The sequence below is a fragment of the Microcaecilia unicolor genome, chromosome 1 (assembly GCF_901765095.1).
Source record: "Microcaecilia unicolor chromosome 1, aMicUni1.1, whole genome shotgun sequence".
Classification (NCBI taxonomy): Eukaryota; Metazoa; Chordata; class Amphibia; order Gymnophiona; family Siphonopidae; genus Microcaecilia; species Microcaecilia unicolor.
The window spans coordinates 762,682,140-762,754,228 of NC_044031.1; the positions used below are offsets into that span (position 1 = coordinate 762,682,140).

Here is a 72,089-nt window from a genome sequence, read left to right on the forward strand (position 1 = left end):
GATCCGTCCTCCTCTTCGTCCGGTGGTTCCGCCGTGGGATTTGAACTTGGTCTTGGAGGTTTTGGTGGGACCGCCCTTTGAGCCTTTGGTTACAAGTACTTGGAAGGATTTGACTTTGAAGACAGTGTTCTTAGTGGCTATTACGTCGGCTCGGCGAGTTTCGGAGTTGCAGGCGTTGTCTTGTCGGGCGCCCTTTCTGACCTTTTCTAAGGAGAAGGTGTCGTTGAGGCCGGTCCCGTCTTTTTTGCCTAAGGTGGTCTCTTCCTTTCATGTGAATCAGGACATTTCTTTACCGGTTCTGGGAGATAGGCTCGGAGATTCTTCTCAGCGCCGTTTGGCTAAGCTGGATGTTCGTCGAGTTTTGCGGTCTTATTTAGTCAGGACGCGAGAGTTTCGGTCTTCGGATAGATTGTTTGTGTTGTATGGAGGACCTAAGAAGGGAGCTGCGGCTTCTAAGGTAACAATTTCCAGATGGTTGAAAGAAGCAGTTTCTTCTGCGTATTTGCTCAAGGGACGTAGGGTGCCAGAGTTACTAAAGGCGCACTCGACCAGGGGAGTAGCTGCTTCCTGGGCAGAGAGTGGTTTAGTGCCGCCGCAGGATATTTGCAGGGCGGCGGTCTGGTCCTCGCTGCATTCATTTGTGAAGCATTATAGAATTGATGTGCAGGCCAGGCAGGATGCCAGTTTTGGGGAGGCAGTGTTGACTTCTGGGGTGCAAAGTTCCCGCCCTTAGATGTTTACTGCTTTGGTACTGCCCAAGCGTCTTGACCGGTCTGGAGGGTCGCTGAGGAAGGTGAAATTAGATCTTACCTGCTAATTTTCTTTCCTCTAGACCCTCCAGACCGGTCAAGAACCCTCCCGCTGTGTATATTTCTGGTGCTTTGTCCTAGTGTGCTTGAGAGATGATTGATATGGACATTTCTATGTTGCTATTGCTGATAGGACTCTAAATTAGGAGCTTTGGGTTTCTGAAGTTCCATTGTTTTCCTCTGGGTTTCAGAGAAGGACCGCAACGCTGTGGCGTTCGGTTATTTGAAGCACGTTACCAAGAATTGTTTCTGAGTACAGGGTTCTTTGACCTTTCGGGGTTATAGTTTAGGTTTTTTCATTGGTTGCGTTTTGCTTTGTTAAGGATTTACTGGCTGCTTGGGGGTTGGCTGCTGGCTTATGCTAGGTTCAGTTTTTGTGTTCTCAGTCTCCCTCTGCTGGTAGGCGTGCATAACCCAAGCGTCTTGACCGGTCTGGAGGGTCTAGAGGAAAGAAAATTAGCAGGTAAGATCTAATTTCACCTTTTGTGACAAGCCATACTTTTTTTTTTAAGGCAGCCGGGGGGGGGGGGGGGGGGGGCAGGAGGCAGGGTGTGAAGTTGGATTCTAAACCACCAAATCACATGACTCATAAAAGTAATGCACAAGTTTTATTTCAGCAAATAAAAAAAACACAGCTGGATTATAAAGGTACAAATACAAACCTGGAAAAACTGATTTGTCAAAGATACAGTCGACTCTGATGCAATCAGGCTGCTCTTAGCACTGTGCACTAATGCATCCCACGTAACATCACATGAGCAAGCACCAGGGTTGTGACGGTTTTGCAAGACTATTACCAACCCACGTGGAAACTCAGTGCAAGTCCCACAACATCAGTCATGAGATCTTCCTAGAAAAATGGTCCATACAGGCAGTCACGCTTCTCCCGACAAGGCAGTAAAATCTTAACATTAAAATTCACTTTCAGCTGTTCTTCTAACTGAGAAGTAGGATTTGCTATGTCCATATGGATTCCTGGATTACAATTTTTGTGCAACACAAAGTTTAGCAAAATATAAAATGGTGAGTTGGGGGTGACATTTGTTACTACTGCACATTGGGTATTAAGTGCAGACATTAAGGCATGTGGTAAGAAGGAAGCTGAAGCCACCAGTTCATCGTTTCCATTCAAAAGCTTTCTTCCAGTAATAGAGGAAGGCAGGAGAATTAGAGAAACTGATGATAACCAGCAGCAGGAGGTAGAGTACCATCAGGACAGCAAAACGATGGCTGGAGATCCATGAAGGACGGCTACAGCTTCTAACAACAACAAAAAAAGACAAAACAGTGTGTGAAATCCACATGGAATGCACTGGAGTTTAATCAAGGTGGTACAGAGTTACATAAACAATCATCTATGAAGAAACCAAAAACAAGACATTTTGATTCTACAATCTCAAGATGATGAAAGTTCTTCCTCTGTCTAGCCATCACCTGATAACTTTCACACTTACCTCCCTACCTACAGTCTTGTCCATAAGTATTGCCATACTGGGAAAGACCAAAGGTCCATCGAGCCCAGCATCCTGTTTCCAACAGTGGCCAATCCAGGTCACAAATACCCGGCAAGATCCCCAAAATGTACAAAACATTTTATACTGCTTATCCCATAAATAGTGGATTTTCCCCAAGTCCATTTAATAATGGTCTGTGGACTTTCCTTTAGGAAGCCGTCCAAACCTTTATAAGCTAACCGTCTTGATAGGCACCCTAAGCAATGTTGGAAGAGAAGCGAATTCTAAAATGCCGAGCCATGTCCCTTGTGTCTGCACAGTAGGACAGGCTTCAAGAAGCACGACCCTTCTCCAGTGAGACCCTCATGACTGATTGCTCTTAACTGAACTAGTAGTAGAGGAATGGTGAAAGGTTTCAGCCTATTTACCTGCTTTGTTAATACCCTAAGGGACATACCCCTACTCAGGTTTTCCAGTCTGTGTGTACCCAACAACTAATCCTTCCCCCCCTCCCTCTTCTGCCTGTTATGAGTCCACCCAATGGTCAGCTTTTTTCTTATGTTTAACAATTTCGTATTGATGACAAGTCCAACAATATGAGTGTACAAAGAATCCAATAGCAGAACATACATAAAGAAAACGAATATCATGGTTGTTTTTACAGTTTTATCCCCCCTCAAACCCACTATTCCAGTTTAATCATGTTAGTGATAACACCAAATAGAGAACACCAAATGGCTAAACAGGTATCATCAACAAAATAAGTAAGAAAATTACCCCCATCCCATCCCCTAAAAGGTCTCATCTCCCAACCTCTCCTCCCTGGAAATCTCCCTCAATTGAGACATAACTGTGAAGGGGGAGAGAGAGCTCCATTTCATCTGACTGGTCAGCATTCTTTTAATGACATGGTCTCCCTCTAGCTCTGCGAGGGGAATTATCTTACATGCATTTTAAGACTGCTTTGAAGACATATTATTTCAGGGCTGCCTTTGGTTTTGACAGATGAAAGCGTCTGCGAATTATTATCTATTCCTTCTTCAGTTAATGTGTCTGTGTGCAAGCATTCTTCTTGGAGTTGGTGTCTACTTTCCGATACTGCAATGGAGTTCTTTTCCTTTTGACGGATTTTAGTCCGTAAACAACTTTGGTCTTAACTAGGTACGGCAGTACAGTAAATGTTGTCAGCAGGCCACCACCTTCAGGCCTTCCTGCAGGTATGAACTCGGCTGACCCTGGAAGGGCCCTTCCCTGGACAAAGCACTCCCAGAAGTACAATCCAAAAATATGCTTAAAACTGCTTTATTCCATCAGCAAGGCCAAGACATTTCATCTTCCAGACAAAGTCCTTGGTTACTACTACTACAAATCATTTCTATAGCGCTACCAGTCGTACGCAGCGCTTCACAGTTGAACATGAAGAAAAGACAGTCCCTTCTCAAAAGAGTTTACAATCTAAATCAGGACAGACAGACAGGACAAATAAGGGATAAGGGTAGGACAGACAGATAGGACACATAGGGAAAAGAGACTATTGAAGAGGAAGACAAGATAAAGGTTACGAGCAGGTGACAAGTTAGGAATTAAAGGCAGCATCAAACAGGAAGGCCTTTAGCCCGGATTTGAAGGCAGCCAGGGATGGAGCTTGACGTAATGGCTCAGGAAGTCTATTCCAGGCATAAGGTTACATCACATACACCCCTTGTTCCTTCCCGCCCCCCCCCCTCCCCCCCCTCCCCCCCCCCCCGCCAGCCACATTTCTGGACACAGTTCAAGTCACTCACTGTTTCCCCAGCATGTACTCACTGCTTCCTAGATTGGCATGACTTCTGGACACAGTTTAACTCACTCACTGCTTCCCCAGCATGGCATGACTTCTGGACACAGTTTAAATCACTCACTGCCTCCCCAGCATGGCACGACTTCTGGATATAGTTCAAATCACTCTCTGCTTCCCCAGCATGGCCAGGTTCCTGGACACAGTTCAAGTCACTACCTGTTTCTCCAGCCGGGTCTGACTTCTGGCCACAGCTGAAATCATTCACTGTTTTACAGCACGGCACCTCTCTCCCCCTTGAGTGGAACAGCTGCTTAACTTTTCCTCCAAGCCTTCCCCAGCCTTGAAGAAGGTTTGTTATGAAGCCTTTCAACTTCTTCCCTTGTACCTGAGCTAGAGCACCAATCTCCATGGGCTCACTTCCCCAGTCATCTTGGGCTTGGATCTCCTCTCCGACCTCTTTCTCCTCCTCCCATTCCATGGGCTCCTCTCCCTTTATGGTCCCCAGCTGGTCCTCTCCCTCCTGATTATTCCTCCTCAGCCAATCCCCCCTCCTCTCCCTTGGGATCCTAGGACTTGTAGTTCCCTTGCTGCTCCCTTTGCTTGCCTCCAGGGCTTTGCAGGGGTTCTTGGGAACTGTAGTCCTCCTCCCTTCTCCGGCTCTTGGGAAACTTATGCCTCCTTGGGGGCACGGCTTCCCAGCCCCTAGGATCCTGGGACTTGTAGTTGGAATCCCGGGTATGAAACCTACCCATCTTGCTCCTCTCCTGGATCCCTTCTTCCCTGACCCTCAGGGGTTCCTCACAATGTATACACAAACATAGGAGCAGCTGATGTTAAACCAAAAGCTCAGATTTTAAAGTTACTAAAAATGTAAATTTTTTTTTTTTTTTAGCTACACTCAGCAATTGAATTTTCTACTTGTTGCTTCTGTTTCCTTAGGCAATCCTAATATTCACCTCTTCTGCCTCAACTATTCCACCTTGGTTTCATTGAACGTATATCTCCTTGTAGTGAAATCCAGCTTATTCCATATAAGAACTAATATTACAAAATAAAAAATAAAACACTGAAGGCCTAAGGTCTGCACAGACCCCCCCCTGCTAGGTACAAGAGATGCAGGAGAAAACAGAAAATGTGTTAAAAACCCCCATGGACAGACAGCTTTCAGGTGCTACCATGTTCCTGGTGAATGTTTTATATATGGGGGGAGAAAGCTGAGCCTTCCTCTGAACACAGACATAATGGTACTGTTGTCAGTACTGAGGACAAGATGTTGGATGTGCCCAGAAGAATCAGTCTGTAGTAAAATACATCCTTAAGACAGTGCTTCCCAAGTCGGTCCTGGAGTACCCCTTGCCAGTCAGGTTTTCAGGATATCTACAACGAATATGCAGGAAAGAGATTTGCATATAATGGAGGCAGTGTATGTAAATCAATTTTATGCATATTCATTGTGGGCATCCTGAAAACCTGACTGGCAAGGGGGTATTCCAGGATCGACTTGGGAAACACTGCCTTAAAGTATAGTTGATATACATGAGACTTTCTGATATTACTGCAGTGTTTTCAACAGTGAGCAGACATGGTGAGTTCATGACTATACTTTGGATACTATGGATTTTAACTAGTGACTTTGCTTTATTCTGTTTCCTTTTATTTTATACTAGTAAAAAAGGCCCGTTTCTGACACAAATGAAACGGGCGCTAGCAAGGTTTTCCTCATTTAGCAGTTGCCTGTGAGGTGCGATGCCCCCCCTCCCGGCAGCATCCCACCCACGGCGATGCATCCGGCCGCAGCCATCCGACCCACCGTGCCCATCGCACCCACCTTCGCGTTGGTTTGGCGGCGGGGGACCCGGAACCCCGCCACAAGTCCTGTGTGCTGACTACTGCGTCATCGTCGGTAGCTGTGCAGGGCGGAGTTCTGTGCGTCTGACGTCATGCACGTGTAGGACGTCAGACGCACAGAAGCCCTATCTCCACAGGCTAGGAACGCCGAAGATGACGCCGTAGTGAGCAGACAGGGCTTGTGCTGGCGGGGTTTCGGGTCCCCCACCGGCAAAGCAACGCAAAGGTGGGTGTCTCAGGAGGGGGTTGTTGCGGGGGGGGGGGGGCGGTATTGGAGGTCCTTGTTTTCAGCTGCAGTTTTGGGGGGGGGGGGTCAACAAATCTGTGGGCGGGGCTTGTATTTTTTGAGGTTTGGTGCGCGGGGGGGGGGGGGGGGGGGGGGGGGTGTTGGATGTGGGAACAGTGGTCTCCGGAGTCATTTGCACTCCGGAGCTTTGGAGATGCGTCCCCTTTCCGCGGGTGGGTTGGCAGGGGGAGGAGTACTACTCCTATTCCCCCTGCGTGGGTGCGAACCGTTTGTTTTTTTTTTTTCCTGCCCTCGACGTCATGACGTTTGACGCGAGGGCAGGGCACGGGTCTGTGGGGTGGCTTCACCACCACGAATCCACGAACCGTTCTGGGAGACTGACTGACTTCAGTGATGTCAGTGTCCTCAGAACGTTGAGGTTGCTTTTTATTATAGTAGATATATTATATTATTACTATTACATTTGTACCCCGCGCTTTCCCACTTAAAGCAGGTTCAATTTGTCTTACATAGCAATAGGGATTACAAAGTATTAATAGAGAAAATATAAGTAAGTATAGCAGGATAATAAAAGAGATAGGAAGGTAGAAATGGGCAAGGGTGAAGGGAGTAGGAGAGGTATGAGCAAGGGTAGGTGAGCACTGGAGGAGGGGTAGAGGAGGCGGGAGGGGAATGGGACACGGGATAAGCATAGGGAAATTTGGTGGGAGATGTAGTCTGGGTCTTTATCTTTTGGATATGTGTTGGGTAGATGGGTTCATAGGATTAGTTTGGGACATTTGGGTAGGCTTGTTTGAACAGATGGGTTTTTAGTGATTTCCGGAAGGGGAGATAGTTACTGATTGATCGGATAGGTCTGGGGAGGGCATTTCAGAGTTGGCTGCCTAAGAAGGAGAAGTTGGATCCATAGTAGGTTTTGTACTTGAGTCCTTTGCAATTAGGGTAATGTAGGTTGAGGTAAGTTCGCAAAGTTACAGACATGTTTCTGGAGGGAAGGTCAATCAGATTGAGCATATAGCATGTATAAATTAAGGACCCTGTATACTAAATCGAGATGTACTGCACATTAAAAATTAGTGAGCGCTAACAAAAGAGACACCCGCTATATTCCTATGGGTGTCTCTAGTGTTAGTACGCGCTCATTTTTAGTGCATGCTGAAAGGTTTGCATTCCTACAACCAAGGGTATAGCCAGACTTCGGCAGGAGGGGGGTCCAGAGCCCGAGGTGAGGGGGCACATTTTAGACCCCCCCGGCGCCGCCGACACCACCAACTTTGCCCCCCCCCAACCCTTTCGACCCCCCCTCCCGCTGCCAACCCACTGTTGCCTACCTTTGCTGGCGGGGGACCCCAACCCCCGCTAGCTGAGGTCCTCTTCTTCCCGCAAAAGGCTTCCTTCTGTTTCTGACGTCGAAGGAAGCCTTTTGCGGGAAGAAGAGGACCTCGGCTAGCGGGGGTTGGGGTCCCCCGCCAGCAAAGGCAGGCGACGGCGGGGGGGGGGGGGGGTCCAGGGCCAAATATACAGGGGCCCAGGCCCCCCTGGCCCCACCACTGCCTACAACGCGGCTTAGTAAACGGGGCCCTAAGTGAATACGGGTTATCTGGAGCTGTTTATAAACAGACAGAAGGTTTTCTGCGAAATAGATCATACTGTGTTAAGAAGAATAACATCTTTTCATTTACTTGGAGACCAGAATTTGGTGTTCCACAAGGTTCACCATTGTCTCCGATTCTTTTCTATGTGTTTATGAGTTCTTTGGGTTTGGTTTTGGATGCATCTGGTCATTGTGGTTGTACATATGTGGATATCGAACCTAATAATTGCAGATTTTTCAATGTCACAAAATTCCATTTCTGAGAGTATTGCTTTGATTCACTCCTGGGCTAATTCTCATCTTTTGAAACTTAGGGCCCTGTTAGTGTTTTTAACGCGCACGCTAACTGTGTAGGCGCCTATAAGGATACTGTAGGCGAGTACATGATTAACGCGCATTAAAAATGCTAATGCGCTATAACGCGGCTTAGTAAACAGGGTCCTTAATGCAGCTTAAGTTTTCTGTAATGATGTTTCTTTAGTTCCTAGTAGTGTAACTATAGCTTCTGGAGAGCAGCTGAAGTTTGAAAAATTTTCCAAGGTTATGGGAATTATTCTGGACACTCGGTTGATGATGGATTTACAGGTAAATTATCTGAGCAAGAAGTTATTTTTTAAACTATCTCAATTAAGAGCAGTAAGATCTGCTTTCTTTACAGAACATTTTCGTATACTGGTTCAGGCTATATAATATTGCCACAATTAGATTACTGTAGTACTTTATACGGTGGAATAAATTCACGACTAATTAATACATTGCAATTATTGCAAAATACCACAGCTAAATTGTTATATAGTTATTCATGTTATGACCATGTGATACCGCTGCTTAAACGATTACATTGGTTACCAGTTTCTGCTCAGATAGTTTTTTTAAGATTGCCTGTATTGTGTTTAACATAATGCAGGGAAGCTGTTCCTCTCTCTTTCCGCAGTCGATAGATTATCCAGCATTGCGAAGGAGCTCTCGTTTCTATTCTACTTTGTTGGTGGGGTTCCCATCTGTTAGGAAAATTTGTTATAAAGGGATCCATGATGATTCTTTTTCTTTTCAGGCTAGTAAGTTGTGGAATTCCAGACCTGTACAAGTTCACGTGATTCCTGGTTCTTTACAATTCTGCAAGGAACTGAAAACTTATCTTTGTGATAAATATTTGAAAGACTAATTTCTATGAACTTTCCTACCTTTCCAATTTATGTTTTATATTTATGTAACCTGTTTAGACTCCTTATTCATTTTAGCGGGGTATAAATACCCTGAATAGAACAGAACAGAATAGGCTGAGAATCTGCGCTGATGAATCCACTGCTACTGCTTACCTCTGTCTGTTCTGCTTCTGGGAGTAGAGCAGGAAATATTTCAAGCGCACAAGCTGATTGTTTGTTACGACAAAATATTTATGAGGCACATCTCCCCCTTCACTGTTCCGGACCCGTGCTCGCTTCCTGTCCTGTTCTTCAGAGCCTGATGAAGGGACACAAATGAGGAAGCAAAGGCTAAATGAAAATAGTATTTTTCAAGACATCAGACCATAAGTTAACGCTCTACATTCCTGACTCAGCTTCTTCTGTACCTAAATGTAACTCACCTTTACTTTCTACTGGAAAAGATATGAGCTAAAGCCAAAATCCCCTTCCCTTTCCAATCACCAGAACCTTTTAATTAAGGAGCCAAGGTGAAGACTGGATTATCACTAGAAAGACAAACTGCAAACCTCTAACATGGCTCAGCCTGCTTCTCCTGTGATGATCCCTTCCCCTCGCCATCCATGAGGATAAAACAAGGATTTCTTTCACTAGTGTTCCCATTTCTGTTCACTGACACTCAATTTCATCTGTAGTTAGCATGGACACCAGTCAAAATCAAGTGGAATATTTGAAAATCTGTGTTCAAATTCATTTGATCAGAACGCCTTGAATTCTGCTTCCAGGCCACGCACAGAGAAAGGAAGACAAAATAAGAGACTCATTCCCCACCTCCCTCCCTTGCCGAAGGCACTCTACCTTATGACAGGGGTATTCACTCTCAGTCCTTGGGGGCCTCCAATGGGTCAGGTTTCTCAGGTTCCTTTTCCCCTAAACCAACCTCTCCTCTTCCCCCATTCTCTTTCTCTGTGGATAACACTCTCATCCTCCCTGTCTCATCAGCTCATAACTTTGGGGTTATCTTTGACTTCTCTATAACATCACAAAAACTCGTCCCATCCTTTCTGAGCACACTACCAAAACCCTTATCCACACTCTTATCAGCTCTCGCTTAGACTACTGCAACTTGCTTCTCACAGATCTCCCATTAAGGCATCTCTCTCCCCTGCAATCTGTTCAAAATTCTGCTGCATGACTTATATTCCGCTAATATATGCTCATATTAGTCCTTTCCTCAAGTCACTTCACTGGCTTCCTATCCGTTTTCCGCATACAGTTCAAACTCCTCTTATTGACCTATAAGTGCATTCACTCTGCAGCTCCTCCACTCTCATCTCTCCCTACACGCCTCCCCAAGAACTGCGTTCACTAGGTATATCTCTCTTATCTGCACCCTTGTCCTCCACCGCTAACTCCAATTGTATTTACCATAAATGTAACCCATTCTATCACAATTTCACCTTGTATTGTTCATATCTGTATTTGTTCAAACCGGAATCAGCTAACACCATTCACGGTACTATGTAAGGCACATTGAGCCTGCAAAATGGTGGGAAAATGTGGGGTGCAAATGTAACAAATAAATTCCTTGTATCTTGCTGCAACATATGCCTGGTATAGACTTCCTGAGCCGGTACGTCAAGCTCCATCTCTGGGCATCTTCAAATCTAAGCTAAAAGCCCACCTTTTTGATGCTGCTTTTAACTCCTAACGCTTACTCACTTGTTCAGCACCCATGCTTTATCATTTCCACCTTAGTAATTCCCTTATTTGTCCTGTTTGTCTGTCCTAATTAGATTGTAAGCTCTGTCGAGCAGGGACTGTCTCTTCATGTCGTGTACAGCGCTGTGTATGTCTAGTAGCACTATAGAAATGATTAGTAGTAGTAGTATATGCATGAGTCAGACTGGCATGCATACTTCCTCCATTGTACACAAACCTCTCTCATGCATATTCAGTAGGGATATCCTAAAAACCAGGCCCATTTACAGCCCTCAAGCACAGGGAGTGAGTGCCACTGCCTTATGATGACAATTTACCCAGATTTAATTAGCAATAATAATTCACGCCAACTAAAATGTTTCATTACACAGAGCTAGCATGCAGTCTGGGTGGAAGGGTCTCCACCAATGGGCAGGGAAATCATTCTGCTTTAACGGCAAGAACAGCTTAAAGTATTTATTTTCTCCAATAGTATCTGTCTCCTTCAGACTACAGCATGTTCAGCCTGTTAATGCCTCTAAAACCACTGAACCTGTACTTTGCCCCAATCAGTCCAAACTCCTCACCTTTCTTTTTCACCTGGCACTTAACATCTGGGTGGTCGATAATCTCACAGACAGCCACACAACTGAGTCTTGAGCCCAGCAGGCTATGTTGCCAGCCTTGCCCATAGGGGCTGTAGAGCAATGCCAGGCTCAGGTCACTGGTCAGATAGGTTCCTTCCCCAAACAATGAGGTCTGTGACAGAAGTGGGAAAGAGAGGGCACACGGTTAAAGCACAGCAAAAGCATCATCTTATTTTTATCCTAAAAAGCCATTATATGTATCTGAGACACGCAATATAGTGCTTTTCATTGCTCCTGCTTCCGCTTTTTTTTCTCAATGTGGTCACACTGTTTAATATTATGAACACATAGAGGGGCATAATCGAATGCGGACGCCCATCTCCATGGGTGACTATCTCCGAGGACGGGTCCGTGAAGGGGCGGGGACAGACCGTATTTTCGGAAAAGACGGGCGTCCATCTTTTGTTTCGATAATACGGTTGGTGCCGGGCAAATGCATCGGATTTGGGTGGATTTGAGCTGGGCGGTATCGGTTTTTAGCGATAATGGAAACCGAAGCCGCCCAGCTCAAAAACGAACAACTCCATGGCATTTGGTCGTGGATTCGTAGTGCACTGGTCCCCCTCACATGCCAGGACACCAACCGGCCACCCTAGGGGGCATTTGTAAAAAGTAAAAAAAAAATTTAAATACCTCCCAAGTCCATAGCTCCCTTACCTTAGGTGCTGAGCTCCCCAAATCCCCCCCCCCCCAAAACCCACTCCCCACAACTCTACACCATTACCATAGCACTTATGGCTGAAGGGGAGCACCTAGATGTGGATACAGTGGGTTTTGGGGCGGTTTGGACGGCTCCCATTTACCAGCACAAGTGTAACAGGTAGGGGGGGATGGACCTGGGTCCACCTGGGTGAAGTTCACTGCACCCACTAACAACTGCTCCAGGGACCTGCATACTGCTGTGATGGAGTTGGGTATGGCATTTGAGGCTGGCATACAGGCTGGAAAAAGGTTTTTAAAGTTCTTTTTTTTTTGGTGGGAGGGGGTTAGTGACCACTGGGGGAGTCAGGGGAGGTCATCCCCGATTCCTTCCGGTGGTCATCTTTGCAGTTGGGGCACTTTTTGGGGACTTGTTCGTGAAAAAAAAAAAGGGTCCAAAACAAGCGGCCCAAATTCTCGCTACTGCCGCCCTTCTTTTTTCCATTATCGGCCGAGCGCGCCCATCTCTCCTCGGCCGATAAACACGCCCCAGTCCCGCCTTCACCACGCCTCCGACATGCCCCCGTCAACTTTGTTCGTTCCTGCGACAGACTGCAGTTGGAGGCGCCCAAAATCGGCTTTCGATTATACCGATTTGGGTGCCCATCTCCCGATTTGGGTTGAAATATGGGCATCTTTCTCTTTCGAAAATAAGCTGGATAGTGTTTACAGGGCTCCACCAGCTCTGTGCCAGAAAATACATATAGTTACAACATTCTTATCCCAAAGAGCTTGCAAATGAGTGTAAGGTTAAAAGGAGTTGCTTGAGGTTACACAAGCCTCAATTCAGCAAAATTCCTGCACCAACTAAACTGTCAGATAATTAGAGATTAAGGCTTGCAACATTTTTCCGCATGTGCAAACATAACAGTATTTTCACCAGCTTACACGTGAGGATATGCATTCCTGGGTCACAGGGATTTACTTCTCCTCATACCAGCAAGGGTTTTTTTTTTTTTTTTTAAAGAAGCCCTTGTGAGTAGGCCAGAAACAGATTCTATAAGAGCTCTGCAATCTCTGTGATAGGGGATTCAGCAGATTGCCAAAACCTGTCGTTTCTTTCTCTATCAACAAAATCCGTCCCTTCATCTCTGAGCACTCTACCAGAACCCTTACTATAGCGCTACAAGGCATACGCAGCGCTGTACACCATACACAAAAAAGACAGTCCCTGCTCAAAGAGCTTAAAATCTAGATAAGACAGGTAAACAGACAGAACAATTAAGGGTAAGGGAATAATAGGTGAGGTTGAAGGGCAGGGCAAGTGAGTAGTGGTTAGGAGTCAAAAGACAAAGTCTTATCACCTCTCGTCTTGATTACTGCCACCTGCTTCTCACAGGCATCCCGCTTAGCCATCTCTCTCCTCTTCAATCAGTCCAAACCTCTGCTGAGCGACTCATTTTCCGCCAAACTCGCTATGCTCACATTAGCCCTCTCCTTAAGTCACTTCACTGGTTCCCTATCCGTTTCCGCATTCAATTCAAATTTCTCTTATTGGCCTATAAGTGAATTCACTCTGCCGCTCCCCAGTACCTCTCCACTCTTGTTTCTCCCTACGCCCCCCCCCCCACCCCCGGGTACTCCGTTCTGTAGATAAATCTCTCCTGTCTGTCCCTTTCTTCTCTACAGCTAATTCCAGACTCCGTTCCTTTTATGTCGCTGCACCTCACGCCTGGAATAGACTTCCCGAGCCTGTACGTCTAGCCCCGTCTTTGCCGTTTTCAAGTCCAGATTAAAAGCCCACCTCTTTGCCGATGCTTTTGACTCCTAACCTCTATTCTCTTGCCCTGTCCTTTTATCCTCACCTCTTTATTCCCTTACCCTTAATTGTTCTGTCTGTCTGCCTGTCTTATCTAGATTGTAAGCTCTTTGAGCAGGGACTGTCTTTTTGTGTTTGATGTACAGCGCTGCGTATGCCTTGTAGCGCTATAGAAGTGACAAGTAGTAGTAGGATAGGGGTCATTTCTGACGCAATGCCTTATTTCTCACAGCTTGTACCTTGTTGAGGTGACAGTGCAGGCCACTGTGAAGGATGGAATGGAAGTTTTCCAAACGACTCCCATGGAAGGCGTAGATAAGGTCTCGGTTTCCCCTCACATCTGCAAACTTGGTGTTCGTCTGGTCACAGTGCACTATTTCAAACAGGAAGTCAGGGCTAGGCACAGCAGAACTGGAAAATCCTGTCAGGTCTCGGACTCTCTCATACTAAAACAGCAAGGGATTCTAAACCTTATTTTTAAGTAGACATTAACCTTTAACACGTCAAAAGTTCGTTTCTAAACTTAGGCTTCGTTTCCCTGTATAACGAAAACTGTCCAAGATGGCAGATACTACAAACAGCTGTATAACCTTTATTTCTAAGCATTCGAGTGCACCACCATGACACTCGATCTACTTTCTAGAGAGAATCCACCTACGTGGAGAACTCAGTAGGTCCCATGGGCGTAAAATGAAAATAAAAATAAAAAAAAGGTGGGAGTATGAGCCAGGCTATCCAAAGACTCCCAACTTTTTTTTTTTTTAATCTATTCGCTCTACTTTACCACTGTATAAATAAATAACACTCTATCAAAAGTCTAGCAGAAATGGGCTAGTTCAGCAGTTCAGTGCTTCTTGTGCATAGTCTTGTGGAAGATCCATGGTTCAGCCCTCAAATTAGGGTCTTCTGTTTCCCAAACAGGAGGGGAATAATGTGGAAATGAAGGGGAGGCAGACTGGATTTGACATTGGTCGAGGCTGACAACTAATGGATGGAAACAAGGCCCATGACTGCAGGGCTCACGAAGCAGCCCTGGTCCAGAGCAGTTGCTACAATTACCAAACTAGGGATCTCTTTTATCAAGCTGCGCTAGCAGGATCCCGTGTGGTAATGCCGACAAAAGCTCCGTCAGCACTGCCACGCGGGAATCGCTAGCGCAGCTTGATAAAAGAGGCACTAGGTGTACAGAGAGAGGAGGTGAGGGATTTAAGGGGCACTGAAAAGTGGTCTGCACTGATGAAGGTGCGTGTTTTGGATGTGCGCAGATCCATTTTGCAGCACACCTGGAAAAAAGGCTCTTGGACGTGCAGCAAAATTGAAACCAGCACAAGTCCATTTTCAACCTAAGACCTTGGCGCCACCCATTGACTTAGCGGTAAGGTCTTACCAGGGGCGTAGCCAGACTTCGGCGGGAGGAGGGATCCAGAGCCCGAGGTGAGGGGGCACATTTTAGCCCCCCTGTCACCGCTGACCTCCCCACCATTTTTAACCTCCCCACCGCCGCCACCACCTTTGACCCCTCCCCCCAGCGCCAACCCTTTCGACCCCCTCTTCCCCCCGCCGCCAACCTTCCCCCGCCACCAAGTACCTTTGCTGGCGGGGGTCCCCAACCCCCGCCAGCCGAAGTCCTCTTCTCCAGCGTGGCCAAATTGCTGATCTGCAAGGGCAGGCTTCTGTTTCTGTGAGTCTGACATCCTGCACACCGCGCAGGCTTCTGTTCCTGTGAGTCTGACGTCCTGCGCGTATGTGCAGGATGTCAGACTCACAGAAACAGAAGCCTGCGCGGCCGCGTTGCTGATCTGCAAGGGCAGGTTTCTGTTTCTGTGAGTCTGAAGTCCTGCATGTAAATGATATCCGCAGGACAAAGCCTGCGCAGCCGCGTTGCTGATCTGCAAGGGCAGGCTTCTGTTTCTGCGAGTCTGACGTCGTGCATGTATCACTTCAGACTCACAGAAACAGAAGCCTGCCCTTGCAGATCAGCAACGCAGCCATGCCGGAGAAGAGGAGTTTGGGGTTGGCAGGGGTTGGGGACTTCCGCCAGCAAAGGTACCCGACGGCGGCGGGAGGGGAGGGGGATCGACAGAGTTGGTGGCGGGGGGGGGGGGGGCAGGGCCAAATCTACGGGGGCCCATGCCCCCGTGGCCCCACAAGCTACGCTCCTGGGTCTTACATGCTAACCGAGTGGTAAGTGGCCAGCGCGCATAGACTGCCGATTACTGCTGGGTAAGCGCCACATGGTACAAAATAGAAAATATTTTGGGCATGCGGCAAAAATGGAATTACTGCCCAGGGCATGCAGTAGCCGGGTGTTAGTTCCAATTTGGCGCCTTCATGCCTTAGTAAAAGGGCCCCTAAAATTGGAGGAATGAAGGCTCATGACACCAGGCCTCAGTTCTGGTTCTGTCTGAGTTGGAGGCCCAAAGGAGTAAAAAGAAAATTACTGGGTCTATTACATATTATCCACAATCTAACAGGTTTTCAAAATACTCACAGCACCACACACTTGTTAATATTAGGAGGAAAAAAGGCCTCGATAAGCCCCCAGACATATAGTCTATGGGGAGCTGGACTTCCTCATCATTGGCCAAAAAAACCTCCATATATATTTAGCCTTACGCTTTAAATTCAGCTAAACAAGTACATTCAACTTAGCTTCTTTTAGCAGATCTCTGCGTCTTTCTCTCAAACATTTGACCGTGATCAACGGCGGCCAGCATTTCGCATCGACACTTTCTGCTTCAGGATCACTAGGCAAATTATTTCAGACAATTTGCCCAGTGAATATTGCTTCAACAAGAACAGAAGTGGATGTTTAAACTTCATACCTTGGATCCGATTGGTCTAAACTACAGAGTTAAGTGGAGTCACTTCTTTTAAACCCTCTTATTCGTTATTCGATTTCAGAGCGTCTGACATCATAAAAGCTATATATTAGCCGCCGCCAGTCGGCAGTTAGTCGACAGAAGAGCGTGGAGAAGCAGTGTTGACCTGTCTTACAGTATGTTTGATATTGTTTTTAGTTTGAAGAAATTCTCAGTACAGTTTAGGTTACTTGTTTTTTTCCTCTTTCTCTAGAATGTGAATTTGAAGCCCTGAAGCAGCCGTGCGAAACGCTGGCCACCGCCGGCTTAACACATAGATAATAGAAAGAAGAGAGGGAAACAGTACAACACGCGGATTTGAGAGTTCTCACTATAAAGATAAGTGGGTTACTAAGAGGCATATTTTCAAAGCACTTAGCCTTCCAAAGTTCCATAGAAACCTATGGAACTTTGGAAGGCTAAGTGCTTTGAAAATATGCCTCAAAGTAACATATAACCGATTGAACTGTCTATGAAGGTGGAAGACACATATACCGTATTTTTCGGACTATAAGATGCACTTTTTTCCCCCAAAATTTGGGAGGAAAATGGGGGGTGCGTCTTATAGTCCGAAGGTAGACTTCTCCCTACTCATGCGATCTTCCCTGGTGGTCTAGTGATGTCGGGGCAGGAAAGAGCCTCCTCTTTCCTGCCCAGCACGCTGCTCTCCATCCTCCTGTATGCAGCCTGACGGTCTCGGCGAGATTCAAAATGGCCACCGAGACTTCAATTCTCGGCGGCCATTTTGAATCTCGCCGAGACTGTCAGGCTGCATAGAGGAGGATGGAGAGCAGCGTGCTGGGCAGGAAAGAAGGGGCTCTTTCCTGCCCCGACGTCACTAGACCACCAGGGAAGATCGCGTGAGTAGGGAGAAGTGGCGACAGGGCCGGGGGGAGGGCGGGATTCGGACAAGACGCACCGGAGCACCTAGGTTTTAGAGTTGGGAAAAAGGAAAAAAATGTTTTTCCTATTTCCCTCCTCTAAAACCTAGGTGTGTCTTATGGTCCGGTGCGTCTTATAGTCCGAAAAATACGGTATATACATTGTATCCACGATTGATCTGTGTTAATTTAACAATTTAAAGCAGGTTTTTGGCCAAGGATGAAAGTAGGGTCTTGAGACCCGGTGTAGCTTCCGCAGACCTATTGATGACCTGGAAGCTCATTTACCAGCAGCAGATCCTTTTTGTATTATTGCCTGGTCTGCATTCGAATTGTAATTTGTATTTAGTTGATTCTATTACATATTAAACATAGAATCCAGCTGTAGTGGTCATCACTGTAACCAAAATCTTTGTCTGTACATTAAAGACCTATTGACTGAGAATATTATGTGCTAAGGGGTTTCTCCTGGTTTCTAAGGGAAAATTACTCCACATTCGTCTAGTCTTTACCGCAGATGACTGGGAAAGAATTTTAAAATCAAACAATGCTTTATAAGAATAATGAATCTGGAACACAGAATGGTATCGCGCTGCTCTGATTGATAATTTGCAGTTTAATATATATAGTCCAGGCAGGATGTAAGAATGCAAACATTTTCTGTGAAACACAGCATGTGAACATATTTTCAGTCATGTCATTATGAAAATACAAGATTCTCGTGGGAGGATCTGAGTTCAGATCCCTCCCCTACCACACTTTCATAGGTTCTTCTAACTCCATAAAACCATCTCTCTATATAAAAGGCAATACCAACGTTCTATGAAGCCTCCAGCCGGAAGTGTGAAGGGGGCGAGATATCCGGTTTCCCTATGAGTGTCTGCCCCGCCCTCTCTGTAACACAGTCAGTGAAGGAAAACAGCAGAGCACGAAATCAAATCGCTGGCTCTGTAACAGTGAAGGACTCAGAGGGGGGAGGGGAGAGAGGCCAGAGGGCAGGGACACACACACTCCCACATGCACACAGAAGAAAACATTGCTAGCCCCCGTTTCATTTGCATCAGAAACGGGGCTTTTTTTACTAGTATGTTAATAATGTGGTGCAGCAGAGGACAGCAGAGGTGAGCAATAATGCATTCAATTTATTGCAGAAATACATTCCAGAGTCAAAGCTGGGGTAATTTGCTCCCCTATTCTCTTAGGGCAGTATTAAGCTGCAGGTCTTGCATTTTTTTCCATTCTGAAACGACATTCCACAATACAATCCCCACTAGTTCTTCTTTTCATACATTTTTATTTATTTGTTGCATTTGTATCCCACATTTTCCCACCTATTTGCAGGCTCAATGTGGCTTTGTTCCGTCATGGCGGTCGCCATTTCCGGAGTGAGAGATACAAGTGGTATTACATTAGAGATCATGGCTGGCGTGAGTAGGTTAAACCGTCAAGTATAAAGAGTTCATATTCGGAATTACAGATTGAGTAGTATTGCGTTAAAGTTTGTTCGTAGTACAGTAGATTAACAGTTAAGTATAAAGAGATCATATTCGGAGTTAGCGATAGAGTGGTATTGCGTTAGAGTTTATTCGTGGTAGAGTAGACTTTGGTAGTCAAGTATATCAGGGTCAAACTTAAGTGCAGTCTGTGATTCTTAGGTAGGAAGATTATCAATAGAAATCAAACAAAATAAAACATGGAAAAGAAAATAAGATGATACCTTTTTTATTGGACATAATACATTTCTTGATTAGCTTTTGAAGGTTGCCCTTCTTCGTCAGATCGGAAATAAGCAAATGTGCTAGCTGACAGTGTATATAAGTGAAAACATTCAAGCATTACTATGACAGTAAAATAGATCCCATTGGAGATTCTACATGGAATGTTGCTACTATTGGAGATTCTACATGGAATGTTGCTATTCCACTAGCAACATTCCATGTAGAAGGCTGCGCAGGCTTCTGTTTCTGTGAGTCTGACTTCCTGCACGTACGTGCAGGACGTCAGACTCACAGAAGCAGAAGCCTGCGCGGCCACATTGGTGATCTACAAGGGCTGACTTCTACATGGAATGTTGCTAGTGGAATAGCAACATTCCATGTAGAATCTATAGAAATCAAACAAAATAAAACATGGAAAAGAAAATAAGATGATACCTTTTTTATTGGACATAACTTAATACATTTCTTGATTAGCTTTCGAAGGTTGCCCTTCTTCCTCAGATCGGAAATAAGCAAATGTGCTAGCTGACAGTGTATATAAGTGAAAACATTCAAGCATTACTATGACAGTCTGACAGGGTGGGAGGATGGGGGTGGGTCGGAGGTATGCATGGGGACATTAAAGCATATCTCTCTATATAAAACGCACCTCCAACGTTCTAATGAAGCCTCTGTTAGCCAACATTCTAAAGTGAAGGGGGTGAGATCGCATTGTGTCTGCCCTGCCCACGCGTCAAACGTGATGACGTCGAGGGCGGAGCAATGACACTCAACCAATCGCAACGCTCGGCAGCGAAGCGTCAGGGAAGGAGGCGGCGCTCCCGACGTCTAGCCTTCCCTTCGCTGTGTTCCGCCTTCTTCTGACGTCAAGGATGACGTCAAAAGAAGGCGGAACACAGCGAAGGGAAACCTAGACGTCGGGAGCGCCGCCTCCTTCCCTGACGCTTCGCTGCCGGAACCGGCACGGAGGTAAATTTGAAAACAAGAAAAAAAAAAACAAAACAACCATGTTGGGGGGAGAGAAGAGGGTGGCCACTAAAGAACAACAATGGGAGCGGGAGGGCAGGGGAGAAACGACAGCATGGATGCGAAGGGGGGGGGGGGGGGGGAAGAAGAGGGCGGCCCAGGCTGGGACATGGGAGAGAGAGGAGCATGGATGCAAGGGGGGGTCATGAAAGGGAGACAGGGGACTTGCTGCAAAAGGATGAATGGAGGCGGCAGGGGACAGAGGAGCATGGATGGGCATGGATTGGGATGGCAGGGCTCAGGAAGAGAGGGCAATTGCTGGAAAGCGATGAATGGAGGGGGCAGGGGACAGAGGAGCGTGGATGGGCATGGATTGGGAGGGCAGGACTCAGGGAGAGAGGGAAATTGCTGGATAGGGATGAATAGAGGGGACAGATGGGCATGGAGGGAAATGGATTGCAGAGCAGGCCTCAGGCAGAGAGGGGAAATGCTGGATAGGGAAAAATGGAGGGGCCAGGTGACAGAGGAGCATGGATGGGCATGGATTGGAAGGGCAGGACTCAGGGAGAGGGGAATTGCTGGATAGGGATGAATGGAGGGGACAGATGGGCATGGATGGATATGGATTGCAGAGCAGGCCTCAGGCAGAGAGGGGAAATGCTGGATAGGGAAAAATGGAGGGGCCAGGTGACAGAGGAGCATGGATGGGCATGGATTGGAAGGGCAGGACTCAGGGAGAGGGGAATTGCTGGATAGGGATGAATGGAGGGGACAGATGGGCATGGATGGATATGGATTGCAGAGCAGGCCTCAGGCAGAGAGGGGAAATGCTGGATAGGGGAAAATGGAGGGGCCAGGTGACAGATGAGCATGGATGGGCATGGATTGGAAGGGCAGGACTCAGGGAGAGGGGGAATTGCTGGATAGGGATGAATGGAGGGGACAGATGGGCATGGATGGATATGGATTGCAGGGCAGGCCTCAGGCAGAGAGGGAAAATGCTGGATAGGGATGAATGGAGGGGGCAGGGGACAGAGGAGCATGGATGGGCACACACACACACACTCTCTATCACACTGTGTCTCACATACACACTTGCACACACTCTCATTCTCACACACACACTCTCTCACAAACACACTCTCTCTCTCACACACTCACACTTTCACTCTGACTCTCACAGTCACTCTCACATACACTCTCCCAAACATACACACTCCGAGGAAAACCTTGCTAGCGCCCGTTTCATTTGTGTCAGAAACGGGCCTTTTTTACTAGTCATTGATATTCTAACAGGATGGGTGTGGATAGGTGAGGGATGGGGTGATCAACAGAGACATACAGCTTTATGGTTTACTAGTAAAAAAGCCCCGTTTCTGATGCAAATGAAATGGGGGCTAGCAAGGTTTACTTCTGTGTGCATGTGGGAGTGTGTGTGTCCCTATCCTCTGCCCTCTCTCCCTTCCGCTGTGCTGTCTGTCCTCTCTGTCCCCTCCCCCCTCGGAGTCGAGTCCTTCAGTGTTAAGTTTCCTGCTGTGCTGTGTTTATGTTACAGAGATAGTGAGGGCTTCTGCCCTCTCTCCCCTCCCCCCTCTGAGTCCTTCACTGTTACAGAGAGAGCGATTTGATTTCGTGCTTTGCTGTGTTTTCCTTCACTGTTTGTGTTACAGAGAGAGCGAGGGCGGGGCAGACACTCATGGGGAAACCGGATATCTCTCCCCCTTCACACTTCCGGCTGGAGGCTTCATTTAGAACGTTGGTGGTGCCTTTTATATATAGAGATAATGGGCTAGGAACCCCAGATCCTTGTTAAGTCCTTTCTGTTGGGTGTTAAAATATTCAATCATTCTGACTTCAAAGGTCTTACGTTCTTGTATGGTTTTAAAGTTACCTTTCAGGATTCTCACTGTGAAGTCACTGGTACAGTGTCCTGGTCCTGTAAAATGTTGACCAACACTCCTCTACTTAGGTAGGAAGAAAAATGTGGAACGTACAGTAAACGACTGATAGAAAACCTGCTAGGAGTTGGGAATTAGAAGTTTTACCTCATTTTTATTCGCACTTTTAACAGTTATGCTCTTCGATGATAAAACCCACATCAGCAGATTCCAGGCCCTTTCATCAGGCTGATATCCAGAGTCCAGAAATGCTTTTAAGTTTGGTAAAGCGTTAGTGTCTGCACCCTAACAAGAAAAAAAGCTGACAGTTAAATACTTTCTACACCAGTGGACAAACAGCAACATGAGAAGAGCTACCCTAAACGGAGCACCGTCTGCACCATAAACCCTCTGAAATGGGATATGGACGTCAATATGTCTTACCCTAGAATAAAAGAGATGAGTAGAGACATTCAAATATCTTGAAGGCACAAACAATGCACAAGACACAAACCTACTCTCAGTGGAAAGGAAATTCAGGAATAAGCCATCATCTTCTGGATTCTATATTGTGATAAGGAAGAGGCTGTCCTACCCTGCTTATGCCCCTAGAGGGCGCTGTTCCCCTAAAATGTCCAGGGAGAAGGGCTGGGTGAGTTGCTGAAGGGAGCCAGTAAGGGGAGGTATAGCTGGAGGTCGCTAGGACCAGGGAGAATCCTGGGGATAGAAACAGGTGCAGCAGATTATGGGCTGGGTCCTGTTTGGCCATTAATCACTTAATACCCCACCTGAGTTGTGAGGGGAGGAGAGCTAGCAGCTGCAGAGGAGGGCTGGTAACTGGAGCAGGGGGATCCCCATGAGAGGTACTGGCTGTGCCCTTTGGCCTTGTGGTAGAACTGTGTGTGTTCCCAAGAAGGAAGCTGGCTGGGGTAAGAAGGCCCTAGAGTATCAAGAATAAGAACTATGTGTTCAAGGAGGTACTGTGTGTCCCAGATGAAAAGACTGTGTGTCTAACACAGGGAAGAGAGACTGTGTGTCTAGAGCTGTGTGCTACAAGGAGGGACTGTGTGTCCAGGGACTGAGTTAGTACTGAGCCCAAATGCCTGTGTGAGAGGGCTCAGAGGGAAGAAATCTATGGATATTGAACTGTGCAAGAAGAAATGTTTAAATGGAAGATTGCACTGAGTAGGAAGAAATGAAATGGTTAAGCTGGAAGAACTGTTTAAGCTTGTGAAAGTGTTTTAAGCTAAAAGAAGCGTGCCCCAGAGGCTGGAATAAAGATGTGTATGAAAATAGCCTGATTGGTGAGACCTGACTGTTTGCCTTTTGAGAAGCAGGTCACCCTGAGCAGAAAAGGGTAGTAGATTAATTTGCATATAATCTACATATTGAGAACCAGCTCACCCTGAGCGAAAGAGGGACCTGGGATCCTGAGGTGGGAGCTTCATCATCCTCACACAAGCCTCATCCTTTTCACAATATATTGCGCCTAGCATTCCATGCCTAAATCTAAGAATATTCCATAACAATGCACGTAATTTAATTGGCTTAAGAAGCCACTCAGCGTTGTTAACAGCACTTAACAAGCAATAATGAGCATAAATTGGCAATAAGAATTTACATGCATAACTCGCTAAGCGTATTATGTAACTCACTGCGCCTAAGTTCGACTGCGCACATCCAAAAACGGCGTGGTTTTGGGTGGGGAAATGGGTATTTCATGTAACAAATTTACATGCATTGTTATAGAATATGGCCCAGTCTACGTAAATCTACACAAAGGGATTTAGGCCACGTTTTTGTTGGTGTAAATGGATGCACATTAGGATATCATAGTAACATAGTAGATGACGGCAGAAAAAGACCTGCATGTTCCATCCAGTCTGCCCAACAAGCTAAACTCATATGTGTATACCTTACCTTGATTTGTACCTGCCTTTTTCAGGGCACAGACCGTACAAGCAGGAAACCGGCCAAAGAGTCGGTTGGGCCGCTGGACGAAAATGGTGTTAAAGGGGCGATCAAGGAGGACAAAGCCGTAGCGGAGAAATTAAATGAATTCTTTGCTTCGGTCTTCACCGAGGAGGATTTGGGGGGGGGACACCGGTGCCGGAAAGAATATTTGAAGCGGGGGAGTCGGAGAAACTAAACAAATTCTCTGTAACCTTGGAGGATGTAATGGGTCAGTTCAGCAAGCTGAAGAGTAGTAAATCACCGGGACCTGATGGTATTCATCCCAGAGTATTAATAGAACTAAAAAATGAACTTGCGGAGCTACTGTTAGAAATATGCAATCTGTCCCTAAAATCGAGTGTAGTACCGGAAGACTGGAGGGTAGCCAATGTTACTCCGATTTTTAAGAAGGGTTCCAGAGGAGATCCGGGAAATTATAGACCGGTGAGTCTGACGTCGGTGCCGGGCAAGATGGTGGAGGCTATTATTAAGAATAAAATTGCAGAGCATATACAAAAACATGGACTGATGAGACAAAGTCAGCACGGATTTAGTGAAGGGAAGTCTTGCCTCACCAATCTAATGCATTTTTTTGAGGGGGTAAGCAAACATGTGGACAATGGGGAGCCGGTTGATATTGTATATCTGGATTTTCAGAAGGCGTTTGACAAAGTGCCGCACGAAAGACTCCTGAAGAAATTGCAGAGCCATGGAATCGGAGGTAGGGTATTATTATGGATTAAGAACTGGTTGAAAGATAGGAAGCAGAGAGCAGGATTGCGTGGCCAGTATTCTCAGTGGAGGAGGGTAGTTAGTGGGGTCCCGCAGGGGTCTGTGCTGGGTCCGTTGCTTTTTAATGTATTTATAAATGACCTAGAGATGGGAATAACTAGTGAGGTAATTAAATTCGCCGATGACACAAAATTATTCAGGGTCGTCAAGTCGCAGGAGGAATGTGAACGATTACAGGAGGACCTTGCGAGACTGGGAGAATGGGCGTGCAAGTGGCAGATGAAGTTCAATGTTGACAAGTGCAAAGTGATGCATGTGGGTAAGAGGAACCCGAATTATAGCTACGTCTTGCAAGGTTCCGCGTTAGGAGTTACGGATCAAGAAAGGGATCTGGGTGTCGTCGTCGATGATACGCTGAAACCTTCTGCTCAGTGTGCTGCTGCGGCTAGGAAAGCGAATAGAATGTTGGGTGTTATTAGGAAGGGTATGGAGTCCAGGTGTGCGGATGTTATAATGCCGTTGTATCGCTCCATGGTGCGACCGCACCTGGAGTATTGTGTTCAGTACTGGTCTCCGTATCTCAAAAAAGATATAGTAGAATTGGAAAAGGTACAGCGAAGGGCGACGAAAATGATAGTGGGGATGGGACGACTTTCCTATGAAGAGAGGCTGAGAAGGCTAGGGCTTTTCAGCTTGGAGAAGAGACGGCTGAGGGGAGATATGATAGAAGTGTATAAAATAATGAGTGGAATGGATCGGGTGGATGTGAAGCGACTGTTCACGCTATCCAAAAATACTAGGACTAGAGGGCATGAGTTGAAGCTACAGTGTGGTAAATTTAAAACGAATCGGAGAAAATTTTTCTTCACCCAACGTGTAATTAGACTCTGGAATTCGTTGCCGGAGAACGTGGTACGGGCGGTTAGCTTGACGGAGTTTAAAAAGGGGTTAGATAGATTCCTAAAGGACAAGTCCATAGACCGCTATTAAATGGACTTGGAAAAATTCCGCATTTTTAGGTATAACTTGTCTGGAATGTTTTTACGTTTGGGGAGCGTGCCAGGTGCCCTTGACCTGGATTGGCCACTGTCGGTGACAGGATGCTGGGCTAGATGGACCTTTGGTCTTTCCCAGTATGGCACTACTTATGTACTTATGTACTTATGTAAGTCTGCCCAGCAGTATTTCCCGCCTCCCAACCACCAGTCCCGCCTCCCATCTCCGGCTCTGGCACAGACCGTATAAGTCTGCCCTCCACTATCCTCGCCTCCCAACCACCAACCTCTCTTCCCCCACCTGCACTTAAATCTTATAGAATACACTTAGGTGAAAATGATTTCCGCGTGGATTTTCCAGGTGCCATATATAGAATCTCCCCTATTTATGGTGCAAAGCAGGGAGGAGTAAATATTTCTTCAAGGGCAGGGTGGTGGATATATGGAACAACCTCCCAGTGGAAGTGGTAGAAGCAGAAACAGTGAGATAAGACCAGAACACCTCTGATGAGCTGAGAGGATCCTTGGATATGAGGATAAAGCTCTCCAGGACTGAATCAGAATGCTCGTTCCCATCTTCTTGTCATATTCTACATGGTGTCCAGAAAAAAAAAAGGATCCCCAACATTTTTCCAAATAGCCCAAATAATTTCCGCAAACTACTGAAGACCCATCACTTTAATAAGGTATACAACAAAGATCAACAAATGTGAACTCCTCCACATGCATCCAGTATTGCCTTATAATATTTGCCTTTATATCATGCTTATTCATTATCATGTAACCCAAATCCTTTATATCATGCTCTTTACTATCCTTTGTATCATCCTTTTACGATGCTTTATCACTATCATGTTACCCAAAATCCTTCCATAAAACTAAATGTATATTCCACATTGAGCCTGCAAAGAGGTGGGAAAATGTGGGATACAAATGCAATAAATAAATAAATAAAAATTTAAAAATTATTACTATTATTACTTGTTACTGCAAGATGCTGTAAAAGCTGGATGATCCCTGGTTTCAAAATAACGCCATTCAGGAAGTGACCATAAAAATCCATTTTAGCACAGTGGCACTGAAAACATCATGAACGTGTCAAGGTTGAAGGAGGACACTTTGGGGCTCATTTTCAAAGCACTCAGACTTACAAAGTTCCGTAGGTTACTATGGAGCTCATTTTCAAAAGAGAAAAACGTGCAAAAAGTGGTATAAATCTGCATGTGGACATTCTTCTCACAAAAACCTCCAAATTGGTATTTTCAAAACCAATTTTTAGATGTTTTTCTATGAAGTCCGTCAGAAGTGTGTTCAAATCACAAGGGGGCATGTCAGGGGCGTGTTAAGGGCATTCCTAACACTTGGATGTTTTTCTGCCATAATGGAACAAAACAAAATTGTCCCAAGACTAAAACTACGATGTTTTGAGCTACACCTGTTTTTATAACAAATAAGGCACAAAAAGGTGCCCTTAATTACCAGATGAACACTGGAGGGAATCAAGGATGACCTCTCTTTACTCCCCCAGTGGTCACTAATCCCCTCCCACCCCCCAAAATGTGATTAAAACATTACTTGCCAGCCTCAGATGTTATACACAGGTCCATTAGAACAGAATGAAGGTTCCTGGAGTAGTCTAGTGGTGGGTGCAATGCACTGCAGACAGGTGGACCCAGGCCCATACCTCCCCCTACCTGTAACACTTGTGGAGGAAAGCATGAGCCATCCCAAATTCACCGGAAACCCACTGTACCCACATACAGATGTCCCCTTTATCTGTAAGGGTTATGGTAGTAGTGTACAGTTGGGGGTAGTGGGTTTGAGGATGTCAGCAGACAAGATAAGGGAGCAACGATGAGATATGTACCTGGGAGCGTGCCCCCTAGGGTGCCCCATTGCTGTCCTGTGATGTCTGGGGGACCAGTCTACAAAGAATGCTGGCTCCTCCTACATCCCAATGGCTTGATTTTGTGCGTTTTGCACTTGGACTTTTTTTTTTTTTAATGGACCACAAAACAAAACGTCCAAATCACAAAACCTTGTTTGAAACAGTATTTTCGGAAAAAAAAAAAAAAAAGATAGACCTTTTTCTTTTTTGAAAATGACCTCCTTTCCTATTCAGACTTCGGACGTTTTTCGCAAAATGTCCAAAATCAAATTTAGATGTCATATCGAAAATGCCCCTCCACGTGACTTTGTAAGTCTAAGTGCTTTGAAAATACACCTCATAGTAACCTATGGAACTTTCTAAGTCTAAGTGCTTTGAAAATATGAGTACAATTATGAGTAAAGTGGTGTGGTAGCCGTGTTAGTCCATTTTTAAAGGAAATAAATAGAAATACAACAAAACATAGTCCAATAAAAAAGGTATCATCTCATACATTTTTCGATTAGCTTTCTAAGATAACCTTTCTTCTTCAGATCAGAAATAAGCAAATGTTGACAAATATCAGAATATATAAGTGAAACACAAGAGCACATTTTATTTTATCATCCTCACCTTAATATTCCCTTATCTCTTGTTTGTCCTGTTTGTCTGTCCTAATTAGATTGTAAGCTCTGTTGAGCAGGGACTGTCTCTTCATGTTCAAGTGTACAGCGCTGAGTACGTCTAGTAGCACTATAGAAATGATAAGTAGTAGTAGTAGCATTCCAATGACAGTCTCACAGGAAAAGGGTGGGGTGGGTTAGGTAAGAAATAGGGAGAGCTGGGCGGGCGAGAGGCAGAGAGATGGCTGATAAGAGGGTGACAAAGCAGTATAATTTTAAGGTTTACAGTGGGATAGAAAGCCCAGATCAAGTCCTCTCTGGTGGGGCAGACTCAGGAAAACTGTCAGGAAGTATTTTTTCACGGAGAGAGTGGTGGATATTTGGAATGCCCTCCTGCAGAAGTTGGTGGCGATGAAAATGGTAGCGGAATTCAAAAATGCGTGGGATAAACACAAAGGAATCCTGTTCAGAAGGAATGGATCCACAGAAGCTTAGCACCACCAGTAATTGGTAAGCAAAGCTAGTGATGGGCAGATTTCTACGGTCTGTGCCCTGAAAATGGCAAGGACAAATCAAGGTCAGGTATACATATAAAGCACATACGAGTTTATCTTGTTGGGCAGACTGGATGGACCGTACAGGTCTTTATCTGCCGTCATCTATTATATTACTGTGTATTTGTTTTTTACTTCAAAGGTCTTATGTTCCTGGATTGTCAAAGTTTCATTTTTATATTCTCACCATAAAATCATTGATGCAGTGTTCTGGTTTTGTAAAGTGCTGTCCCACAGAGGTGACATCCTGGTTGGCATATTGTCATGCTTAATATGACGTCTATTTAGATTGAATCTTGTCTTTAGCATCTGGCTTGTTTCTCCAATATAGCACCTTCTTTACACTTTTTGCACTGAATGATATATACCACATTTGAAGATGAGGAGGTGAAGAATCCATGCTGAATGTTTTTGCCAAATGACTGACTGTGGGATCCTGTGAAATGTATTGGCCAAACAACCCAGGTGCTAACGACAAGATTCAATCTACACAGACATCATATTAAGAAGCATGACAATGCCAACCAGGATGTCACCTCTCTGACTTTACAAAACCAGAACACTGCATGAATGATTTTATGGTGAGAATACTAAAAGGAAACTTCAAGACAATCCAGGAACTTAAGACCTTTGAAGTCAAAAAGATGAAATATTTTGACACCCACCAGACAGGACTTAACAAAGACCTGGGTTTTCTATCCCATCATAAACCATACAATTCTACTGCTTTGTCACCCCCTTATCAGCCATTACTACTACTACTACTATTTAGCATTTCTATAGCGCTACAAGGCATACGCAGCGCTGCACAAACATAGAAGAAAGACAGTCCCTGCTCAAAGAGCTTACAATCTAATAGACAAAAAATAAATAAAGTAAGCAAATCAAATCAGTTAATGTGAACGGGAAGGAAGAGGGGAGGGTAGGTGGAGGCGAGTGGTTACAAGTGGTTATGAGTCAAAAGCAATATTAAAGAGGTGGGCTTTCAGTCTAGATTTAAAGGTGGCCAAGGATGGGGCAAGACGTAGGGGCTCAGGAAGTTTATTCCAGGCGTAGGGTGCAGCGAGACAGAAGGCGCGAAGTCTGGAGTTGGCAGTAGTGGAGAAGGGAACAGATAAGAAGGATTTATCCATGGAGCGGAGTGCACGGGAAGGGGTGTAGGGAAGGACGAGTGTGGAGAGATACTGGGGAGCAGCAGAGTGAATACATTTATAGGTTAGTAGAAGAAGTTTGAACAGGATGCGAAAACGGATAGGGAGCCAGTGAAGGGTCTTGAGGAGAGGGGTAGTATGAGTAAAGCGACCCTGGCGGAAGATGAGACGGGCAGCAGAGTTTTGAACCGACTGGAGAGGGGAGAGGTGACTAAGTGGGAGGCCAGCAAGAAGCAGATTGCAGTAGTCTAAACGAGAGGTGACAAGGGTGTGGATGAGGGTTTTGGTAGAGTGCTCGGAAAGAAAGGGGCGGATTTTACGGATGTTGTAAAGAAAGAAACGACAGGTCTTGGCGGTCTGCTGGATATGAGCAGAGAAGGAGAGAGAAGAGTCAAAGATGACCCCAAGGTTTCGAGCTGAGGAGACAGGGAGAATGAGAGAGCCATCAACAGAAATAGAAAACGGGGGGAGCGGGGAGGTGGGTTTGGGGGGGAAAATGAGAAGCTCGGTTTTGGTCATATTTAATTTCAGGTGGCGTTGAGACATCCAGACAGCAATGTCAGACAAGCACGCTGAAACTTTGGTTTGGATGCAAGGTGAGATATCAGGGGTAGAAAGGTAGATTTGGGAGTCATCAGCATAGAGATGGTAGGAAAAGCCATGGGATGAGATTAATGAACCAAGGGAAGAAGTGTAGATAGAAAAGAGGAGGGGACCAAGAACAGAACCCTGAGGTACGCCGACAGGCAGAGGGATAGAAGTAGAAGAGGATCCACCAGAGTGAACACTAAAGGTGCGGAGGGAGAGGTAGGAAGAGAACCAGGAAAGGACAGAGCCCTGGAATCCAAGTGAGGACAGGGTATCGAGAAGTATGCTGTGATCGACAGTGTCAAAAGCAGCGGAAAGATCAAGAAGAATGAGGATGGAATATTGACCTCTGGATTTAGCCAGTAATAGGTCATTGGAGACTTTAGTAAGCGCAGTTTCGGTTGAGTGGAGAGGGCGAAAACCAGATTGTAATGGGTCAAGAATAGCATGTGAGGAGAGAAAATCAAGGCAGCGGCGGTGAACAGCACGCTCAAGTAATTTGGAGAGAAAAGGAAGGAGGGAGATGGGTCGGTAATTAGAGGGACAAGTAGGGTCAAGTGAAGGCTTCTTAAGGAGAGGTGTGACCACAGCATGTTTAAAGGCAGCAGGGACAGTTGCAGTGGAAAGTGAGAGGTTGAGAATGTGACAGATAAAAGGAATAAGAGTAGGAGAGATGGCATTAAGAAGGTGGGTGGGAATGGGATCAGAGGAACAGGTGGTACATTTTGAGGAAGAAAGGAGAAGTGTAGTTTCCTCAATAGTAACTTCAGGAAAGGAGGAAAGGGAATGAAGGGAAGGAGAGAGAGGGGGACGGACTAGCGGAGGGAGAGGTGGTGAGGTAGAGAAAGCAAGGTTTATCTTTTGAACCTTGTTGTGAAAGAATTCAGCAAGGGTCTGAGGAGATAATGAAGGGGGAGTTGGGGGAGGGGGCACCTTGAGGAGAGAGTTCAATGTGGTGAAGAGAAGTCGAGGATTAGAGCCAAGAGAGTTGGTCAGTTGGATATAATAATCCTGTTTGGCACGTAAAAGAGCAGATTGGAAGGAGGTCAGCATGAACTTAAAGTGTAAGAAATCAGCAAGGGCCCGAGATTTCCGCCAGAGGCGTTCGGCAGAGCGGGTACAGGAACGTAGGTAGCGGATATTAGAAGTCAGCCAAGGTTGGGGTTTTGTACGCCTTACAGGGCGGATCATCAAAGGTGCAAGAGTGTCTAAGGCAGAGGATAGAGTATTGTTGTAAGAAGAAACAGCCTCGTTGACAGACGTGGATGGTGCCACAGTAGAGAGGAGGTTTGAAACATGTGAGGATAGAGATTAAGGGTCAATATCATGAAGATTCCTAGATAAATTAGATAGGATAGGACGGAACTGGGAGGGGGGAGATTTAAGTGTGAAAGTTATAAGATGGTGATCAGAGGAGGGATGATCAGAGGCAAGGAAACTAGAAGGTGAACAGTTGGAGGAGAAGATGAGATCAAGACAGTGACCATTTTGATGAGTGGGGGAGGTGGAGCATAGTTGGAGATTAAAGGACGACGTTAAAGCGAGTAACTTGGAAATATAAGAGTTGGAAGGATCATTAGCAGGAATATTAAAGTCACCAAGGATGAGAGAGGGGGAGGAAGGATCATGGAAGAAGGCAAGCCAGGCGTCAAAGTCACTGAGAAAGGATGAAAGGGACTTACCAGGGGGACGATAAATGACCGCTATTCGAAGAGGCAGAGGAGAGAAAAGGCGGATAGAGTGGACTTCAAAGGAGGAAAAACAGTGAGATTGAGGTGGAAGAAGGGGTTGAAATCTGGAGGAGGGAGAGAGAAGTAGTCCAACACCGCCCCCACGGCCAGCAGGGCGAGGAGTATGTGAAAATAGATAACCGCCATGGCACAGGGCTGCGACTGAAGCAGAGTCATCAGGGCAGAGCCAGGTTTCTGTTATGGCGAGCAGATGGAGGTGACTCGAGATAAAGAGGTCCTGGATATAGGGGAGTTTGTTACAGATAGAGCGGGCATTCCATAGGGCGCAAGAGAAGGGCAGAGAAGAGGAGGGGAGTAGAGGAATAGAGATGAGGTTAGAGAGGTCACGGTGAGATCTGTAGAGTTTGGATAATAGTTGGTGAGGAGGGCCAGGATTGGGATTGATGTCACCAGCTGAGAGTAAGAGAAGGAGTAAAAGAGAGCGGAGGAGAGTAGGAGAGGTGTGGCCACGAAGGCGTCGAAGGCGAGAGGTATTTAGGTGGAATGGGGAAGGCAAAATGGAGGGAAGAAAGAGACGGAGATTAAAAGCCATGAGGGAGGAAGAGGGTAGGAGAGAAGGTGAGGTGATGAAGTCAATGGATGGGAAGTGAGTTCCTGTAGCGGAGAGAGGTAGGGGGTGAGGGAAAAGATTAGGAAGGGACAGAGCTAGGAAGAGAATGTGAATCGGGCCATAAACGATTAAGGTACTTTAGCAACTGAAAAAAGATTAGATACAAAGAGAAAAACGGCGCGCGGCACCTAGAGCGGAGGCCCTGAGTGGATCGGGGTGGACCTGGGTGTCACCCCGGAGAAGGCTGTAAGGATATGCAGGTGAGCTGCAAGTCTTCCACAGCACCTGAAAGGCAGCCGGTGGTAGAGGTGGGCACCTCTCAGCTGAGGAAAGGCTTACCAGGGGTTAGGCCGAAGCCAGCATTCCTCCCCCTGAGGGTCGCCTGATCCTAGCCATCCGTTTCTCCCTGTCTCTCACCCACCCAGCTCTCTCTGTTGCTCACCTAACCTACCCCACCCTCTTCCTGTGAGATTGTCATTGGAATGCTTTTGTGTTTCACTTATATATTCTAATATTTGTCAACATTTGCTTATTTCAAATCTGAAGACGGGTTACCTTCGAAAGCTAATCAAAAAATGTATTAAGTTAGTCCAGTAAAAAAGTATCATCTTATTTTCTTTTCTGTTTTACTTCTATTTATTACCGACACAAATTATGAATTAACTACGAAAAACCCTCCCATTATACTAATGCATTTTCATAGGTCATAAAACAAAATAAAACAGGGAAAAGAAAATAAGATGATACCTTTTTTTTATTGGACAAAATACATTTATCTTAATACATTATCAAGAAATGTATAAAGTTATGTCCAATAAAAAAGGTTATCATCTTTTCTTTTCCCTGTTTTATTTTGTTTTATTTCTATTGATTACCTTTAAAAGTGGACTAACACGGTGTGAGAGTGCAGGTGAAAGGGGATCCGGGAAGGCACAAAGAAAGGGGGTGCAGGCAGCCGGGGAACCCCAACGGGGCAGATTTCATGTGCACAACACCCACATTCAGAAAGCTGGTCTACCGGAGGCAGACAGGTTGGCCGGGTTAAGGAAGAAGAGGAGGAACTACCAGTCCCAGAATCCTTCTCTTCCCCACCCGGCTGTGCAAGAGTTAGGGGAGGAGATAGAAGATTGGGAAATGGTCTCGGAGGAAGGTGATGAGGGCCAGCTGGAGAGTTTGGGGGCGGATAAAATGGAGGCTACTGAAGGACTAGGGGAGGAACAGATGGAGATTGGAGCCCTGGTTCAAACCCAAAAAGCTGCTGTAAGAGGGTGGCTAGCTGTACCTTGGAGAGACTGGTGGAAGACCGGAGGAGAGAGGCTGAGGCACTGGGGGAACTCTCTACTAAAGAGGAAACAGGTGCAGCCTGTGGGAGAGAAAGAGAGCTGGGCACAATTGAAACCCCAGCCTGAACCAGGTGGGAATAAAGCTGTGTAACCGTGCTGTAAGAAGGTGCAAGAAAGACTGTGTAAACTGTTTCATACTAAAAAGGTCTGGGCTGCAACCTACCAAGCTATTGGGTTTTTCCCTCTGATAAGGTACTTTTCCCTAAGTGAAGTAATCTGAGCTAAAGTGAAGTGAAGTTATATGGACTGTTTTTGAACCTGAATTTGACTGTGTTGAACCTGAATTGTGCTCTGGGCTGCTAGCCTAAACAACCTGGAGTGAAGGGTGTTTTGTTGATTTGAAGCAAAAAAATAAAAGCTCTTACGTATAAACATTGGGCTTTGAATGTGCCTCTGTGAAAGGAACGGAGGGAGGAGGAAGTCCTGGGAGTACACAGGGCCTGGAGCCAAAGCTCAGAGGAGCCAGATTGCTGTGGAGTGAAGGCAACAGTCGTGTGGAGGAAGAGGCAGCTAAGCAGGGTCGAGCCTGGCTGGGTCCTGGATGGGCGACCCAGCTACAACGGCTACCACTCCTCTCTACTCTGCTCAGTGTGCTGCTGCGACTAGGAAAGCGAATAGAATGTTGGGTATTATTAGGAAAGGTATGGAAAACAGGTGTGAGGATGTTATAATGCCGTTGTATCGCTCCATGGTGCGACCGCACCTTGAGTATTGTGTTCAATTCTGGTCAAGAAAGATATAGTAGAATTGGAAAAGGTGCAGCGAAGGGCGACTAAAATGATAGCGGAGATGGGACGACTTCCCTATGAAGAAAGATTAAGGAGGCTAGGGCTATTCAGCTTGGAGAAGAGACGGCTGAGGGGAGACATGATAGAGGTATATAAAATAATGAGTGGAGTGGAACAGGTGGATGTGAAGCGTCTGTTCACGCTTTCCAAAAATACTAGGACTAGGGGGCATGCGATGAAACTACAGTGTAGTAAATTTAAAACAAATCGGAGAAAGTTTTTCTTCACCCAACGTATAATTAAACTCTGGAATTCGTTGCCGGAGAAAATGGTGAAGGCGGTTAGCTTAGCAGAGTTTTAAAAGGGGTTGGACGGTTTCCTAAAGGACAAGTCCATAAACCGCTACTAAACAGACTTGGGAAACATCCACAATTCCAGGAATAACATGTATAGAATGTTTGTACGTTTGGGAAGCTCGCCAGGTGCCCTTGGCCTGGATTGGCCGCTGTCGTGGACAGGATGCTGGGCTCGATGGACCCTTGGTCTTTTCCCAGTGTGGCATTACTTATGTACTTATACTAACCTCCCTGTTCACTAAGCTTTGCGGCAATGCCGACACAGCCCATTCAAATTGGATGGTATGTATCGGCATTAGTGCAGGGCTTAGTAAACCTGGGGGGGGGGGGGGGGGCTAAATGTTTAAACAATTGTAAACTATATAAGGGGTCCTGGTTTTTTCCGCACACCGTGTAAACATCTCTTCTGGTAAAGATGTGCATATCGCAACGCCAACCGGCACAAGTGGAAATTAACAAAATCTGTCCTCCATCTAAACAAATATCTCACACAAGAGTTCCAAAAATGTACGCTATTTCCAAATCACTTTGTGAAAATCTATTCATGCAGGCGTTAAACAACTCACATCATAATTACGTCACACTTTTTACCAACTAGAGACATCAAAGCACATTACAACAGGTTTAAATGTATGTGCAAAGAAATATATGCAAGGAAAATAATCACAGTGTGGGAGAAAACGGTGAGCTCTAAATTTAAGGCTCTAATTACTGCATAACTCAGAAAAAAACAGATGCTGATACAGGGTAAATAATAAGCTGTGACGCATTTGCGAACTGACTCATTATTATGCAAAACGAACAAAGTAGCTTCACAAGCTGCATTAGCCATGGAAAGTTAACGTTCACTCAAGCATTAATAACAGCCAGTACTCCCAGGGATGACATTTAAAAGGCTAGTGAATTTGAAAAAAAAAAAACAGCCTTCGTCTCTCCCAAGTCCCTGTAAAAAACATTTCAGAGAATTCCCACAGACCTCCAAATCACTTGTTAAAAACTGTGCCATCGTGTCTCCGCCAGAGCCCCCAAACTTTTGTAAAATATTCTACCACCTCTCTCCCAGATCATCCCAACCTCTATTAGGTTATTCCCCCTACCTAGTCATGAGAGAAGGGCCAATCCACTGTCACTCCTGCCCTTCCATTTTGTAAAAAATGTATTACAAAATGTTCTTCACCACCCTCTGAATTAAAACACCTGAGTGGTGTAGAACGGGAAGAAGCAAGTCGATTTTTTACTAATTCCAAAAGTACAAAGACTGGGGGACACTTGAGGAAGTTACACGGAAATACTTCTAAAAAAAAATAGGAGGAAATACAACGAATAGTTAAGCTCTGGAACTCTTTGCCGGAGGATGTGGTAACAGTGGTTACGTATCTGGGTTTAAAATAGGTTTGGACAAGTTCCTGGAGGAAAAGTCCTTAGTCTGCTATTGAGACAGACATGGGGAAGCTACTGCTGGCCCTAGGATTGGTAGCATGGAATGCTGCCACGATTTGGGTACTTGAGACCTGGCTTGGCCACTATTTGGAAAACAGGATACAGGGCTAGATGGACCATGTTCTTATGTTAAGGCAAGTCACAATAGAAAAACAAATCATACACACCCAACACATAGTTGCTTAACTATCCACCAAACTTGCCTTGAGTTTAGCCAACCATCAAATTATCCCAACTGACTCTGTACGCATCTTGTTCCCATCATATATCTGCTCTTGGTCCCTCAGGTATATGGTAAGCTGTATTGTAGAAACTATTTAGCATCATATCTATGTTAGTTGAATGTTCTAATGCATGTTTATTAGATGTATCATTAGTATTATGCTAACATCGTATTATATCCAGTGCCGTTAAATGTGTGTATTTTTTACATTGTTTCACAGTAGCTCTATTATTAGGTTTCAATTTATTGTTTTCAGGTTTACCTCATTTATTGCGTTTATGTTTATTCTTGGTTATTTTACTATTGTTATGCTGTTATCAAGATTGTAAGTTTTATGTTAAACTGTACATGCTGTACACCGCCTTGGGTGAATCTCTTCATAAAGGCAATTAATAAATCCCAATAAGTACAATCAAACATATAAACGGCGAGTGACCGTACTCACTCGCAAATGCGCAGTAGAGACTTCCCTCTCTGCCCCGCCCCCGCTTCAATACGTGATGATGGGGGCGGGACAGAAAGGGAAGTCTCTACTGGCATGCTGCAGACGTCGGAACCGCTCCCCCTCCCCCTGAGTCGCCGCCGCCCCTCCATCTGGCCCGAGCACTGTGAACTTACATCAGCACGCAGCAGAAGGCACATCAGCAAAGCTGCCGTCGGCCTTCCTTCTCTGCCTTTGTCCCGCCCTCGCCGACGTTACGTCACACGAGGGCGGGCCACAGGCAGAGAAGGAAGCCCGTACCCACGGCAGCTTTGCTGATGTGCCTGCTGCTGCGTGCTGATGTAAGTTTACAGTGCTGCTCGAGCCGGGTGGAGGGGTGGCGGCAGCGACTCCAGGGGGGGGGGCTCGGAAACCCCCCCCCCCATTCCAAAAGTAGCCCGTATTCACAGGCTCAACGGCTAATTATTCATAAAAAAAGAAAATCTGAGTCCCGTGTCACTCCCAATCTTAGCTTGAATGCTTAGAACTAGGTCTTCAAATCAGTCTTCAATTCAGATTAGAAAAACAAGATTCCTGATGAACAAACAGTAGAAGCCAGACAACAGAACTCGCCAGACCCTGGAGGGCACAGGGACAGCATAAAGCGAAGCCTGAGAAGAAGTGAGACTGTTTACAGGACAGTAGGAAATAAGAGCCAATCCACCAAATATGCAGCTTGATCAGTACTTAAGGCAAGAATTAACACTTTAATATGTTAAGAGACAGGAAGAAGCCAGCGCAGGCTCACTTCACCAGCAACAGGGTTAACACGGTTTAACCTCCTTCCACCCACCAACAGCTTCACTATTTAAATAAACCGAAGTTAAGAGAAACCAGGGGAAGACTGTTACGCAATACAAATGTAGCCGCCAGGCCCCTAGTGTAGGCTCAGAGTACCATACCAAATATGAAATTACTCAGACCACCCCATTTCCCTCCAAGTAGGAGGTAAGAGCAAAACAATTCCCATTTGCTCCTTCCTCCAGCACCACCATGTTGGAAAACGGTGGCATCTGATCAGAACGTACTGCCAGTCTGCCAAATGACTTTTACCTCTTGGAGTCTGTCGTTGCCACTTTCTAACAAGCTGGTACCAGGGCAGGAGTGAGAATAGTTCCTGCCTCCCCTCCAAACTTGGCGGGGGGGGGGGGGGGGGGGGGGGGGGGGGAGAGGAGCTCCAGATGGCCACCAGAACCTTTTTGTTTGCCTGGTTTAAAAGAGGGTGTTCTATGGATATAAGGGTCTCACATGAATTGAAATTACAGCCTCTCAGTTTAAGGACTGGAGACTCGTGGCTTAGGTATTTCAAATTCATGACTAATGATGGGCCATAAAACCGCTCATTCATCAATGGGCTGAACTAAAATATTTGTCCTCCTGTTCTTCCCACTACAATTACTTAGGGGCCAAATTTATATTATGTAATTAACCAGATGTTCAATTTAGAACAGATATTATATATCAGATACTATGAAGTGGACTGCTTAGCTGTAACCTGAGCTCCCAGAAACATGACCAAAGGCAGAAAAAGGAGCCTGCCCCCCTACCCAAGATGTCCACTGGACTAGCAAGAGCTGTATTTTACCAATGGAAGTGTATAAGGAAGTCCAGCAAGACACACTCTTCATGATTCAATAGTTTTTTGTTGGCCTAACTTGCATCTACTTTTATCTTTTCTCTGTGTTTCTCAGACTCCAGCTAGTTTTTTTAAAGAAATCTAGCATGCCTTTTATATTTGTCCTTGTGTCACGAAACACCTAGCAACTCACTCGGGGTTACGCCACGGCCACTTGAGTGTCTATCCCCAGCACAACTCAGGTCCACCTGCACCTGCCACTCGTGCTGTACACTAACACCCACCAACTGGGTCTCAACCGCCTCTGGGCGAGTCTCTGATCCCAAGGTGTTCCCCAGTGATTTCTAGGTTACTGGGGCCACACTCCCAGTGGTCCAACAGTTCCTAGAAAGCACTTACAGACCCAACACACAAACCACCAGGATTCTTAGTAAGTCCAGACAAGTAGAGGCAATAAACTAAAAATGTTTATTGTCATGAAAAACTACAACAATGAACAGAAAAGGTGCAATCAGTAAACCGTAACAGGTAACTGAAAGTGGAGGAGTGGCCTAGTGGTTAGGGTGGTGGACTTTGGTCCTGGGGAACTCAGGAACTGAGTTCAATTCCCGGCACAGGCAACTCCATGTGACTCTGGGCAAGTCACTTAACCCTCCATTGCCCCATGTAAGCCGCATTGAGCCTGCCATGAGTGGGAAAGCGCGGGGTACAAATGTAACAAAAAAAAAAAATATATGGATCAATTATAAAACTACCTAAACATTTGTTTACTATCTAAATAACACCTGGGGAGATCAGGACATATACCTGTTCACAGGGCCTCAGCAAAGAGATAGTTTAAAAAGTAGCTGGCCACATCACTGCAGGTTACCTTTTATCTGTGTTAACTAAAGAAGGAACACTCAGTTCTCTGTAACAGTTTTAAACATAAACATGCACCACCTGCTGGCCAAACTAAAGAAATACATTTCAAGAAATAATTGATACTAATGTGGGTTGTGGAATGTGGGCAAGGCATATATTTGGGGCTTGCTAATCCAGAAAGGATCCCAGGAAACTAAAAAAATAAAAAATAGGAGGCTGTTAGGAAAACTTTATTAGAAGCGACTGAGGGATTTCAAACTCAGCATACATTGTAGGGGGTAAGAAACTCCTCTCAATTGTAGGCCAAGCATAGAGAATCGGATATTCTGGCTACACAGCATATGGAATATCTCCTGCAGTGCACAAAAGCTCAGTATATGGTGCATGGGAACAAGGCCGGAAAACTGGCAGCTAAAAAGAAAAGGATGGACAGGTGGATTAGCCATCTTGAAGTTCCCCCTAGAGGGCGGGTGGTTAAGCATTCAGAGATTGCAACGGAGTTTCAATCCTTTTATAAGAAGTTCTATGCGGCGGAGGTGAGCTCCTCGCCTGTGGAAATAAGGGAGTACTTATCTTCTCTGCACTTGCCTGGTCTCTCGGAGGAAGCCCAAGAATAGTTGGGGAGGGATATACATGCCTCTGAGGTTCAGTCTTCAATTAAGGGGGTGGCTACGGAGAAGACTCCAGGGGAGGACGAATTTCCTTTAGAGTTTTATAAGGCCTTTCCAGAGGAAATGGCAACTCTGCAGACTTCACTTACCTAGGAACTAAATGGTGGAACTCCTTAGCACCCAAAATAAGAAATATACAGGAATATACTAGATTCCGCAAAATCCTCAAATGGTTCTTATTCAAACAAACCCTCACAAAGAACAACAAATTATTACCTGAATTGGTTATTACTCTATTTACCATTAACTTTCTGTTTCATGTACAATTTCCCATTCATAATACATTTTCTAAATGTTAAACATCCATAGTTATCCCAGCATGTTTACGATACTATATTGTAAAATTGGATTCTTACAACAAATTACTTTCTTATCCTTTATTCTTTGTTATGTATCCTATACTGTTTATTGTAAGCCACACTGAACTCAAACTTGCTTCAATACATAGTAACATAGTAGATGACGGCAAAAAAAGACCTGCATGGTCCATCCAGTCTGCCCAACAAGAAAACTCATGTGTGCTACATTTTGTGTATACTCTACTTTGATTTGTACCTAAGCTCTTCAGGACACAGACCGTATAAGTCTGCCCAGCACTATCCCCGCCTCCCAACCACCGGCTCTGACACAGACCGTATAAGTCTGCCCAGCACTATCCCCACCTCCCAACCACCAGTCCCGCCTCCCACCACTGGCTCTCACACAGACCGTATAAGTCTGCCCAGCACTATCCCCGCCTCCCAACCACCAGTCCCGCCTCCCACCACTGGCTCTCACACAGACCGTTTAAGTCTGCCCAGCACTATCCCTGCCTCCCAACCTCCAATCCCGCCTCCCACCACTGGCTCTGGCACAGACCGTATAAGTCTGCCCAGCACTATCCCCGTCTCCCACCACCGGCTCTGGCACAGACCGTATAAGTCTGCCAAGCACTATCCCTGCCTCCCAACCTCCAGCCCCGCCTCCCACTACCGGCCCTGCTATCCAATCTCGGTTAAGCTCCTGAGGATCCATTCCTTCTGAACAGGATTCCTTTATGTTTATCCCACGCATGTTTGAATTCCGTTACCCTTTTCATCTCCACCACCTCCCGCGGGAGGGCATTCCAAGCATCCACCACTCTCTCCGTGAAGAAATACTTCCTGACATTTTTCTTGAGTCTGCCCCCCTTCAATCTCATTTCATGTCCTCTTGTTCTACCGCCTTCGTATCTCCAGAACAGGTTCATTTGCGGATTAATACCTTTCAATACAGCTTTACAGACTTAAAAAATTTTTTGCCGCACCTCCCTCCTTAAGACAGAGACCTCAGATTGTGGCCTCTACAGACCGCTTTTCAGGTCATGACAGTCCAGCGGCAGGGCGGTTCTGGCTCTTCCTTTCTGGAGAGTCCACTGCCCTTCCAGTGCTTATAACAGAAACTTTTACCACACTCCGTACATGCTAACACTTTTAATCCTGTAGGCTTCAATAGTGAGGAGTGTCTTCTGACAAAAAGCTTTTACCACACTCAGCACATGTGACTGGTTTTACTCCTGTGTGGATTCTCTGGTGATTTGTTAACTGGGAGTTTTTCCCACATTCAGTGCATGTAAACGGTTTCATTCCTGAATGGATTCTATGCTGTTTTTGACAATAATTTCCTGCAACTGAAACTTTTCTTACACTCCGTACTTGAAACTGGGTTTTTTTTTCCTGGGAGAAATTTTGCATTGCTTGAGGAGTTTTCTTCCTGGTTGACCAGGACATGAAGATATTCTCTCATCAGTGTTTTCCTGATAGTTTGTAATGCTACTACTACTACTTAGCATTTCTATAGCGCTGCCAGGGTTACGCAGCGCTGTACAAGTTTAAACACGGGGAGGGACAGTCCCTGCTCAAGAGAGCTTACAATCTAACGGTAATAGACTACGCAGTCAGTGTAGGTAACAGGAATGGGGAAGGTGGTTAGGCGCCAAAAGCAAGGGAGAAGAGATGGGCCTTGAGTAAGGACTTGAAGATGGGCAGGGAGGGCGCATGGCGTATGGGCTCAGGAAGTCTGTTCCAGGCATAAGGTGCTGCGAGGCAGAAGGGGCGGAGTCTGGAGTTAGCGCTGGTGGAGAAGGGTACAGATAGGAGTGATTTGTCCTGAGAGCGGAGGTTACGGGTGGGAACATACGGGGAGAGGAGGGTAGAGAGGTAATGGGGGGCAGCAGATTGAGTGCACTTGAAGGTCAATAGAAGAAGTTTGAACTGTATACGGTAGTGGATTGGGAGCCAGTGAAGCGACTTAAGGAGGGGGGTGATATGAGAGTATCGGTTCACGCGGTAGATAAGACGTGCGGCGGAATTTTGGACAGATTGAAGGGGGGATAGGTGGCTAAGCGGGAGGCCAGCGAGGAGAAGGTTGCAATAGTCAAGACGAGAGGTAACGAGTGAGTGGACGAGGGTGCGGGTGGTCTGTTCAGAGAGGAAGGGGCGAATTTTGCTAATATTATAGAGGAAGAAGCGACAGGTCTTAGCTGTCTGTTGGATATGGGCAGAGAAGGAGAGGGAGGAATCGAAGATGACTCCGAGATTGCGTGCTGAAGAGACGGGGAGGATGAGGGTGTTGTCAACAGAGACGGAAAGTGGGGGAAGAGGAGAAGAGGGTTTGGGTGGAAAGATAAGGAGCTCAGTCTTTGCCATGTTCAGTTTCAGATGCCGGTTGGACATCCAGGCAGCGATGTCGGTAATGCTTGCTTTATTAATAGTTTTTCCCTTATTCTACACTTGCACATATTCCAGTTTCTTTATTATGTTTCAAGTGCTGCATTAGCTCTTTCTTCATACTTAAATCTTTCTCATGCTTAGAGCATGTGAAATGTGTCTCTTTTATACATGTTTCCTGCTGTTCTTCTAGTTCTCCCTTTTGACTGAAGGGGTTTCCATAGTCTGTATATTTAGTCTCTCCTCAGTGTCAGATCCCTCTGGTAAGAGGTCAGGCATAGGTTCGTTATCCTGACTCTCTTCTGGTGGGCTACACACTGCTAGTATAATGGCTGTATGATTTGCATAGGCCTTTGACATATTTACATGAAAGGTACGCTACTTTCTGTCTTGAGAGTCCATAGGTATAGTTTGTACCACTCAGGCGTATTACTACTACTACTCCTACTTATCATTTCTAAAGCGCTACTAGACGTACGCAGCACTGTACACTTGAACATGAAGAGACAGTCCCTGCATTATGACCTTGTAAGGTCCCACCCAGTTAGCCTGGTTTATTCTGCCGAACTGGGACTAAAACACGTACCTGCTGGCCCTCATAAAACTCCGTTTCGGGCATTACGATCATACTAGGTCTTTTGCTTAAGTTTGGGCTGCCTGTAAGTTATCTCTGACAAAACCCACAAGGGCTTCTAATCACTGCCACATATTAACTATATATTCAATTACAGGAGTGTCAGAGGTGTCAACTTTCCCCTCCCAATGTTGTTCTCTTATTAGGTCAGGGTGCCCTCTCACCCTCCAGCCATAATGCAGCTCAAATGGAGAGAACCCTGTAGACTCCTGGGGTACTTCTCTGTAGTTAGGGCAAGTACTTCTCCCAGTCTCAGTCACCTGTCTCCACAAAAGTCTTTAACATATGCTTTAATGTCCCATTAAATCTCTCCACCAACCCATTAGTTTCATGGTGATGTGGGGCGGTACGTACAGATTTCACTCACAGCGTGACCACAGATTCTGAATCAACTCAGACATAAACTGTGTCTCTTGGTCTAAGGGTACTTCTCGTGGATATCCTACCCAGGAAAATATTTCTAGCAGGGCAGTGGCAATGTTCTTTGCTTTTATGGAGGCTAAGGCTACTGTTTCAGGATATCGGGTAACAAAGTCCTCCACTGTCAGTATATATCTTTTCCCAGTCCGGCTAGGAACAGCTAGAGGCCCCTCTATATCCACAGCTAGTCTCTCAAAGGGCTCACTGATAATGGGTGAAGGTTTCAGGGGAGCTCAGGAGTGATCTTGGGTCTTACCCACTCTTTGGCATGCATCACAGGTTCAACAATAGTCAGCTACAGCTCGAGATACTCCCAGCCAACAGAAGTTCTGTGCGGGTCACTCCCTGATGTCCTGCTAGCGGAATATCATGTGAAATCTGTACATAAGTACATAAGAGTTGTTCTCTGTATTCCCTGGGCACTATAAGCTGCTTGCCTGCTATCCAGGGGCTATTAGGATCAACAGGATCAGTTTCTCTGTACAAGCCCCCATTCCATACGATACAATCTTTACAAGTTTCACTGCCTCACGGCTTCTAACAAATCAGGGTCAACAGTCTGATCAATTGGTGTGTCAGTTAAGTCAGGCTGTTCCATACTCACGGCCCCGGTCACCTCTAGAACAAGTGCTGCTGGAAGCAGTACCTCCTCCTGCTGCTTGGTCAGCTGGTTTCACCTGGACTGGCTCAGGATCTGGAACTGGAGAGGTGATCGCTGCGGCTTCTGCTTGCTGGACCGCCCGGGTCTGATTATGGGTCACCATAGCAGAAGTGCTGGCTCCGCTATCAAGGGTAACGTTCCTTGGACCCATGTCAGTCCCACACAACATTGATACCGGCATGTTTTTTCCTTATTCCTACTTCTCTGTATCAAGGCTTGGTACCCCAATCCAGGAATACTCGAGCAACGGGCACAGTCTCTCTAGATCCATTGGCTAACACTACTTCCGCAGTGTGCCCTGGGAGAATAGCATCTTCCGGCAATAGCTCTGATTGTAACAAAGTCATGCCAGAGCCGGTGTCCAAAAGCCCAGCTACCTGGGTCTGACTCACAGTTACTGGGGTGCTGTAGTGCTGTGGAAACCCATCTGCTTCCTTGCTTGATGAATGGCCAGTAACTTTTTGTGCTGCAGCAACTGTGTGGGCCTCCTTCGTTGAACTGGAACCAGCCACAAAAGCAGCCAGCCTTGGTGCAGGAACTGGAATACTCTTTAGTGCAGGCTGAATTATCTGGGCTATCCGCTCTGAAATGTCTAGGTTTTTGGGGAACACTGGAGGGTTTGCTGACAGTCTCTGAGGTTGCAGGAATATTTGGTTTAGTGCCCTGGCTGCCCTTAGATAAGGTCGGCTTCTCTTTGCCAATCAGGGACGATTAGCCATAATGATGGGGCTGGTGATCTTGAACATGTTCCCTCACTTCTGGGCGACAATGCTCCAAGACCATCAGGTCTTGGCAGTCCTCCAGGATTTTAACCTCAGCTCCACTGAGCCACTGCTGGTGCTAGTATCTTAGCTGGGTCACAAACTCGCTGTATCATCTGCCCCCTTTTGCAAAGTCCGGAAATTTAGTCTGCAGGTCTCAGGGGAAAGGGGGGAGGGGGGTAATGGCAAAGCTTTGAGCACCTCCTCAAACTGGGAGCACGTCTCATGGACAGTCCTTACGACTGCCTCAAGTGCTCTACCAGTGAGCTTTCCTACCAGATAGTATACCCAGTCTTTCTGAGGAATTTCTCTGAGGCAGCAAATTTTTTCAAAGGCAGTTAGATATCCATCTATATCACATCTGGTATCAAACTGTGAAAACAAGTTGGGCCCGATCTGGGCTGGGGATCCTGCCTTGGAACAGGGGGTTGGGATGGAGCTTTGGATATCAGCCATTTCCATTTCCATCTCCAACTTCATTTTCTGCAGTTGGAATTCACACTCTCACTCCTCTCGCCACGGGCACTCTACCCATTCCTCCCGCTGCTGGCGCTCTTCCTGTTCCTCACGCCGCAGCTGGTCTAGCCGCCATTGTTCTATCATGTAGATCTGCCAATGCGCAGTCCATTGTCCACAAGGAGTCTGGTTTCCCCTGAGAACTCTGCACAGGCTGGTCCTGCGTCTCCTCCTTGCTGAGGCCATCCAGTTGCTCTTGTGTCAGGTCAGGCATCTGCAGTGTCTGAGGGCTGCTACCAGTCGCCATCAGCACACAGCTAAACTCCTAACTGAACAGGAAAGGACCCCATTACAGCTGCACTCATTCACTGTGCAATGTATCTGGAGGTTACAGAAAAAAAGAAAATCTGAACCATTCAGTGGATGGCGAGCCTCACTCCACACACTGAGTCTGACAATTCCACCGCTGCCACAAAAAAAAGGACAAGATCTGTCACAGAATGCCTAGCAACCACTTAGAGGGTCTATCCCTAGCACAGCTCAGGTCTGCCTGCACCTGCCGCTCGTACTCTACACTAGCACCCTCCCCCCACCAACTGGGTCCCAACCACTTCCGGGCACGTCTCCTGTTCTCAAGGTACTCCCCCAGTGATTTCTAGGTTACTGGGGCCACACTCCCAGTGGTCCAACAGTTCCTAGAAAGCACTCACAGACCCAACACACAAACCACCAGGATTCTTAAGTCAGTCCAGACAAGTAGAGGCAATAAACTAAAAATGTTTATTGTCACGAAAAATTAAAACAATGAACAGAAAAGGTGCAATCAGCAAACAGTAACAGGTAACTGAAATATGGATCAATTATAAAACTACTTAAATATTTGTTTGCTACCTATATAGTACCTGGGGAGATCAAGCCATATAGCTGCTCACAGGTTATCAACTATAACTGTTCACAGGGCATCAGCAAAGAGATCCTTCTCTCTTTTCTCCCTGGCTAAGATTGGAGAAAAAGCCAATACATCCTAGATGAATTCGGAGCTCCTGGGCCAATCACAGCCCAGAACAACAAGTTTTAAAAGTAATTGGCCACATCACTGCAGGTTACCTCTTATCTGTGTTAACTAAAGAAGGAACACTCAATTCTTTGTAACAGCTTTAAACATAAACATGCACCACCTGCTGGCCAAACTAGAGAAATACACTTCAAGAAATAATACAGTTTTTTCAGGCTTAAAACTCCACTGTTTTGTCATACCTTGTATACCAGTTTTAATGATTGTTCTTTATGATTTTATTGTTGTTTTATTATATTATTGCAAACCACTTAGCGGCCTATGTGTAGGCCTTTTTAGCAGTATAGCAAATGTTTGGAAATAAGCACATATAAGCACAGCCATACTGGGAAAGAACCAAGGGTCCATCAAGCCCAGCATCCTGTCTCCGACAGCAGTCAATCCAGGCGTCAAGAACCCGGCAACCCCCCCCCCCCCCCCCCCAAAAAAAAAAAAATAATTTTTAATAATGTTCAATGGACTTTTCCTTCAGGAATCTGTCCAAACCCCTCTTAAACTCCGTAAGGCCAGCTCCGTGCCCTGCTTAAGTGCAAGTTCTTCCCTAATTGCTTTATACCTTATTACTCTACCCTTGGTTCCTGTCTCATGCCTATTACTACACACAGGTGCCTGCTTTACTTGTGAGTCCTGCAGAACTGCCAAGTTACCCATTCCAGGAGGGAGACTTTTTGGGCAGTCCTGGATTGTAAGTTTAAAACCAGAACCAGCCAAAAAGTCTCCCTCATGGAATGGGTAACTTGGCAGCTCTGTTACTGTTCCTGCATGGTTTCTGCCATGCTCAAAAATTGTCCTGGGCCTAGCCGCTCAATAATTCATGGCCCCTCTTGCAAAGGGGAGACAGTGGGGCCTATTGGGCCCCAAGGCATTCAAGGCCCAAGAGAAGAGGCCTTTGTATTAAGACTACTAGCCCTGTAATTTTTTGTTTCAAAAATGGGAGTAAAGTTTTGAACTTTACATTTCGTTGTTTGTTAATAAAGTTATTACAGATTTCAAGTTTCTATGCATAATGTCCAAAGCATTCCTGTATCATTAAATTACTATATCAAGCATTAATGAGTGCTTTTAAATGGTAAGTAAATACAAACAGAAACTGAAAATCAGCAGGTTTTATTTACCTGGTCAGAGCAGCCAATTTACCCAGTTCCAAATGAGAGATTTTCGGCCAGAAATGGTTTTCAGCTTACCTCCCAAAGCAGAGGGGTATTTGTTGTCCTTAATTCTAGGCAACTGACATCAGTGCAGCAATCCCTATGATGTTGCATTAGGATATTAGAAATCCAGGATTGGTCCAAAATCTCCCTCCTGAAACTGGGCAACTCTGCATGGTGGTCTGCTTGTGCACTAGATCAATGGTTCTCAAATCAGTCCTTCGGCCACATTCAGCCAGTCTAGTTTTCAGGCAATCCACAATGAATATGCATGAAATGCCTCTTTGTTTCCTATTCACTGCGAATATCCTGAAACCCTGACTGGTTGGATGTGCCCTGAGAATTGGGTTGAGAATCCTGGACACCCTGTACAAATCAAAGTAGGGTATACACAAAAAGTAGCACATATGAGTTTGTCTTGTTGGGCAGACTGGATGGACCATGCAGGTCTTTTTCTGCCGTCATTTACTATGTTTACCCTGCACTAGATCTGGAGTAGTGGTTAGTACAGCGAACTGGGTTCGATTCCCACTGCAGCTCCTTGTGACTCTGGGCAAGTCACTTAACCCTCCATTGACCCAGGTACAAATAAGTACCTGTATCGCTCCATGGTGCGACTGCACCTCGAATATTGTGTTCAATTCTGGTCACCGCATCTCAAAAAAAGATATAGTGGAATTAGAAAAGGTGCAGAGAAGGGCAATGAAAATGATAAAGGGGATGGGACAACTTCCCTATGAGGAACGGCTAAAGCGGCTAGGACTCTTCAGCTTAGAGAAAAGGCAGCTGAGGGGAGATATGATAGAGGTCTATAAAATAATGAGTGGCGCTGAACGGGTAGATGTGAAGCGTCTGTTTATGCTGTCCAGAAATACTAGGACTAGGGGGCATGCGATGAAGCTACAATGTAGTAAATTTAAAACGAATCGGAGAAACTTTTTTTCTTCACTCAACGTGTAATTAAACTCTGGAATTCGCTGCATAAGGCGGTTAGCTTAGCGGAGTTTTAAAAAGCTTTGGACGGCTTCCTAAAGGAAAAGTCCATAGATGGACTTGGGGAAAATCCTCTATTTCTGGGATAAGCAGTATAAAATGTTTTGTACTTTTTTGGGATCTTGTCAGGTATTTGTGACCTAGATTGGCCACTGTTGGAAACAGGATGCTGGGCTCGATGGACCTTTGGTCTGTCCCAGTGTGGCAACACTTATGTACTTGGGATTCTGAATGGAATCTTGCTACTCTTTGGGGTTCTACATGGAATGTTGCTACTGTTTGGGTTTCTGCCAGGTACTTGTGACCTGGATTGGTCACTGTTGGAAACAGGATGCTGGGCTCGATGGACCTTTGGTCTTTCCCAGTATGGCTACACTTCTTATATATACTATGTAAATCGCTTTGAATGTCGTTTCCCCCCCCCCCTTTCAGAATATGCACTGTGAATAGGCCAGCTTTGCATATGGAAAAGCTCTTTCATGCACTGTGGATATCCTGAAAAGCTGACTAGCAAGTGGGACTCCAGGACTTGGGAAAACCACAGAGCAATGCATTAGAGCAAGAGTTCTGAGGTCGTCTCCTACTTTCTTCCCTGGGTAGAAAGTAGCAACTGCATAGAGAAGCCCTAGTGTGATACCAGCATCGTCCCACGTACTAAGGCATCGAAGTCCTTGTGCTCCCCCTGCGCGTACAGAGGCGGGAAAGGCCTGAGCATGGAGTCGCGCTTGTAGCTCTGCAGGGCCGACACGAAGAGGCTCCACTTCAGGTCCAGGGCCAGGAGGTCGCTGCCCGCCAGCGCCATATGTCCCAGGGAGTCAGGGCAGAGCCACGAGCGCCATGGCTGGGGCGGGGGAAGAGCCGCTCTGTCACTTTAGCCCTCGGCCGCCCGGCTACTTCCTGGACGGCCAGGCACGCACGCACGCACGTACGCACGCAAGTACGCACGCACGCAAGCACGCACTACGGGAAGCGGCAGGAGCCGAGCGGCGTCGGGACGCAGAACGCGAAAGTCGAACCTCGGCACTTGTAGCATTCTTTTCATGTTCTCCAAGGCCCAAGTTAACGCATTTCGCACTTTGCACTTCAAGTCATTAGTTTTGGGGTAAGACTTAGAGATGCGCCATTATTTATGTTATTATTTATTTATTGCATTTGTATCCCACATTTTCCCACCTCTTTGCACGCTCAATGTGGCTTACAATACATCATGAATGGTGGAAATATATAAAAGAATAGACATTTAGTATTGCATAGAATCTTATTATTATTAACATTTGTATAGCGGCACGCAGTGCTGAACACCCGACACAGAAAGACAGTCCCTGCTCGATAGAGCTTACAATCTAAAAATACAGACAGACAAGACAATTAAGGGCGAGGAAAGTACTGGTTGAGAAAGAACAAGGATAGGGGAATTGAGTAGTGCCTTGGGTGCACTTTCATTCATCTCCCTGTCCCTCATCCACCCGATTCTTCCTGTCTCTCACCTATCCACCCCCATCCTGTTAGACTGTCACTGAAATGCTTTGATGTTTCACTCCTATATACTGTCATTTACCAACATTTGCTTATTTCTCATCTGACGAAGAAGGGCAACCTTCGAAAGCTAATCAAGAAATGTATTAAATTATGTCCAATAAAAAAAAAGGCATCATCTTATTTTCTTTGCCATCTTTTATTTTGTTTTATTTCTATTGATTCATTGGTGAGAATCAAACTTGGAGATTTCCCAGCAATGCCGGGCTATGAATGATATGGTTAACAGCTCCTGAGGATGCCTCCGTGCGTGGCGAAACACAACATTTGTGTCGAGCTAAAAAAAACATCTTGATGGTCTGAAGAAATTAAGACACAGAATTCACATTCTTACCGATTTAAGAAGTTACAAATGTGAGAAGATCAAGTGTATTTATTTATTGCACTTGTATCCCACATTTTCCCACCTACTTGCAGGCTCAATGTGGCTTACAGCGACCTGTTATGGCATCGCCATGCCAGGTTACATCATACAATTGGTGTTACAAAGAAGTTAAAGAAGACAAGAGAATTGTTCAAGCAGTTGTAGAAGGATACATTCTAAATAAAGTTGGATAGGTGTTATGTTATAGTTAGTTAAGGTTTCTCATGGTAGGCTTTGTTAAAGAGGTAAGTCTTCAAGGCTTTGCGGAAGTCAGTTAATTCGTTGATCTTTCTCAGGTGAGTTGGACGTGAATTCCATAGCTGCGTTCTCATATAAGAAAAGCTGGTCGCGTGTGTTAGTTTGTATTTTAGACCTTTGCAGCTGGGGAAGTGTAGGAATCAAGTTGGAATCAAATCTGAAATCGTGCTAGGAAATTAAGACTATCACCCATGGAGCGATAGAAGAATCAACATTGGGTGATATGCATATTTGGTGATTGACCTGAAGGCTCATTTGTCTCAGCATGGACTTTTTTGGAACTATAGGAGCATAATTGAACTAAATTGGACAATGTAATTGGACTATATGTGTGATTTTTATAATGGCATGTGAATGATTGAGTGGATGCTATCAAACTGAGCTCTCTTTTTCATCAAGCACTGCCATTTCCTCCCCTCACCCTCCCCACTGACAGTTTGAACTTCGTGGGTGTGGCTTGGATCTCTTTCAGGGAGAGAAAACTAACAACTTATAGCAGCAGCTTCAGAGAGCATTTTCCATCTCACAGATAGGCTGCAGAGAATACCTTCTCCTGCTTTAGACTTAGCCTGGCCTCAGAATGACATCCTATAGTATATCTCCTATCAAACTGAGCTCTCTTTTTCATCAAGCACTGCCATTTCCTCCCCTCACCCTCCCCACTGACAGTTTGAACTTCGTGGGTGTGGCTTGGATCTCTTTCAGGGAGAGAAAACTAACAACTTATAGCAGCAGCTTCAGAGAGCATTTTCCATCTCACAGATAGGCTGCAGAGAATACCTTCTCCTGCTTTAGACTTAGCCTGGCCTCAGAATGACATCCTATAGTATATCTCCTATCAAACTGAGCTCTCTTTTTCATCAAGCACTGCCATTTCCTCCCCTCACCCTCCCCACTGACAGTTTGAACTTCGTGGGTGTGGCTTGGATCTCTTTCAGGGAGAGAAAACTAACAACTTATAGCAGCAGCTTCAGAGAGCATTTTCCATCTCACAGATAGGCTGCAGAGAATACCTTCTCCTGCTTTAGACTTAGCCTGGCCTCAGAATGACATCCTATAGTATATCTCCTATCAAACTGAGCTCTCTTTTTCATCAAGCACTGCCATTTCCTCCCCTCACCCTCCCCACTGACAGTTTGAACTTCGTGGGTGTGGCTTGGATCTCTTTCAGGGAGAGAAAACTAACAACTTATAGCAGCAGCTTCAGAGAGCATTTTCCATCTCACAGATAGGCTGCAGAGAATACCTTCTCCTGCTTTAGACTTAGCCTGGCCTCAGAATGACATCCTATAGTATATCTCCTATCAAACTGAGCTCTCTTTTTCATCAAGCACTGCCATTTCCTCCCCTCACCCTCCCCACTGACAGTTTGAACTTCGTGGGTGTGGCTTGGATCTCTTTCAGGGAGAGAAAACTAACAACTTATAGCAGCAGCTTCAGAGAGCATTTTCCATCTCACAGATAGGCTGCAGAGAATACCTTCTCCTGCTTTAGACTTAGCCTGGCCTCAGAATGACATCCTATAGTATATCTCCTATCAAACTGAGCTCTCTTTTTCATCAAGCACTGCCATTTCCTCCCCTCACCCTCCCCACTGACAGTTTGAACTTCGTGGGTGTGGCTTGGATCTCTTTCAGGGAGAGAAAACTAACAACTTATAGCAGCAGCTTCAGAGAGCATTTTCCATCTCACAGATAGGCTGCAGAGAATACCTTCTCCTGCTTTAGACTTAGCCTGGCCTCAGAATGACATCCTATAGTATATCTCCTATCAAACTGAGCTCTCTTTTTCATCAAGCACTGCCATTTCCTCCCCTCACCCTCCCCACTGACAGTTTGAACTTCGTGGGTGTGGCTTGGATCTCTTTCAGGGAGAGAAAACTAACAACTTATAGCAGCAGCTTCAGAGAGCATTTTCCATCTCACAGATAGGCTGCAGAGAATACCTTCTCCTGCTTTAGACTTAGCCTGGCCTCAGAATGACATCCTATAGTATATCTCCTATCAAACTGAGCTCTCTTTTTCATCAAGCACTGCCATTTCCTCCCCTCACCCTCCCCACTGACAGTTTGAACTTCGTGGGTGTGGCTTGGATCTCTTTCAGGGAGAGAAAACTAACAACTTATAGCAGCAGCTTCAGAGAGCATTTTCCATCTCACAGATAGGCTGCAGAGAATACCTTCTCCTGCTTTAGACTTAGCCTGGCCTCAGAATGACATCCTATAGTATATCTCCTATCAAACTGAGCTCTCTTTTTCATCAAGCACTGCCATTTCCTCCCCTCACCCTCCCCACTGACAGTTTGAACTTCGTGGGTGTGGCTTGGATCTCTTTCAGGGAGAGAAAACTAACAACTTATAGCAGCAGCTTCAGAGAGCATTTTCCATCTCACAGATAGGCTGCAGAGAATACCTTCTCCTGCTTTAGACTTAGCCTGGCCTCAGAATGACATCCTATAGTATATCTCCTATCAAACTGAGCTCTCTTTTTCATCAAGCACTGCCATTTCCTCCCCTCACCCTCCCCACTGACAGTTTGAACTTCGTGGGTGTGGCTTGGATCTCTTTCAGGGAGAGAAAACTAACAACTTATAGCAGCAGCTTCAGAGAGCATTTTCCATCTCACAGATAGGCTGCAGAGAATACCTTCTCCTGCTTTAGACTTAGCCTGGCCTCAGAATGACATCCTATAGTATATCTCCTATCAAACTGAGCTCTCTTTTTCATCAAGCACTGCCATTTCCTCCCCTCACCCTCCCCACTGACAGTTTGAACTTCGTGGGTGTGGCTTGGATCTCTTTCAGGGAGAGAAAACTAACAACTTATAGCAGCAGCTTCAGAGAGCATTTTCCATCTCACAGATAGGCTGCAGAGAATACCTTCTCCTGCTTCCACCCACCCTACCCCTCTACCCACCCACCCCTAGAGTGACATGTCTTATATAACCTCCCTATCAACCCACTCATTACTTTACCTCACCCATTTCTATTCTTCTATCACCTTCTCCCACTACTCCAACCAGAGTTACACCTAATCACACTGACCACCCTTCAACATCTTCTGTCCTTCTGTGACTGTTCTCTTGTGCTTGACTGCTTAAATATTTTAAATCTAAATGCTTTACTTTTTGTCTATTAGATTGTAAGCTCTTTGAGCAGGGACTGTCTTTCTTCTGTGTTTGTACAGCGCTGCGTACACTTTGTAGCGCTCTAGAAATGTTAAATAGTAGTAGTAGTAGTAGGTTCGAATACATGTTTCACAAATCTATTTACAAGTTTTTGATATATAATAAAGATTGATACACGTGAGCATTGTATGCTAAATATTTATTATATATATCTAATACATTAATAATTGAGAGAGAAAACTTTCAAATGTTTGTATCACCATTATTTATCACTGGTTCCTGATAAATTATAAGATTGAGTTAAAAAAATCATTAGTTTTTACTCACGTTTTTTGAGTAAGACTTGTTCCAAATAAAGGTGCGACATGATCGCATCTACAATGTAAAAAACGGATTACCCGGATTTCACAGATGCCCATAGGAATCCACTAAAATCCCTGGATGAAGGCTGGATTTCACAGATTCCAGACTTTTTTCCCACTATGTTTTAAGACTGAGTTTAAGTCATTAGTTATTTTATTTTTATTTTTTTTACAACTAAGTAAATAACTTGTACAGAAAAGTGTAGCTTTCCAAATAATATAAAAAGAAAAAGAAATAACAAACTTTACAAAATAACAACTAGGGAAGCATCACTCAAGTCCACAGTACTAGATCCAAGGTTACATAGAGTGGAATACTTTACCAAAGTTTACCAAAATTACAAAAGAAAATTAACACCTGAGGTGCTACAGAATCCCATTTTAAAGTTAGAGCAATATCACAAGGGAACAATCAAACCTCGTGATGTGTTTCCCTGCAAGAATAACAGTGAGATGAGAAGTTTTGAAAAAAAACATACTTTACAGATTGATACCTAACTTCACATTTACATGGATAACGTAAATAGAGCTTAGTCAAGATCGGGAGGCGGGGCTGGTGGTTGGGAGGCGGGGATAGTGCTGGGCAGACTTGTACGGTCTGTGCCAGAGCCGGTGGTGGGAAGCGGGACTGGTGGTTTGGAGGCGGGGATAGTGCTGGACAGACTTGTACGGTCTGTGCCAGAGCCCCGGTGGTGGGAGGCGGGGCTTGTGGTTGGGAGGTGAGGATAGTGTTGGGCAGACTTATACGGTCTGTGCCAGAGCCAGTGGTTGGGAGGCAGGGCTGGTGGTTGGGAGGTGGGGATAGTGCTGGGCAGACTTATACGGTCTGTGCCAGAGCCAGTGGTTGGGAGGCAGGGCTGGTGGTTGGGAGGTGGGGATAGTGCTGGGCAGACTTATACGGTCTGTGCCAGAGCCGGTGGTGGGAAGCGGGACTGGTGGTTGGGAGGCAGGGATAGTGCTGGACAGACTTGTACGGTCTGTGCCAGAGCCGGGGTTGGGAGGCAGGGCTGGGGAGGTGAGGATAGTGCTGGGCAGACTTATACGGTCTGTGCCTGTGCCAGAGCCGGTGGTTGGGAGGCAGGGCTGGGGAGGTGAGGATAGTGCTGGGCAGACTTATACGGTCTGTGCCTGTGCCAGAGCCGGTGGTTGGGAGGTGGGGCTGGTGGTTGGGAGGCGGGGATAGTGCGGGGCAGACTTATACGGTCTGTGCCCTGAAGAGCACAGGTACAAATCAAAGTAGGGTATACACAAAAAGCAGCAAATATGAGTTATCTTGTTGGGCAGACTGGATGGACCATGCAGGTCTTTTTCTGCCGTCATCTACTATGTATGTTACTATGATTGTAGCTCCGATCTGAAGGGCACCTGATTTAAGCAGTAAAAACTGTCAACGTCTCTTCTGAGTTTCTCTTGCTACATCAGGAAAAATCTGGATTTTAAAACCTAAAAAGATTTATCCCTATTTTTAAAGAACATTTTCATCAACTGATTTTTTATCTGGTGCAAGAGTAACAGTAGTAAGCAAAGTTGAAGGTGTTGCAGCTTCAATGTCCGAAGACTGTAAAATAGCAGACGCATTCAAAGGTAAATTATCTTGATCCAAATATTTATGACCTTCCACAGGTTTTACTGGGAGGTGACATACTTGAGAAAATGGAGGAATATTGTCCTCTAAAACACCAAAAACTTCCTTAATGTACCTTTTAAGCATTTCCCTAGGGGAAACAGAAAAAAACTTAGGAAAGCTTAAAAGATGCAGATTATTAGCTCTTACAGTGTTTCCAAATGCTTCTGCCTTCTACAAAGATCAGTTACATCTTTTATTATAGTTCCCTGTGTCTTCTGAACGTTACCCAAATCCTTCTGTTTTTCAACCCCCTCCTTTAATTTCTTAACCTCAGAATCAACAGTCTCCAGCCTTTCCTCGTAAATCGTTGCTCCAATTTTTGAACCTGGGGACACAACTTAAGTATATAAGTACATAAGTAATGCCACACTGGGAAAAGACCAAGAGTCCATCGAGCCCAGCATCCTGTCCACGACAGCGGCCAATCCAGGCCAAGGGCACCTGGCGAGCTTCCCAAACATACAAACATTCTATACAATCAAGCCATTGTGACATCACTAATGAGGTTGGCTCTTATTGGTGGAATGAGCCACTATGACATCACAATAGGTTAAATCACTGCTCTATGTAATAAAAGTGAGCCAAGTAGAGGACATAAGTACATAAGTAATGCCACACTGGGAAAAGACCAAGGGTCCATCGAGCCCAGCATCCTGTCCACGACAGCAGCCAATCCAGGCCAAGGGCACCTGGCGAGCTTCCCAAATGTACAAACATTCTATACGTGTTATTCCTGGAATTGTGGATTTTTCCCAAGTCCATTTAGTAGCGGTTTATGGACTTGTCCTTTAGGAAACCGTCCAACCCCTTTTTAAACTCCGCCAAGCTAACCGCCTTCACCACATTCTCCGGCAACGAATTCCAGAGTTTAATTACACGTTGGGTGAAGAAATATTTTCTCCAATTTGTTTTAAATTTACTACACTGTAGTTTCATCTCATGCCCCCTAGTCCTAGTATTTTTGGAAAGCATGAACTTCTTACCCAAGTTTGCAATCGGAGCCCATAAACTGCCCGAAGTCACTTCAGATGACTTGACAAACAAAGAAGAAGGACATTGTGGAGAAGGTACCAGTTCTTGAATTTTAGAAATTACTTCCTGCTCACTTTCTGCAGTAATCGGCTCACCCTCAGAGAATAATGGTCCGGCTGCAACAGCTTGGGATTCTGGAACGATAGCCACCGAGAGGGGGGGCAGGGGGGACAAAATTCCCCGGGCCCGGCGCCACAGTCCCACCCGCCCTCCATTGTCGACCGTCTGCCACCGGGCTGGGCCCCCTGCATTGAAATCACAGCGCCTCTCACCTCCGTGTGAAAGCGCTGCAGGCAGCGGCGACCTCGGGGGCGACCTTGCCCCGGGCCCGGCCCAGTCTCTCGGTGGCCCTCCGGAACAACTGGTAATCACTGGTCCGACGCTGGCTGGTTCAGAGCCTCACGACACTGAGACTCCACTATACTTCCTTGAAACCTTCTGCTCAGTGTGCTGCTGCGACTAGGAAAGCGAATAGAATGTTGGGTATTATTAGGAAAGGTATGGAAAACAGGTGTGAGGATGTTATAATGCCGTTGTATCGCTCCATGGTGCGACCGCACCTTGAGTATTGTGTTCAATTCTGGTCGCCGCATCTCAAGAAAGATATAGTAGAATTGGAAAAGGTGCAGCGAAGGGCAACTAAAATGATAGCGGGGATGGGACGACTTCCCTATGAAGAAAGACTAAGGAGGCTAGGGCTATTCAGCTTAGAGAAGAGACAGCTGAGGGGAGACATGATAGAGGTATATAAAATAATGAGTGGAGTGGAACAGGTGGATGTGAAGCTTCTGTTCACGCTTTCCAAAAATACTAGGACTAGGGGGCATGCGATGAAACTACAGTGTAGTAAATTTAAAACAAATCGGAGAAAATTTTTCTTCACCCAACGTGTAATTAAACTCTGGAATTCGTTGCCGGAGAAAGTGGTGAAGGCGGTTAGCTTAGCAGAGTTTAAAAAGGGGTTGGACGGTTTCCTAAAGGACAAGTCCATAAACCGCTACTAAATGGACTTGGGAAAAATCCACAATTCCAGGAATAACATGTATAGAATGTTTGTACGTTTGGGAAGCTTGCCAGGTGCCCTTGGCCTGGATTGGCCGCTGTCATGGACAGGATGCTGGGCTCGATGGACCCTTGGTCTTTTCCCAGTATGGCATTACTTATGTTCTTATGTAAGTGGAAACTGAAATGCCAACAACGCACGTCCATTTTCAGCAAAAACTTTTTGCAGGTGCGCTGAAAAATGGACCTGCACGCATCCAATAAACGCATGTACACCAGCGCAGGCCACTTTTCAGCGCACCCTAGTAAAAGGGCCCCCAAGTTTCTCCTGCCTGATTCAGTTCCCAGCTTGTCCACTGAGGGGAGCTCATGCCCAGCTTTCCATGTCTTCCAGCTTTTGTCTGGAGACCTTGATAGAGGAGGGGAAACAATCAGTGCATTTGTAATCTGGAGTTTTACTGAACAGCAGAATTACAAACACATAGATTTGACGCAATAGTGTAAAACCAGGACCAGCACCGTTATTTAACCTTACATAAATGCACAGATGTTACCATAATTCTGTCCATGTCTGAAAATACTGCACAGTCGCTTGCAGAGATATTTCAAAGTCATTGTTTGATCCTGTTGGTGTTTCATTACTTTGCTCCTTGAGATGCTGCTTGATGACTTCCCTCAGTGAGAGAAGCAGGGGACAGTCAGCAACAAGCCTGAGTTTCTGGGAAAGCCCTGGCTCAAGATCTAGCCATTCAGTTTCCTTACTGGGCTTCCATAATGACATGAGGAAGCTGTGAAGTCCTTGGAACACTGTATCCCTGGCTTGAGTCCTTCATGTACTAATTCAAGGACTGCTCAGAGATGAGAAAAATGTGGTTATGACCTGCAGCTTCAGTATTGGGGGAAAACAACCTGATTAGAACCTTGGATGAGAGAGAAATTCAAGAACCTTAATTTGTGCTTTTCCCCCTTACTGAGTCCAGATAAGAGTTTTCCAGAAATTAGCCCACCTCTTTAACATTGCTTTTGACTCGTAACCACTTGTACCCACTCGCCTCCACTTACCCTCCTCTCTTCCTTCCCGTTCACATTAATTGATTTGCTTTGCTTACTTTATTTATTTTTTGTCTATTAGATTGTAAGCTCTTTGAGCAGGGACTGTCTTTCTTCTATGTTTGTGCAGTGCTGCGTACGCCTTGTAGCGCTATAGAAGTGATAAATAGTAGTAGTAGTAGTCTCTTGTAATCAGAGGTGATATTGTGATGTCATAATGCCTCAGGCCACCAATAAGAGCCAACCTCATCAGTGATGTCACAATGGCTTGATTGTCCTATACTTGGCTTACTTTTATTACATAGCTCTTTGAGCAGGGACTGTCTTTCTTCTATGTTTGTGCAGCGCTGCGTACGCCTTGTAGCGCTATAGAAATGCTAAATAGTAGTAGTAGTAGTACAAACCTGGTCCTGGAGGCATCCCAGCCAGTCAGGATTTCCACAATAAATATTCATGAGAGATATGGGTGCAGTGGAGGTGGTGCATGCATGTATCTCTCTTGAATGTGGATTTCCTCAAACTGGGGTGCCTCCTGGACCAGGTTTGGGAATCTTGGTTTTGCATAAATTTCTGGCTGTTTAATTAGTTTTGTTTTATTTCTACGTACACATATTGTTCCCAGGGACAGTCTGCTTTTCTTTGACTCTGTAATCCACATAGAACTCGATGGGTACTTGCGGAATATAGGAATCATTTATTTATTTATAGTAAGAAAGGCCCGTTTCTGCCTGAAATGAAACGGGCGCTAGCAAGGGTTCCCCCCTCCCTCCGTTGCTGTCTCCCTCTCTGTCCTCCGAGTCCCACGCCCTCCTTTCGTCCCCCTCCGAGTTCGAGGCCGTCCTCCCTCTCCTCTCCCACTCCCCTGTAACTCACCATTTTGTCGAACGACGACGGCGATTGTGGTGGGGCCATTTGTGGAGGGGTGGTTGGAGGGTAGCTGGCACGTTTTTAGTCGGTGGTCACTGTGGGGTTCGTCGGTTGAAGCCATCTATCTCTGGCCATGTCTCCGCCCTGGACGTCGTAACGTTTGACGTGAGGGCGGGGCTAGGAGACATGGGCAGAGAGAGATGGCTTCGGTTGGGCACGTCCTCGGCCGCTTTTGTTTGTTAGGCAGTCTGCAGCGATTCGTTGGAAGGGGAGGAGTAGGGAAACACGCTCCACGTGTTTCCCTACTCCTCCCCGTTCGTTCATTTTCGTTGTTTTGCAATTGTTCCGCCCTCGACATCATCACGTCTGATGCGAGGGCGGGGCATGGAGACATGGTGAGTGTTGTGGCTTCACCACCATGAACTTACGAACCGGTGTCTGAGTGGCTGCAGTGACGTCAATGTCTTCAGAACGTTGAGGGTGAGTTTTATTATAGTAGATTAGGATTTATTTACCGCCTTTTTTGAAGGAATTCACTCAAGGTGGTGTACAGTAAGAATAGATCAAACATGAGCAATAGGCAATTACAACATTTGTGATGTAATGTTATAAAGCACTTGCATTTGATGCACCAGCGGCAATGAGTCGGGCAAAAGGATTTGCGTCGGGTTTTATCTGGTGTAAAGTTCTCATGGGAATTTATTTTATTTTTTATTGCATTTGTATCCCACATTTTCCCACCTCTTTGCAGGCTCAATGTGGCTTACCATATATCATGAATAGTGGAATAGATTAGAATCTGCTGTTCTGTAAAGGTCACTTACCGCTAAGCGACCTTTATACATAAGTACATAAGTACATAAGTAGTGCCATACTGGGAAAGACCAAAGGTCCATCTAGCCCAGCATCCTGTCACCGACAGTGGCCAATCCAGGTCAAGGGCACCTGGCACGCTCCCCAAACGTAAAAACATTCCAGACAAGTTATACCTAAAAATGCGGAATTTTTCCAAGTCCATTTAATAGTGGTCTATGGACTTGTCCTTTAGGAATCTATCTAACCCCTTTTTAAACTCCGTCAAGCTAACCGCCCGTACCACGTTCTCCGGCAACGAATTCCAGAGTCTAATTACACGTTGGGTGAAGAAAAATTTTCTCCGATTCGTTTTAAATTTACCACACTGTAGCTTCAACTCATGCCCTCTAGTCCTAGTATTTTTGGATAGCGTGAACAGTCGCTTCACATCCACCCGATCCATTCCACTCATTATTTTATACACTTCTATCATATCTCCCCTCAGCCGTCTCTTCTCCAAGCTGAAAAGCCCTAGCCTTCTCAGCCTCTCTTCATAGGAAAGTCGTCCCATCCCCACTATCATTTTCGTCGCCCTTCGCTGTACCTTTTCCAATTCTACTATATCTTTTTTGAGATACGGAGACCAGTACTGAACACAATACTCCAGGTGCGGTCGCACCATGGAGCGATACAACGGCATTATAACATCCGCACACCTGGACTCCATACCCTTCCTAATAACACCCAACATTCTATTCGCTTTCCTAGCCGCAGCAGCACACTGAGCAGAAGGTTTCAGCGTATCATCGACGACGACACCCAGATCCCTTTCTTGATCCGTAACTCCTAACGCGGAACCTTGCAAGACGTAGCTATAATTCGGGTTCCTCTTACCCACATGCATCACTTTGCACTTGTCAACATTGAACTTCATCTGCCACTTGCACGCCCATTCTCCCAGTCTCGCAAGGTCCTCCTGTAATCGTTCACATTCCTCCTGCGACTTGACGACCCTGAATAATTTTGTGTCATCGGCGAATTTAATTACCTCACTAGTTATTCCCATCTCTAGGTCATTTATAAATACATTAAAAAGCAACGGACCCAGCACAGACCCCTGCGGGACCCCACTAACTACCCTCCTCCACTGAGAATACTGGCCACGCAATCCTACTCTCTGCTTCCTATCTTTCAACCAGTTCTTAATCCATAATAATACCCTACCTCCGATTCCATGACTCTGCAATTTCTTCAGGAGTCTTTCGTGCGGCACTTTGTCAAACGCCTTCTGAAAATCCAGATATACAATATCAACCGGCTCCCCATTGTCCACATGTTTGCTTACCCCCTCAAAAAAATGCATTAGATTGGTGAGGCAAGACCTGGCACTTAACACGGATCTTAACGATGCCATTTACTGTATCTGGGCCTCTGACAGGACTTGAGTCGCTGCCTATTAGCCCTGTTCTAGGACTTAGACTGTGTTGCAGGGAGCAGTGGGGGAGGGGCAGCAGAACGACTCTGCTCCAAAAGCTGGAAAAACCGGACAAGTGAAGAGATACTGAAAAAACGCAGCTTCTCTTCACGTGGAGAAAAATAAACTGAGAGGACCGTGTTCTCACGGCGGGTGGGAAGGCACTCGCGCATGCGCAGTGGAACGCAGCTCACACTTCACAAAGCTCTGTTTTTCACTTGGGTATAAATGCCGGACCGGACGAAGCAGATCGGCGTCTACCCACACATGAGAATATGACAGCCTCGGAGAGCATTCTACCTCCTAATGCCTCTCCCTTCACCATCTTTTTAACCCCATTTCCACCCTCACTCAACCCTTTCAGAAAGAGACTCCCCTTCCTCTCGTACCCCTGTCCCTTTTGAATGCTTCTCATTCTCTTTCGTCTTCCAGGTCGTTCACATTATGTTTCAGCTTTTCTCTACGCTTCATCCCCTTTTCGTTACCCTCCGTTTCATACCTTCTTCCAAACCATCAGCTCACCTCCACTCATACCTACTAATTTCCAGTCCATAGTTCCCTGCTCTGCAACCCCTCTCACCTTCTGCTCTGTTCCCCCACCCCTGAGTCCCATCCATCTTCTGCTCTGTTCCCCCACCCTTGAGTCCCAGCCATCTTCTGCTCTGTTCCCCCACCCTTGAGTCCCAGCCATCTTCTGCTCTGTTCCCCCACCCCTGAGTCCCAGCCATCTTCTGCTCTGTTCCCCCACCCCTGAGTCCCAGCCATCTTCTGCTCTGTTCCCCCACCCTTGAGTCCCAGCCATCTTCTGCTCTGTTCCCCCACCCCTGAGTCCCAGCCATCTTCTGCTCTGTTCCCCCACCCCTGAGTCCCATCCATCTTCTGCTCTTTCCAGAGTCTCTGGTCCACTTGACGTTTCTTCTCTTTCCACTCTCATTCCTTCTGCATCCCTATCTGTCCCAGCTAGTATTCCCCCTCTGTATCCCTCTTCTCTTTGTCACCATCCCTCTCCTTGTGTCCAGCATTGCCCTCTGTCTCCCTTTCTCTCTTTGAGGCCAGCTTCTCCCCCTCTCTTCCCTTTCTTCTGCATCTCAACCCCAGAGCCCGCATCTATCCCTCTCTCTCCCCTGCTCTTCGCCCCTCCTGTTGTTTCACCGTGCATAGAGAAGCGTTCATAAGGAAACCAAAGACTGTAAGTGTTTTTAAACTATTTTATTCTGCTACTGACAGTATATAGATGTCCCGCATTTTGTACCTCATCCAAGTTAAGTATAGCTTTTGGTTCAGAAATGCAACTTCTGGCCTGAACTGGCTTATTGAGAGTGCTGAGGAAGTTAATTACTGTGCAACTGCCCCCCCCCCCCCCCCCCAGCTTTTCCTGCTCCCTGTCCTGATTTATTTATTTATTTATTGCATTTGTATCCCACATTTTCCCACCTCTTTGCAGGCTCAATGTGGCTCACAATACATCATGAATAGTGGAACTATATTAGAGAATAGACATTTAGTGTTACAAAAGGATCATGGGGCAACATGATAGTGATGAAACATAATAATAGTCAGGGCCGCCGAGAGCCAGAGCCGGGCCTGGGACATCAGGCGAGGGCGGGACACGGAAGGAAGGAGTGGCCTGCCCTGCTGCTGCTTGCTGCGAACGTGGTGAAAGGAGGCATTTAAGGTTAGTGCTGGGAGCGACGGAGGGAGGGCGGGTCGGACTGCGGTGTCGCCGGGCCCCCTCCGGAAGCCCGGGCCCGGGGACTTTTGTCCCCCCTGTCCCCCCCTCTCGGCGGCCCTGATAGTAGTATAACAGCAGATATTGTAAGACAGTTCTGAATATATGTGGAGGAGTTGTGTACGTTCACATTGCTTGATCTTTGTGGTATGCCTTGTTAAAGAGATGGGTCTTCAACAATTTGCGGAAGTTCATTAGTTCGTAGATCGTTTTTAAATTGCGCGGCAGTGCGTTCCATAACTGTGTGCTCAAGTAGGTAAAGTTTGACGCGTGCATTAATTTGTATTTTAGACCTTTGCAGTTGGGGAAGTGCAGATCAAGGAATGTGTGGGATGATCTTTTGGCATTCCTGGGTGGTAAGTCTATCAGGTATGACATGTAGGCTGGCGCATCTCCGTGAATGATTTTGTGAACCAGGGAGTATATTTTGAACTTGATGCGTTCTTTAAGTGGGAGCCAGTGTAGTTTTTCTCGTAGGGGTTTAGCACTTTCATATTTTGTTTTGCCGAATATGAGTGTAGCTGCAGTATTCTGGGCTGTCTGGAGTTTCTTGATTATTTGCTCTTTACAGCCGGCGTAGAGTGCGTTGCAGTAATCTAGATGATTGAGCACCATTGATTGTACCAGGTTACGGAAAACAGTCCTTGGGAAGAAAGGTCTTACTCTTTTTAATTTCCACATTGAGTGGAACATCTTCTTGGTTGTGTTTTTCGCGTGGCTCTCGAGTGTTAGGTGTCGATCGATGGTAACTCCAAGAATTTTTAGGGTGTCCGAGATTGGAAGGTTCAAATTTGGTGTGTTAATGGCTGTGAATTTGTTCTTGTTATGCTGAGAGGAGAGTATTAGGCATCGGGTTTTTTCTGCATTAAGTTTCAGCCGGAATGCATCCGCCCATGAATGCATGATCTGGAGACTTTGGTTGATGTCATTGGAAATTTCCTATAAACTCCCTATAAACTCTTAAATTGATTAAAAGTAGCTCACCTGGATGCTCACCAGGCAAGCAGGGGTTACATGTACAGTGCTCACAATGCTATGTAAATGTTTAGTAGTATCATTCCGCCGCACGTCTTATCTACCGCGTGAACCGATACTCTCATATCACCCCTCTCCTCAAGTCGCTTCACTGGCTTCCGATCCGCTACCGTATACAGTTCAAGCTTCTCCTATTGACCTTCAAGTGCACTCAATCTGCAGCCCCCCATTACCTCTCTACCCTCCTCTCCCCATATGTTCCCACCCGTAACCTCCGCTTTCAGGACAAATCACTCCTATCTGTACCCTTCTCCACCACCGCTAACTCCAGACTCCGCCCCTTCTGCCTCGCATCACCTTATGCCTGGAACAGACTTCCCGAGCCCATACGCCATGCGCCCTCCCTTACTCAAAGCCCATCTCTTCTCCCTTGCTTTTGGCGCCTAACCACCTTCCCCATTCATGATACCTACACTGACTACATAGTTTGTTACCTTTAGATTGTAAGCTCTCTTGAGCAGGGACTGTTAAACTTGTACAGCGCTGCGTAACCCTGGCAGCGCTATAGAAATGCTAAGTAGTAGTAGTAGTAGTATCATACTGTGTTTTTTGTTCTTTTTTTTTTTTTTGTCTTTGCTGCTTACATTGCATAGAGCTAGCCAATATTTTTATATTTTGTACATTGCTGTAGATGGCATAAAGCCATTTTGGACAGGCAGTTTGTAACTATAATAAATAGTAAAGCTCTTCTGACTGAACAACACATGATAGGAAAAGAGGGTGAAACTACAATCAAACATATATAAAAGGCGAGTGTCGTACTCACTCGCAAATGCGCAGTAGAGACTTCCCTCTCTGCCCCGCCCCTGCATCAATACGTGATGGGGGGGGGCGGGACAGAGCGGGAAGTCTCTACTGCGCATGCCGCAGACGTACTCGCAACTGCTCCGCCCTCCCCCTCCCCCCCCCGAGGTCACTGCTACCGCACCCCCGCACCCGGAGTCGCCGCCACCGCTGCCCCTCCACCCGGCCCGAGCACTGTCTTTCTTATTGAACTTACATCGCACCACGCAGACGCAGCAGGCACATCAGCAAAGCTGCCGTCGGGACGGGCTTCCTTCTCTGCCTGTATCCCGCCCTCGCCGCGTTACGTCACACGAGGGCGGGACACAGGCAGAGAAGGAAGCCCGTCCCGATGGCAGCTTTGCTGATGTGCCTGCTGCGTCTGCGTGGTGCGATGTAAGTTCAATAACAGACAGTGCTCGGGGGGGGGCCTCAGAACTCCCCCCCCCATTCCAAAACTAGCCCGTTTACACGGGCTCGTCTTTAATAAGACAGGAAGGGGGAAAGCACATATTCCAGAGTCCCACAGCCAGCCCTGCGCAGTCACCAGAGAGTGAAACGAAAAGAATAAAGTTAAAAGTAAGTAAACTACATTGGCTTCCACTTAAAGAACTTATTACGTTCAAGGTCTGCACCCTGGTTCACAAAATCATTTACGGAGATGCCCCGGTCTACATGTTAGACCTCATAGACCTGCCACCCAGGAATACTAAAAGATCGGCATGCACATTCCTGAATCTTCACTTCCCCAGCTGCAAAGGACTAAAATGCAAATTAACACATGCATCAAGCTTTTCCTATATAAGTACGCAGCTATGGAATGTACTACCACTTGACATGAAAAAGATTATTATTATTATTAGCATTTGTATAGTGCTACCAGACGCACGCAGCGCTGAACACCTGACATAGCAGGGGCGTAGCCACGGGCGGGCCTGGACAGGCCCAGGCCCAGCCACTTTCCCTACAGGCCCGCCCAGCCAACATCCGGGGGGTGCGCATACACACCTCTGCGCCAGTGTTCAGTCTGCCTTTGTTCCCAGTGACTTCTGCTCTTCTGCTCACCAGCTCCATCGATGGACATCTCCTGCCACCCAATCTTAAAAAAACAAAACAGTGCAGCGCCTCTGCTCTGCAAAGCAAGCAAATCGCCTCGTCGGCCCTTCCCTCACTGTCCCGCCCTCGCGGAAATAGGAAGTTACATCAGAGGGTGGGGCAGAGTGAGGGAAGGGCCGACGAGGCGATTTGCTTGCTTTGCAGAGCGGAGGAGACGCGAGGCGGAGGCGCTTCACTGTTTTGTTTTGTTTTTTTAAGACTGGGTGGCAGGAGATGTCCGTCGATGGAGCTGGTGTGAGCAGAAGTCACTGGGAACAAAAGCCAGCGGGTCTGGCACAGGCAGTGAATGTACATTGCTGCTGTTAAAAGTACTGAGGTATGGGGGTTGTTTCAGAGAGGGGAGAGTTGCGGCACCAGGAAGGGGGGGGGGGGGCAGCAAATGCTGGTTCTGGGGGCGGAGGAGAGGGAGATAGATGCAGAGCAAAGACGGGTGGAGGAATTTTGGAAGGCCCACCCATCCAAATTCTGGGCCCATCCAAAATGACAGGTCTGGCTACGCCCCTGTGACACAAAGAGACAGCCCCTGCTCAATAGAGCTTACAATCCAAAAATACAGACAGACAAGACAATTAAGGGCGAGGAAGGTACTGGGTGAGAAGGAACAAGGATAGGGGAATTGAGTAGTGGCTAGGAGCCAAAACATTCCATCTAGAATCTCCAATAGTAGCAACATTCCATCTAGAATCTCAATAGTAGCAACATTCCATCTAGAATCTCCAGTAGTAGCAACATTCCATGTTCCACTGCACTAACCACTAGGCTACTCCTCCACTGGCAGCATTCCATGTAGAGGCAATGCGGCCGCGCAGGCTTCTGTTTCTGTGAGTCTGACGTCCTGCACGTACGTGCAGGATGTCAGACTCACAGAAACAGAAACCTGCGCGGCCGCGTTGCTCATCTGCAAGGGCAGGCTTCTACATGGAATGTTATTATCATTATTAACATTTGTATAGCGCTACCAGACACACGCAGCGCTAAACACCTGACACAGAGAGACAGTCCCTGCTCGATAGAGCTTACAATCTAAAAATACAGACAGACAAGACAATTAAGGGCGAGGAAGGTACTGGGTGAGAAGGAACAAGGATAGGGGAATTGAGTAGTGGCTAGGAGCCAAAACATTCCATCTAGAATCTCCAATAGTAGCAACATTCCATCTAGAATCTCAATAGTAGCAACATTCCATCTAGAATCTCCAGTAGTAGCAGCATTCCATGTTCCACTGCACTAACCACTAGGCTACTCCTCCACTGGCAGCATTCCATGTAGAGGCAATGCGGCCGCGCAGGCTTCTGTTTCTGTGAGTCTGACGTCCTGCACGTACGTGCAGGATGTCAGACTCACAGAAACAGAAGCCTGCGCGGCCGCGTTGCTCATCTGCAAGGGCAGGCTTCTACATGGAATGTTATTATCATTATTAACATTTGTATAGCGCTACCAGACACACGCAGCGCTAAACACCTGACACAGAGAGACAGTCCCTGCTCGATAGAGCTTACAATCTAAAAATACAGACAGACAAGACAATTAAGGGTGAGGGAAGTACTGGGTGAGAAGGAACAAGGGGAGGGCAATTGATTAGTGGTTAGGAGCCAAAAGCAGTGGTAAAAAGGTGGGTTTTCAGCATAGATTTGAAAACGGGTAGAGATGGAGCTAGACAGGCGATTTAACCAACTTTCGGAAATTACTGAAGACTTACCTTTTCAACAAGACATAGCGCATCGACCCATCTTTTGAACTTTAACGTACTATATGAACTGTAATGCGTCACCACTGTATCTATTAGTCCAAATCTGATCTCTCTTTACCTGTTTGCTTAATTCTACTTTGTTACTTACGTTCTTTATGTAATACCACTTGTATCTTTCACTCTGGAATGGCGATTGCCATGACGGAACAATGTCAGCCACATTCAGCCTGCAAATAGGTTGGGAAAATGTGGGATACAAATGCAGCCAATAAATAAATAAATATCCTGAAACAAGAAAGGTTAATGGGCAGCAAGAGCTAGTTCTAGAGATGATGGCTGCCGTAAGTGGGACGGGAGGGAGTTCCAAAGTTCTGGGCCCTGAACCGAAAATATGGAATGTCTAGTATATCGGGGAGGGACAATACAGATAACCAGTGCTATGTTCTTTGTACGTCAGTTCCAGAGTAAACAAAGACACGAGGGGCTCATTCGTCTGTACTTTTTTTTTGTTCTATCAGTAGGTGGCAGCAGATCACTTCTGGCGGATAACTTGTGTTATCACAGTGGTTGTGAGCCTGGTTCCAGCATTGCAAGGACCAGCCCACAGCTGCCAGTACCTGGACCCAGAAATGCAAGCGCCAGCCTGCAGCTGGCAGGACCTGGACCCACCGTTGCAAGAACTAGGGTTACCATATTTACAGGGACACAACACTCTGTACGCAGGTTGTAAAGAACAGACCATTAAAAAACTCCATACAGCCCAGAACACCGCAGCCCGACTCATTTTTGGAAAAACTAAATACGAAAGTGCGAAGCCCCTAAGAGAGAAACTACCCTGGCTCCCGCTCAAGGAATGAATTGAGTTCAAGATCTGCACGACCGTACACAAAATCATTCAAGCAGACGCCCCACTCTACATGTTAAACCTAGTGGACTTACCGCCCAGAAACGCCAAAAGATCAGCTCGCAAATTCCTCCATTTGAACTCCCCCAGCTGTAAAGGAATTAAATACAAACAGGCATATGCTACTACCTTTGCGTACAAAAGCACACAGATATGGAACGCACGACCCATGGCCCTGAAAACCACGGACAACTTAACCAGCTTTTGCAAATCTTTGAAGACACATCTCTTCAACAAAGCCTACAAAAGACATCCTTAATGAAACAAATCATTCCTTAAACCACTCAAGTGCTTCAAAAAAACACCTCTCACACGACCTTACCTAACACCTTTCCATCTAAATCCTCATCTACCTTCAGCTTATTATCGACTGCATTTAAGATCATGTAATGACTATCTATATATATAAAACTCACCCTCAACGTTCTGAAGACAGTGACGTCAGTGAAGCCAAGCCCTGACTTCCTTCAAAAAGGTTCGAAGGTTCGTGGTAGTGAAGCCACCAAAATCGCTCTGGGCCCCGCCCTCGAGGGCGGAGCAATGGCAGAACAATGAAGGGGTTAGCAGGGAGGGAGGCAGGGAGGCGGGGGGGTGGGAAATCACTCCGGGCCCCGCCCTTGCATCAAACGTCATGACTTTGAGGGTGGAGCAATGCCAGAACAATGAAGGGGTTGGCAGGGAGGGGGGGTGTTGCCGACGAAAACCTTGATGGCAGAACAACGAAGGGGTTCACAGGGAGGGAGGCGGGGAGGGTTGCGAAATTGCTCCGGGCCCCGCCCTCGCGTCAAACGTCATGACATTGAGGGCGGAGCAATGGCAGAACAACGTAGAGTTTGGGCAGGGAGGGGGGTGTTGGCGACGAAAACCTTGCTAGCGCCCGTTTCATTTGCTCAGAAACGGGCCTCTTTTACTAGTATCATAATAACACTCTGTAAGCCACATTGAGCCTGCAAAAAGGTGGGATAATGTGGGATAATGTGGGGTGCAAATGCAATAAATAAATAAATAAAAATGGTTGCTACCTTTACTATATATATAATCATAACAAATGGGTAAATCGCTTTTAGTTAATGAAGAGAGAGAAAAAATAGATGCTAGGATTGGGGAGGGGCGTAAACAGATGAAGAAGATAGTCTGGATGGAAGGGGGAAGAGTGGGAGAAACCTGCACCCAAAGTTGGAGAGAGATACAGCAATAGCTGCTGGACTGCGGGAAGAAGAGCAGGGGAGAGAGAGGGATAGATGCCAGCTCTGGGGTTGAGAAGCAGAAGAAAGGGAAGAGAGGGGGAGAAGCTGGCCTCAAAGAGAGAAAGGGAGACGGAGGGCAATGCTGGACACAAGGAGAGGGATGGTGACAAAGAGAAGAGGGATACAGAGGGGGAATACTAGCTGGGACAGATAGGGATGCAGAAGGAATGAGAGTGGAAAGAGAAGAAACGTCAAGTGGACCAGAGACTCTGGAAAGAGCAGAAGATGGCTGGGACTCAGGGGTGGGGGAACAGAGCAGAAGGTGAGAGGGGTTGCAGAGCAGAGAATTATGGACTGGAAAGAAAGAGAGGGACTTGATGGTTTGGGAGAAGGGATGAGAGTGTGAAATGGAGGGTAACGGAAAGGGGATGAAGCGTAGAGAAAAGCTGGAAGATGAGGGAGAATGAGAGGCATTGAAAAGGGAGAGGGGTATGAGAGGAAGGGGAGTCTCTCTGAAAGATTCTGCTGGCTTGTAGCATCTGTACGAATCTGTAACAGTACAGTTTGTTCTAGTTTCCCAGTAGTAGATGTATTGAAACTCTAGAACCAGTATATTTATAGCACTGCCTTTTCATAGGTGAGCCAGGGCTGTTATGGTTTGGTCAGTTTGCTCTATAAGTTTTGAATGTGTCTTTGCAGGGTTTAATGGTTTTGGTAAGTGTCATATTTGAAAGTAGGCCATTGGCACCCAAAATAAAAAATATTCAAGAATAATGGTCTCCAGAGAGCTGTCACAGGACAACATCTGATGTAATCAAAGTGTCTGGCAGTGGAAGGAACGTGGGCTGTTCCTGAGGTGACAATCATAATTTCAGTATTTTTTATA

At 46.1% G+C, this 72,089-nt stretch overlaps 1 protein-coding gene across 2 annotated transcripts; it reads right to left on the minus strand.

Moving 5' to 3' along the window:
* Positions 1-1,398: 1,398 nt before the first annotated feature.
* PARP16 (poly(ADP-ribose) polymerase family member 16) lies at positions 1,399-50,182 on the minus strand. 2 transcript variants are annotated; one of them, XM_030189777.1, is made up of 6 exons: positions 49,923-50,182; positions 22,155-22,292; positions 13,923-14,129; positions 11,166-11,337; positions 9,052-9,196; positions 1,399-2,069 (listed from the first exon to the last, which is right to left on the minus strand). In XM_030189777.1, the coding sequence occupies exons 1-6, from the start codon at positions 50,067-50,069 to the stop codon at positions 1,925-1,927; spliced, it is 954 nt and encodes a 317-aa protein (XP_030045637.1). In that variant the 5' UTR covers positions 50,070-50,182; the 3' UTR covers positions 1,399-1,924. The 2 variants fall into 2 exon arrangements, with proteins under 2 accessions (XP_030045637.1, XP_030045638.1); XM_030189778.1 differs by lacking the exon at positions 13,923-14,129.
* Positions 50,183-72,089: the final 21,907 nt, after the last annotated feature.

What these genes read in the sequence shown, in the direction of transcription:
- PARP16 (XM_030189777.1), bottom strand. Translation starts at nt 50,069, where the DNA reads ATGGCGCTGGCGGGCAGCGACCTCCTGGCCCTGGACCTGAAGTGGAGC. An exon ending in TGCACTGTCACCTCAACAAG is followed by an intron (nt 11,338 to 13,922) that starts GTACAAGCTGTG and finishes CTTCTGTCACAG; the next exon opens with ACCTCATTGTTTGGGGAAGG. An exon ending in CAGAAGCAGAACAGACAGAG is followed by an intron (nt 2,070 to 9,051) that starts GTAAGCAGTAGC and finishes TGTTGTTGTTAG; the next exon opens with AAGCTGTAGCCGTCCTTCAT.